Genomic DNA, 62,599 nt, shown 5'->3' with positions numbered 1-62,599 from the left:
TTCCTTTGGTTTGTTTATGGTTCTCGTCAGAGCAAAATCAGATCACATGTTGCCCAGCATAACATTAGTAATCATCAAAATTTTTTGGCCTACTCACAGAAGACTCCATACCAATCGTGCTCCTGTATTTGTTGTGCACAATGTTGAGATGACAAACTTTTACTTCACAGATTAAATAACTTCATCAAAGAATCTTAAATGTCACTCGTAAAAAGTCGTCAACGGTTGCTCACATTTTTTGGCACATTTGTTTTGTTGTTTACTTTCAGATTGAAGTTCCGATTTTAAGGCTCATGTTATCTTTTTCACAATTTTTTTAGAGCTATGCAAGCATCAAATATGATTAATTGATATCCTACATGGATCATTTATGTATTTAGTAAGATTACTACGAAAATATATCCGATTCTTATTTGCAATAAAATAATCATATCTGACATTATTTTAGCCACATATAACGCTCTCAAAAAGGTATGTAGTTGCTGACACTAAAACATCTTTTTCTAAAGCGTTCCTCCTAGAAATAATAAAAAACAATACAAAAAATTACAGATACAATTCTAAGAAAAAATTATTTCAGAAACTCCTAAAAACATTTTTGAATTCCTTAAACTAATAAAGGAATCAAGTATATTTAAGCCGAAGTCACGCATGACCGTACAAAGAAACACGCTATGATTTGTATTACAACCTGTGTTGTCACTGGTTGAGACAAAGAAAGGACGACCTGAGAGGAGCCAAATGTACTCTTGAAAATTTGCACCGAATGCATCGTTAGCCATAAATAACTACTAAATGCCACCAGGTGATTTTTACCTGTACACAAAGAAGAGACGTTTAAATATTTTAGCCATTAAAACATCTAGTACGTCCATAAAGACAAAAATTGGCCACAATGTAATGTCAATCGAAAACCAACTGTGATGAAGCTTGCTGACGGTTACCAAATTTGGCTATCTGTGCTTTGGTTTTTGATAAAAGGGGAAACCGCGCGCTATCGGACAGAATTCAATTATGAACAACAATAGAATATAAACAAATCATAACGAGTATTTAGCCCATTAATGTCTGCTGATCTATAAAAAATGCAGATTACTTTTTAGCTGTTATTTTAGCAGGTTTTTTGTCTAGCACCTGATCGTTTCAAAGCCTGTATAACCATTTCAAGAGGAATTGTGCAAAATACGAAATCAATAAATTATAAATTTGGTCTTTTGATACAAAAAAAAAACAAAATGTTTTGTAATATCATATTATTTGCATTTTCGGGCTTTCTATGTAAATTAGATTTGATGTATTGCGCTCTTAAACGTTTAGAAGTACTAGAGTCTGATTGATTAACATATTCTTATTGCCTGCTACGTATTTACTTTGCAGCAATCATCAGCTCAAAAGAAGATGTTGAGAAAAAAATACATATTTTGCAAGCGAGCGAACGATCATGCCGATGAACAATTGCATGAAATTTCAACGCTGTTGGATCGGTAGTGAAAGCAAATTATCCGAACACTAGGGTAGTAACCTGCAGTGCTGCCATCTTCCTCTACCAAACCATATCATTGCGCATGAGGTGTTATTCAGCAAAATATGCAATTTCGAACATCGGTTTTAGCGCCTAGCTGCATTCCTTGTTTCAACGCGACCAATTATCGTAGGCGTTTATCGTAGTCGTACTGCGCACAAGCGTATTATTTACGACGATTAAGCTCATTATTACCAACATTTGACGGTACACCGTTGGATTGTTGCAATATAACCAATAATTTCGATTAAGAGCGGGCTTGTTTTAAGTGCATGCGCAGCCAGACAAGATGTTGTAGTCTCGCTGGCCTCCAAATGTACCCGTTCAAAAAGTGAAGTCAGGGTAACTGGGATTAGGTAAAGAACTCGCCAGAAACTACTTACCAGCATCTCGCAGATGCCACCTTCATTTAATAATCCAATCATTGCCATTGTTAGCAAAATCGAAGAATTTTACTGTATACTAGTTTTAAATTTTTTTCCATTTTTTTTCTTCAGTAAAGTTTGCGCTGTTTTCTGACCAGAACATCAAAAGTGGCACTCGACGTGAATCAAACCGCTCTTTCTCCATTCACTTAAGAGCTGAGGTGCAAATAGAGAACATGGACAGCACAGAGTGTTAAAAAAGAAAAAGGAGAACACACTCATTTCTCAGCAGTTTTTTGCCCGAACACGGTAGAAAAGGTCAAATTAAAGGACACTGGTGTACGTTAATGGAGACGACTGTCATGCCATTCATTTCAATGGGAAATGAGCCCTCACGGGTTGAGTGTTAGGAGCGCGGAACATTCCGCACAAAAAGCACTAAGCATTTATTGAACGCAAAAATGATCGTAGTTCAAGGATGGCGTAGCGATTCTGAACAATTGACTCGAGATTGTAGATATCGTGATCGCGATGTTTAACGTGGACTTGACAAAGAAACATTTTAACTGTTACTTGGCCTTCGTCCCCAACGATAGGATGGTTTGCATCATTATCAACGTTAACTGAACGCTACATGTGGCTAGCAGATTGGATTAGACCAGTTGTTCCTGCAAAGGAAGAAAACGAAGAATTAGAGCCAGCTATTTATTTTCTCAGATTTCATTTTGCGTAGAATTTTTTTTTGGCTTTAGAAGAATCTTTTTGGTCGAGATACTGCATACGAGCTAAGCCTTGTCCAGTTCGGTTGGATGAAATCTTACCACCATCGGAGTTGCTGTACTAATCATGATGAGATGGTACCAGTCGGAGTGAAAATGCAGTGAAGTGTAACAATTTTTTGATAAGAGCTGAACTTATCAAAAGGAAGTGGTTGAGAGAGAGAGAGAGTTTGTTTTGCAGATTTCGTGACAAATATTGCCAGTTATGTGCTAGTTTTGTTTAATTAGTTTCTCAATATTCAGAGTTTGATATTATTTACTCCATTAATCTACTTGAAAATTGCAAAATAACCACTGCTCATATCATGAGAATCTTTGATTTTTTTCTAGCAACCTGATTGTTAAACTTTACCGGATATATCACAAGTACCAGCGTCGGAGGGCATATCAATAGAACAAACGTGGCTCCATTTGCCAAGAAAAATTCTTTATGATCTCAATTGAGCGGTTCGTATTGATGAATGGTTGCTTGCTTGTGAACTTGAGCCACTACAAGACAGTAGTTCTCTCAACCCACATGAAACAACTTGTCCCAGAGCAGACAGAAGAGCAGCTTGAAGTTCAAGCTTTGTAACTGTCATCACATTCATAGGTGATGCGTGAGCAATAACCTGGACGAAACAAACTCAATTCGGGGCCACTCGAAGTGGTGACTAGAACTCCGAGAAGAGCAAAAGCGCTGTAAATTTGTTTTGAAATATAGCCAAAAAGGCGTAGATCGGGAAACATCCCCAAATAGTAGCTCCACTTATTGTGATAGTTGAACACTTGGGTAAAACAACACTTCATTCGAGGAAATTTACAACAGTGTCGTTTGTCATTTCATCGTTTCAGTGCTGTCCGCTGACTCTGCAGATGTTCTTCAGTAGTGGTTGAGCTGTCCGTCATGTTATGTTTTTCTATGACTGATTGGGTGGCTTCCGGGTACTAATTGCTGATACCACGGGTCATGGGTTGTGACGCGTAATTAGCACATGTAGCCGAGTTTTTAGCCCCGAATCTATGCGCCTGTTTTGATTCACTACAATAATGAAAGTGAAAACTTTATTTTTGACAGAACCCATATATAATTAAAAGGTATTCTTAAGTGTTAATATCTGTTGATCGAAGCATTATGTGGGCTTGAAAAGACAAAAATGTTCAGGCATTCCTTTAACAACTTCTTGGTTGGATCTTTAATCCGATCAAAGCAGGTCACCATTTAATGCAAGACCGTGGAAAACAACAAAATTTTATTAGGTTTGTTTGCTGAATTTGATAGGTTTATGGATAAGGTTTTCTGAAATTTTTTTATTTGCACCTTTTCCAATCTTTCTACCTAAATTATACTCAGCTTTATGCGCATTTAAGCGTTTTGATATACTCGTTTCTGATTGGTTTGTATTTTCTCGCTTGTACGAATTTGCTTTGTGACATTTTGGATAAAATTGATTTTTTTGGGTTCCAATATACTCATTCAGATTGAGACGATTTATCTCAGACAGACATGTTTTTAATGATATACTTGATTTACTTAATGATATACTTGATATACTTGATATACTCGATTGTTTAATGATATACTTGATGAAAATAGAGGTTCTCACTCAAATCTGCAACGCATCCGACAGATACATTCTACTCAGTACCAGACTCTTATCTGGCAGATTTTTTGCAAAATAATACTAAGCTTAGGGAGAATAAACAGCAGAGTTAAATTCGGAATGCCAAATCTTGCATTCACGTTGTTTTCTTTTGTGACAAAGTACTTGTATCATGCATGCACATATAATATCTGTATCATACGAAGTAATACTTAATGGAAAACAGTCAAAATATTATCCTGCATATAGTATATTAAACCTATTTGTCCCCCAAAACATTCTAGATAAACAGTCTCGTCATGATTGTCGGCAGGATATACTACAACATGGTACGATACTTATCTAGTCGTAGTTTGTTCTGCAGCTATAGGTTTTACAAATTCTTGTCAGATATTACCAAAGAATTGTTTATTTTGTTGAAACCGCAATCTAGCATGATCCAGGTTAACTAACTAACAGTAAATCAGATAGTACAAGCCTATCAGTTGAAATGAAGTATTCTTCTTTATCTAAATGTTTTGTTTACTCGAAGAGAGAAAATCAGAGTCAATATTTAAAGATAGATTTGCAAAGATGTGATACGCAAGTTGCCTCTGATTATGAAACGCTTCAAATTATAAAAACCCTACAGAAAGTTTACCCGGTGTATTAATAATGAAGCTTAAATTGCTTTCTTACTCCATTAATGGTAGTTTTAAACTGTAATAAACAGTCCAATATTATATAAAAATTACAAAAACCCTTATCAATTCCAAAAGACATATCAGTTTTAACGCACGGGCCTAGTGGGAGAGATTTTGGTCACGCGGGAAATGAAGGCAGATCTGAAGTCTATTTATTAAAGTTTAGTCTTCAAATTTCTATTGATTATTGTTCAGTTAAACTGACTTCTACATTTGCATATCAGTTTATTTGATTATTGTTCAGTTAAACTGACTTCTACATTTGCATATCAGTTTATTTATCAAAATGAATCTAAGCAAATGTTGTTATGCTTTACCCCTATATTTCACATTGCTGTTGCTACTTCTTTCTTTTGCCGGCAAAGAAAACCATTACGTCATGTCTTTTATTCGTAATCTGCTCTATAACTACCAAGAGCAAAAAATATTTGGTTTTAGAATAACTTTGACATCTAAGGGTTCATTTTAATTTTTTTTGAAGTTGCTCAGAATTGAATAAAAGATAGGGCTAACACTCAGATATTCGAAATAAAACAAAGGATTAAGAAGCTTTTCAAAATGAAAGTTATTATAAAAATTTCTGTTTATTTTCCCTGGTGGGTTTTACAAATGAGCTCGTAAATGAAAACGTGTCTCAAATAACTTTCTTTTAAATTTGGGTGGATTATGTGATAAAATTTTAGAGGTAAAACTGGTTATAGAGGGAAAAACAAATATACAGGGATTTTTTCAGAAAATGAATTAGAAAAACTTTTAACTTAAATAAGCTGCCCCGTTAGTGGCGGGATTCTAAAAGGTTGCAGCGAACTGAAGGAAAAATTGAATTCAGTATTTTGATTTAGGAACGCTCAGACTTGATCATTTCGACGAGAGAGATATGAATACTGCTCTTCGTGTGAACTTTTGTTTAGAACCATGTGTTAAATATGAATCAGCCTCAAATCCCATATATTAAATATGAATGGGCCTTTGTTAATATAATCCGCTCTCAGAGGCTAATTGCCCATAACAGTAGTATCGTATATATACAGGAAGATCGGGGGGGATCCTTTGGAGATCCGTTCAGCAGAGGGGATCCCTGATCCCTTAGGGGAGATCTTTTATGTTAGGAAAGTGGTAATTGCGCTACATGTATTTGTCTGGTGGCTTATTGTTGGTATTGCGCTATTGGAAAGCCATTCCAGTTTCAACTTTTCTTGCTTATTTGTGGCAAAAACTAGCAAAGTAGATTTGAATTAAAGCTGAATTCATACGTTACAACATATAGAAGAGAATTGTTATAGAAACTGTTATAGATAAGAGAATCAAACACGTACAAAAGCGTCAAATTGCATACAAAATAGCGCTTTGTTTTGTTAATTAAGCTTCATAATCTATCGCTTCATAATCAATAAATGGGTTATACACTGGACGTTCTTCTTCTACTTCTATCTCATTTTCATCGGCAATTTCATCAGAATTAATATCAGTCTCTGTGATTGCGGCGGTTCTTACGAAGCCGGGGTCAGGAATTTCAGCGTTGTCTGTATTCGTTTCAACTGTGGTTTCAATTTCCCTCTGGTTTTCAATTTCGTACAACTCTCCAGACGACCAGGAAATCAACCATTCATTATCGAAATTGTCGTCTTCGTCGAAGAAACGATCGTGGACAATATTTATGTGACCAAACGGCAGCGTATCGATCCCATTTTCAAGAATTTATCGTTTATCGTCGAAAGCGTTGAGCGACACTTTATTAATGGTTACTGTATGGAGTTGTTGGCTGCTAGAAGCTATTCTATGGTTTTGCGTGCGGATCAAACGACCAGAGGAGAGAGTTTCTTTGAATCTGTCATGCGTCAGTTGTCGTTGTGCTAATTTTGTGACGCCTTTAGCTGATTTCTTTTCCTCTCCATCTAAATTTAAATATTGAACATTAGGAACAGTCCCAACTAACAAGCTGTATATTGATACGTGTGAGTCTGATGAAAACTAACTTACCAATTGCAATTAATGAATAGAGTTTCTGCTTGAGAGCACAAAATTCTTGAATAGGCACGCTGGAAATCCGTCCTTAATTTTCAGGAAGACATATTCGTTCACTTTGGAGAAGAGCGGGTGCTGTGGTGGATAATTAGAGAAGTCGAAATGTTGCAAAATATGAATTTTTTAGCGTATATCTTCATAAACGTCTATTGTATTGATTTGATATAGCAGTGAATCAGTATCCGGGTAGAGAACTTTGCAATCAAAATTTAGCTTCATCACTGTATAATGGAATTGGAACATGTGTAATTTGGCCAGATCAAGTACACATGCCCCTACAATAGTGCGTTTGTTCCAATAAATCCGTTTTTTGCAGTTTTCATCGCAGCCATGCTCGCTCCAAAAATTTTGAACGATCTAAAATGAATATTTTGCGTTCTTTGTAGCACACTTTGAGCATTTCGAACAATAACGACTTGATCACGGTTCCTTTTCGATTCGCACGTTTTTCCGAACGCTGAATTATTCATGCCCTTATAGAAATTTTTGCCAAAATTAGTACTGGCAGCAATCCGGAGACTGGTATATAGCTCCATGTAGGGTCGCATCCAGTTCGCTTGCTCAAATTTTAATGCCCGATGAATTTATGTGATTTTGAGCCCCATTGAATTGTAGAATTTTGCAAGCCGATATTGTGGCGTGTAGCGGTTTTTAGGCAACAGCGTTTGGACGAGTTTTGGCCCAGATGACTTTTCAGGTAATTGCATCTGTACTTTCAAATTTTTCTGGTAACCGCTCAGCCAAGAATGTTTGATTTTCAAATTGGGTGGTGCCAGAGGGTAATCTTGATGAGCTTCATGAAATTCGGGTGGATAATCAATATCAACTTCAATTATGTATCTATGCTGCGCCGTTGACGAAATTTTGAGTACTTCCTCGAGCGTGAAATGTGCAAATGAGGGCAAATCATCGTTCTGCATTACGCCGCCGTAGAGGTTATTTGCGTCTAGCATCAAGGCATATGTAGACGGCTTAGAAGCATCATAGTTCGGCAGATGTCAGTTGTTTGCTTGAAAGAATCGTTGCTCATGGATTGAAGACACTCCTCCGCGCATGTTCTCTACAAGTTCAAGTTGTTCTCTCTCGGTTAGCAAATGCAAGTCGGGTTTGCACACCTTGAGGAACGCATCTCCCGATAAATTTGATGCTCCATAGTACTGTGCGCAATCTAAACCGTACGTGTCATAGCAGATATCTCTGAAAGCCTCAAAGACGCACGCCAAGAGCAAAGTGTCACAGGTTAGATAAAGGTCGTGGTAGTCGCCGATGTTTTGACAACCAAATTTTGAAAACACTGTTTGAGCATGATTGTAGTTGGTTTCGCTGATAGTGACTTCACCGCCATTCAATGTATTTTTCCATTCCGATAGTGGAGGCAACACTTTTTCTTCAAACACTTGTTCTGATGTGATGTAGGAGTAACAGTAAAAACTTTTTTGGCAGAGAAGTTGAAAATCGATATTGGAGTAAGATTCATACTTAGAGCGTAGAATGTCAAATCATTTGTCAAGCAGATCAGCCACCAAGGACTCGAGTGATTGGGGCATGAAGTTAAACGAGTCAATTAACCTTTTGTATTCGAAAATGGGTACTTGTTGTCCGGCGTCCGACTCAAAATTTTTTATGAACACGCCGACAGAGAGTGACATATAGTTTTCAGCCGTAGAAGGTATAAATTCAAACTTCGTTTCCGGCTCACACTCTGCTAGTGCGAGACATATATGATGAATATCATACTTTTTGATTTATGACCAATCATTGGCGTAAAGTTAGATGTTTTGCGACGAGTGTTACCGAGTTGATGCGCCCACCCTAGAAAATGACAATCATAGTGACAATGGTCAAGAACAAGCTCAGCCGCATCGTTTATTTCGTTTTCACAGATCCAACATCTTGTGTTATTTTCACGCGCTGGAACAGGTCCTCGGTAGGGTCCGCAGAAAGCTCGTTTTCGTTGGTAGATGTTTATAGAGTTGTCACCTCTTTTGAGTTCAAAGTAGACAGGAGTTGTTTTACCGTGTTCTATGTCTGCTATAGCACAACCACAAGGTTCATGTTTTTCAATTGCAACTGTGTAGGAAGTAGAGGGTGAGAGTTGTGCTGCAGCGATTGGAACAAGATAAGATTCTGTGTCAAAGTATAGAACGATAGGAAGAAACCAGCGTGCTTTCCAGTTTTGGAATTGTAGGGAAGTGTTGCTTTCTTTTGGCATAACAATTTCTGCTGCTGCATGTTCACTGCATGTTTTAACATGGTTTTGATAAGTTTCTCTGTTTGTACACAAATGAAAACAATTTCGACAAATACGCTGCGCTGCACGGTGCGCTATATCTTTGAAGTATGCGACAAATCGTTCCAGATTCAAGATGAGAACGTAGTGATGGGCATTCTCATCGTGGAGGAGAAGAAGGTCCATTGTGAAGGATTTCTTTGGCGTTTTAAAAACCTAGATCATCACCAAACGTGTTCCCTCGATTCTGTGAACAAAACAGATTCATGAAGACCAATACAGTTTTAACATTTTGATTCGTTTTGCTGGAATATTTAATTTTTATTGATATTATTAAAGATACACTTACCCGAAAACATTGACGCGAAAGTCGTTGGCGTCCTCAAAATATGGGATCCTGTTTATGGGCATGGGCATCTGATAGTCTCCAACCGGCTGTCGTTCCGCATTCTTGTACGTATCTGGATTCGTCTTTTCAGTTCCCGATCGACCTTCTGTCAGTAAATTGATTCGATTTTTGATGTGATACGCGGCAACGAAACAATACACGAAGCAGTTGTGATCAAAATGGTTTCGTATGTTGAGCAATGAACGGCATCCGTTTAGGAAACCAGGTAGAGCTATATATGGAGATGCATGCACGGGGGCAAAGGCGGCTATCTTGATTTCCACTCTGTTTACTTTGCGTAGAATCCATCAACTGCCTTGTGACGAAAACATGAAGAGAATATGCAACATCTTACTCAACACCTTGAAAAAATCTTCGTTTGAGTGTCCATCCAAGTACACTGTAGTCATTTCAGAGCTAGCAAAGATTTCGATAGCTTGTTCTTCGTTTTCATTTTCGTTTCTTTCTTTGTAGAGTTCCAGAGACACAACAAACTGAACTTTTCTGGCTGCATTCGAAATTTTGCTGTTTATAAGGTCAGTTATGATGTCTCTATTGTTCAGCATGAACTCCATGAGATCTTGGTCGTCTTCCGTTCCATCAATAGTGAAAACTTGAAGTGCTCCTTGAAAGGCGGATTCTGTTGGTCTTCTGCTTGTTTCACTAGTTCTCGAGGGCAGTCCATGTTGATCTCTTATGTGTGTGGCAAAGCGATCAGCAGAATCAAAGCCAATGTAGCAGTAGAGACAACATTGTACTAACGGATTATATCGGTTTCCGAAAGTGTCGTTCGAGAGTTCGTAGATCTCTTGTAGTGAAATCACAGTGTTCCAAGCGGTACACTGGCACTCCAACTTCATCTGGATTGCGGTTGGTGCGAAATGTGAATTTGGCGTTACAAAATTTGCACGAGAAACTCATAGTTGAATCAATTTGAAGATAAAATGGTTTTGAGTTCGAGCTAAACCAAACATTCAACTCTCTAAAAATAAACAACGTCCTGATTGGTTGAACTTGAAAACATGTTCAAAACGAAATTTTTAGGGACAAAGTTTCTTTCCAATCAAATAAATAAAAGAATTACACAACAGTAATATCATTGCCCAAGGTTCACAGCCCAATTAATTAATTTAGGAGATGGATGAAGCTTTAGAAACAACATTTTTTTATCCCGTATGAGGGCGTCTAGCACTTTATGCAAATTTAGTCCCTGCTTTATGCAAATTCCATCATTCACCAGTGAGGGCGTAGATCATGTTGTATGCAAATCCATTTGCATATATGATTGGTATTCTGGCCAAAGAGGGCTACAATCATGTCTTATGCAAAGTTGAATTAAAATGCAAATAGCAATGTTTTGCCGTAATAGTCGGAGACATATGCGTAAATTCTATGCAATATATGCGTAATTACTATGCAATGGCGTGCTTTAGCGAGCCCTATATGGTTAAATAGCTTTATTGGTGTACCAGTGCAACTGAATATCTTTTTTTAGGGATAAAAAAGTTGATTATCACAGTTTTTTTAAACAAAAACATTGAAAAAAAAATTTTTTGAAAATAGATTTGAATTTTAGTATAACAATCCTCATCAATGATTACTGGAGGTTGTAGCAGAATCAGTTGAGGGTTGAAAGATTTTAAAAAACTAAGAAAAAATGTTTTTTAAAATTGGAAAAAAATTGATTTTTTTTCTTTTTTTTCACAATTTTTAATGGAACTCATACTTGGCGAACAACTAGCTTCATCATTTTTATGATCAAAGTTTCACAGCGTGAGATTTTATGAAGACCGGCTTTTACAGAAGTGTGAAAAAACCTCGGGAACACGATTTTTCAAAACATCTGTCAGCTACATGTTTCTAAATCAAAACAGGTGTTTGCGAAAACCGTGTCCCCGGGGTTTTTTGGCCATGATCATCATAACTTTTTATTTCTGTTACAATGTCGTAAGAAAAACTCATTCTGAGTATTTTTCAGTAAAACAACCACATCATCATTTTCTTTCAATTTTTCGGAAAAATTGACCATTTTTCAGAAAAAAAGTGTTTTTTCTCTAAATATTTTTTTGAGGATTTTCTAAAGTAACACCTTCAAATTGTAGTAAAAAACATAAGGATAACATTGAAACGTTAAAAAATTACATGTTTTCAAGTTATCTGAAAGAAAAAATAATTTTTCAAAATTTATAGTTTTCACAAAATTTTTGCTTTTTTACAAATAACTTTTTTTCAGTTACAGATATGAAAAAGTTTATGAGGACCAAAAATTTAGAGCGTGTTGTTGTACATCATATGAGATACTTCTCAGTAGTTTCCTCATCAGTCTTCCACTTGTAGGGTGATAAGTTAAAGACAAAAATATATGACTGAACATCGATTTTGTTCTCTATGACCCATAAAATTGTGCTCCTCCAAAATTTTTGTTAAGAGTTTTATTGTAGAACACTTTGCGCTCAGCAAAATGCCTCCTTACAAAATTATCCAACTTTTTCTTTTTCATTGTTTTTCTTCAAAAATTTTCCAATTTTTGGAGCAATTTGTTGGAAAAATGGGCAAAGACACCACTTCTCAATAAAGTTGTTCAAGTCCTATTTTGTAGACGATATTGTGCTCTATAAAACCATGTTTTACATGTTTCTTCATTTGGCAAATATAGTCACTTTTACAGGTTTTCGAAAAAAAATTTTAGTTTGTCTTTAGTCCTTTGAATTTTTTTTCTATTTTCAAAAACCAAACTAATAAAATTAATTTTTTTTGTACACAAAAAAATATTTAATCTCCTTTACTAAATCAAAACAAAATAATCATAGAAATTGACTCAACATTTTTATAAAACACAATTTTTGTTTACTCCAATCAGCGTTTTTCACACAATCAAACTGAGAGTTTAGGTTTCCTTTCAGAAATTCTAATCGAAGTTTTTCACAGGGTCCAATGAACCTTCTTTTTCTGGGCGCGAGAGTGACTTTTGGCGTCTCAGAGTTGTCGGGTGTTGTTGTTGTTGTTGTTGTTGTTGTTGTTGTTGTTGTTGTGGTTGTTATTGTTGCAACCAAGCTTGAACCGGTCTCCAAAATTGTTGTTGGTGTCGTCGAGCCAGACGGTGTTCTGAAGTCGGTCGCAGACAAATTCTGCATCAATTGACTTGCAGCTGGTAGTGAGCCAAAATTCCATGCAAAATTCTCCTCTGTAACGGGGGAAAACAGAAACGGTGAGCTCTCCGGAGTCACAGTGGCACTAGGATCAGAAGTTGGCGTTGAAACACATACTGGTGTTGGTGGTGGTGACTCGGGAGAATGTGGAAGGCCCCATATATCGGTTAGGTCATTGCAGGCCCGAACTACTGCCAACTGGTCTTCGAAAAAGGGCACGCAGTCGCAATCGTATTTGTATAGAATAGTTCGCGTTTCTTTTGGCAGTGTCACAATGTCATACGAGTAAAGAGGATGTGTTAACGACACAGGTGGAACGAACCCGCCTGAAGTGATAAGGGTTCCACCGCAATCTTCACTCTCCTTTTTGTCCGGCAAGGTTGCAATGAAGTTAATGAAGATTTTGGGTATCATAAAGTGTTCAAGCGTTGTCCAATTCTCCTCTTTCTCGTTTGTCCTTTTTTGTTGGATAAAACCACAAAGTTTTCGTAAAAGGTTTGGTACATAATTGTTCGCTCCCAGACATTGTTTTGGTCGCTCAGGATATGGAAAGACATTTTCTGCGTTTGAAGAATTTTGAAAAGATAATAATGTTTTAATGAATTTTGGAAAGCTTTGAAGAGAAGATAAGCAAATTGAATGTTTTTGATAATTGAACAAAAAAAAATTTGTGAAGGTATTTTAAGCGCAAGGATGTTTGTTCACAAAATTTGACTTCTGCTCAGACAGTAGACTTTCAACAAAGTTAAAGAGTTGCTGTTTCGAAACAAGTTGAGTTAACAAGTTGAGTCCAGTGGCAGTTCTCTTATCTGCCCCCGGCACACCCAAAGGCCTCCTATTTTGGCCAGCAATTTTGATTGAAAACATATGTGCTTTACTGCTTTTTCTATAACAGAATTAGGCACACGCCTTAAAACTGCACGTTGCTTGTAATTGAAACCACACTTTGGTTCCTTGTTACGAGCGAATTATCACACCTAACACGTATTATTCCCCCCTCGATCAGTCAGTTTCTTTGAAACTCATGGTGTTACGGACTATTACCAATGTGTAATTGTTTGTGTGTGTGTGTGCATGTGTGTGGGTTATCAAGGCAATGCCAAGAAATACCTCGTGTTGATCTAAATAAAACCCCGAGATATACAAATTATATGAAAAATACACGGGCCTCTGAAGACATTGATATTTGTAAATCACTTGAAACACCCTTATCAGTACCGTTTTGGAATGAATAGTGAACATTTGAATAATTTAATTTTTCGCTAACAGTTGACTACGTTCTACAACAAAAATTTCCAAGCTAATTTGGTACAAATGCCTTTCACTGCAAGCAAAGACAAAGAGTACGGTGATTGCTATTTCGATATATCTAAAACAGAAAAGAGGTTGATAAGAGCTACTCTCAAAGCCTATGAAAACACCGGGACGTATGTCTTTTTGAAACTTTTTAAGAGAAAAGACAATGAATACGAATTTGAACAGAGAATATCCCTTACAACAGAATTTGACAAACTTATGAAAAAAAGTGGCAGGATACGAAACTCGGCGCCAGAGTCAGAAGGGAAAAAAGATACTTCGGTTGCTAAAAAACCGGTGGCTAAAAAACCTAAACTAGCAGAAAAAGATTCTGGATACGAATCAGCGTCCTCATCCTCGGCTGCTTCCACATATTAATAAAAATGGTTGAAGCAATGTTTGAACGATCGCCGGGTTACTTCAAACAATTTCAGAAGGCGTTCAAATTTTCAGTTTGCGATGAAAAACCGGAGTTGAATGGTGTAAAAAATTATACTGTGTGTGTTCATTTTGAAAACCCCTTTTGCACTTTGAAAACTAACCATTACCATGTTTTGATGGATACATCAGACGTGACAAAGTCTTCAGAAAATCAAAGTTTAAAAAAAGCTATACAGTGCCTTGTCTCTACGCGACATTCAAGATTTTGTTTGCCAATTCATATAACCTAGAGCTGAATGGAGAAATTTTTCAAAAGCTTGTTTTGGCGGTTGAATACAACAAAAATTTGAGCATAGATTCCCACTCAATTCAGAAACTGTTGCCAAACTTCTCCAACTTAGCTGCTAATCAAAAGGTCAACAACAGCAGCAACGTGACGTTGAATGAAGACAATCAACGACGACTACAGCAAGGAAGCAGGGTACAGTTTCAACTCCATCGAAACCCATTGCAAAATTGTATTACAAAGTCCAATAACCAACAAACCCAACAAACTCAAACTGATAGCTTTGTAAGTGAATCTCTAAAGAGATTTCAAAACATCTTTTCTGGGCCACACTTAGGTGCTTTCTGCCAAATAATGGACATTTCTTTCAGCGGATATGGTAATTTGCTGGTTGATACTGATGTTTTGTTTGTACGCATAGTGTATGAAGAGAAAATAAAATTTTGAAAAAAAAAACATTATTCAACTAAGCAGAGTTTTAGTAGAGTTAGTTAGAGCATCATATGAAGCGCAAATCGAATTAAATCAACATCACTCATTTCTACAGTTTCTGTGTTGTTATAAATGTAATGAGCAACATAAATACAAAATAAGCCACACAAAATAGAGTTTTGTGTTTGTATAGGTTGATTTCTGAGCAATTCATACACGTTTTGAATATCAAGGGCAGCGGAGGCCAGTCTGTTGTACAGACATTTGTATGATGTTAATTTCTGTCCAAGCGGATCAGCGAAAATGTAATTGCCATTCTGCACAAAAGTGTCCAATGTGTTCCAATAGAATCAGAGCTAGATACATTCACAATAATGAATCTGTTCTGTGACAATTTCAAGGGAAAATTATCAGCTGCAATGACACCACAAAATTTGTACTTTAGAAGTTTACATGCTTGAATCAGGCTGTTTATTTCGTCCTCATCCATTAGTTTGGCAGAATATGATTTTTAGAAACTTTCCGAGCCGAATCGATGAAAATAGTACTCGCTTTCTCACCAATAATGAAAGTTTCTATATTACTTGGCAAGGCAACTGCAAACTTGAGTTCAATTGAAATTGAACAATTGGTGAGTTCAGGGTGAATAAAATCATGAGACGCCTGCTGAGTGCTTGTGAGATCAAATACCATAATAAAATCGCTCGGGTACTCAGACAATTTAATTCCATGACCATTGTCAGTATAGACTAAGTCTGACATTGTGTTGAAATATAAGCGTTTGTCATCAGTTGTATTTATTGGACTGTCAGCAATAGGAAGTCCATTTCGGTAAATACAAAACTGCTCCAGATTGAATTTACGAAAGTGGAAAGGATTGAGTTGTTTGCTTCCTAAAAACGCTTCATTTGTGTTAAGGCATATAGCTAGACGTCGAATTGGCTCCTTGTTTCCAGCTTTGCAAGCCAGTACAAGCAAGAAACGTTTTAGTTATGGTCTCCAAATACGGATAGGACGCTGGACTTGATAGTAAAGTTTTTTTCAATTGCAGAAACCACGTCATCGTTTCTCACATACAAATTAGCTTCTATAATTTTTAATTTGTAGGATTTTGCAGCATCGTCGGAATTTGTGACAAAATCATCTATTGATCGTCGAAAAGAAATTCGCAGCGTCACACCACTCAAAAGATGTCGATTGCAAGTAAAAAAAATCTACAGCTGTTTTTCCATAAAAAGTACATTCGGCAGATTGTCTAACCAAAGCTTTTTGTCTGTTAACTTCAGCTGCCAGAATTGTCCAGGGTTTCTCTTCGTATGAATATTCTTGACATGCCAACCAAGTTGCTTTAGCATCTTTGTTATGAGAAAACTCAGTTTCAATGAAATTTTTGTGAGCATAATTTCCACTTGCATTCGAAATTTTTAATCCGTTGGCAGATACTGTACAGTCAGAAAAGAGCGAATGTAAAACATTATTGCAGAAGTAAGAGGCGTCTGTTTTGGTGACGTCTGCTGCAGCTCCAGCGTCATATTTCAAATCGGCTTCAGAACCTCGAACTATCTTGCATTTGCTTTCCAGGAAAATTTTTTGTAGGTCAATAAAACTATTTCTGTCTCCAGCCACCTCAAATTCGAGCATGGGTCCGTTAGGGCTGTACACTGGCCCTACTTTTTGACAAAAACTACCATCAAAAATTACAAGAAGCGCTGGTTTTTCAAACAAATCCAGGGAACTATGTGTTGCCTCAGTTGGTAACATATTATTGATCATCTTTAACTCTAGCGAAGAAATCCGACCAACTTCATTTTGGCTGTTTATTTTTTGAAATGACGGTCTTTCTCATATTAGTACTTTTTCTAGCTTTTGAGCCAGATCGTTTAGACCGTCTCCGATTCATTCGGTTTTGTCGTCTCATTCGCAGTGCTAATGAGCCTCATGTTTGATTTTTAACTGTATTCGAAATAGTGTTTTTCAACGCCTGCTTTGCGGATTTATTTGCTGACAACATCCACTAACTCTGGCACACTTTGTAAGAGAAGTTCTTTTCCGACACGTTTTGCTGCGGTTAGAATGAATTTTTGTGCAAGCGGTAAGGCGATTCGACCTAAGCCACTTGCTAAAGCTCCAAAGCCGCTTCCTCTTTGTCTATAGTGTCCAGAAAAATAAGGCAACGAAGATGCTTGATTGGTATAGTACAATTCCATTGTTTTAATCACCAAATTTTTTGAACTGTAACGTCAATATTACTTTACCCGTCCCTGAAAAGGGGACTAATTGACCTGTTTCCGTACGTAACTCTATGGAAATTGATTGAATCGTATTTGAAAGTAGTTTTTTATAGTCCAAATTTGAAAAAACTATTCTATGTGTTGGTTCAAGTTCACACACGCTACCGTTTTTCAGACGTTGTTTTGAATCATTGACACGTAATAAAGGCGCCTTAGCATCACCAACACATTGATACTCGATAATGTTTGTGTAAATGAATATTAAGTGCTTTCCCGCGCACAGATCAGCAGGGAATTCTCCATAATAATCTTTTGTCTCATCGCTCCTCATTAATTATTTTGATGTAGCTGTATTCATTTTGTACCCAATATGTACACCATGTTTATCTGGAATTCCTGTAAAACCCACAATACTGGGTACTTCTTCACTAGGAAAAGTGATTCCCTCATTTTTACCAAAAATTATTTGGTATTTTCCAGTACTCTTGGTTTCACGAAACGAAAAATTAGGTAGTCCAACTGTTCGCTTGATAGTAAATAAAAGTTGAGCAACATTGTCAAAGTTTCCAGTCATGAAAGAGAATTTTTCTCCACTGTAAGATCGAGAAAAGACATTGGCATCAGATGAGATTCCTTGTGAGTCCTCGTAACCCTTAAGACTATATGCTATCAAATCTCCATTCACCACATGCTGAATTTTGGTCGGAAAAATAATTTCGCTTAGAGCTACCCTCCAGTCGCCAGATAGTTGAATTTCATCGTTGAAAATATTTCTGAACGAAGCTAGAGTGTTTTGATCAAAGATCTCCATCGAAGCGCTAGAAATAACATGTACCGTAAACTCGTCTTCGAATCGTTTACTTCCCATTTTTTAAAGGATACTCTCGTACTAGTTGACGTTCGGGTTGATAGAATTCACCCTGGATAACTTCTTTATCCGCATCAATAAGAGAATACGTGGGAGGATGCAATGTCGGGATAGATGCGATTTCAAATATCTTGTCAGTAAGCGATTGTTTGTAGCCCTTCCCGAAAGTCTCCGCACAAAACCACCAATATAGAATTTGGGTTTTTGAGAATTTGTTGTATTTGCAGTCAAGGACACAAGCCTTGTAACGTCTTTCTTTGTGACTTTGTTCGGAGCGAGCTTTATCGTTCGATTTAATCCAGAATTGATTGTTTTAACAAACGCATCCAATTTGTCTAGATATGAATAAGTCCACTTTTCTTCTAAATATCTGTTAATTATATTTTTCAAAGAGCGTATTTTTCTTTCCGCAAAAGCAGACTTTTTCTCACTGAACGTACTGTATAAATGAATTCCCCGTTCAGTGCATAGGGCTTTGAAGGCACCTAGGAACTCTGTACCATCATCAACCCAAACTTTCTCAGATTGTTTATGCTTGATCATCTTTTTGAAGACCTGTGCTGTCTCTGTGGCATATTTTGTTTTCAGTGGCTCAACCCTGAGATATCTTGACAAACAGTCAACAGCCACAAGCAGATATTTTACACCATTGTTGTATTTTGCCAACATAAGTTTATCAACATATTCTAGATCTACGGACCAGATCTCATTTATGTCGTTAACAACAACTTTAAGCCTTGGAAACCTGAGGCGACGTGAACGGTATTTGTTGAAAGATGGTTTCGTTTCCAGATACTTTTTAATTTTCTTCATTGATAAATTAATCAACTTTTGCAATTTCTTTGCGCTTCCAAATGACGCAGGACCGTTTAAAAAGAGATTGTCAAGTTTCCGCACATCGTCAATAGATATCCCAGTCTTTTCTACGCGACTCTTCCGCTGTCATCTCTTTACTTTCATCGACTCTTGGCTTTGCATGTTTTTCCGTTGGTTCAGATCGTCTTCCTTCTTGCTCTTTTTTTTGTTTTTTGCTTCGGTTGTTTGGATGCAGTTTCCTTTTCATCTTCACTGTAAAACTGATGTACAACTTTTTTTGCGTGAGTATTATAAACCAAGTCAGCTGATATATCAAGTTCACTCAAGATTTTGGAATACTTTGACAAGTCAATTTTTTTGTGGGTTGTTGTAAATTGTACAAAAAGCTTGTTACATCTACACCTTGAGGCTCATCGTTAATGTGCAGAATGTTAGTCTCTTCACTAATAGAAACATTATTTGAATTGAAAATTTTATTTAGGATAATTGCAGCTCTTTTGGTTTTGTTTTCATCCACTAGTTTCAGTTCTAGCATTATTGAGTCGAATGCTCAATCCCTCCTTTTTTTCACTATTGGCTCTATTTCACTGTCGTCACTAAAAAACGATTCGGTTCTTACATCGTCTGCATCACTTGTTTCATCACCGCTACTCTTTGTTCTCTTGATCAACCTATCAGAGTTAGTGTCCGCATCTTTTACTTTTTTCTCATTATTTCGTTCAAAATGGGGATTAGTCCTCTGTAGGAGTGGTAACTGAGTTGCTTTTTGCTGATACATTGGATTATCAAATATTTCTTCCTTAGTTGGGTTTTTTGAAATGAACATTCTTTTAGGGATCAAAACAAACTCTTCTGCATGCATTATTCTGCCCTCAAGTATATATAGCACGACAATCCCAACGCTCGAATGAGTTCTGCTTTTTTGGCTAAAACGTCTCGCTTTCTCTCCAAACTTGTTTTCTTTGATAATAATTGTTGAAATGATTTCTCCTAATTTTTTAACTAACTGCTCGTTCACTGGAACGTTGCCATTGATCACATTGAGCAAACACTCACAGAGAAAGTTTATAAAGCTATTTGGTGCTTGTTTGAGGAACTTTCCGAAATTGCTCTCCGGCAGCTCGAGCATTTGCTTTAGCATACATAACTCTTTCTCTCTCATCTGTCAAAGTAGTGATAACCGCTTTGGAGGACGGTAGATAAAAAAATTGTTGGACCTGTTTGTACAATATTTGAACAATAACGCAAGGAGTCTGATGTTTTTGGATCTAAGTCAATGAGTAAGTGTCCAAAAGGTTGTTTTGTTGCAAATTCATAGCTTTCCTTCAAAAAATTTGTATTGTTCAACTGTTTTCCGACATAGGTGATCTGCTGTATGTCTCTAGGTGATTTGAACAAAATGATATGGGTTGTGTTCATATCAATCTTTCGCGACCATTTACTCTGTTGAAATAAGTTATGCTTAACATAAATCACACTAATATTTCTATGGCGTCCCGCAGTTGCAAGTTTTGAAAAATCTTTGTCATTGAAAATTTCTTCACGCGAATTGTCAAACACAAGCAGACAATTTTCCAGCTGAGAAATGAATTCGAATCCAGAAAACTTAGTGAAAAAATGTTCTTTACGCTCTATTGTGCTGAACTTTGGCTGTACGTGTTGATAGAAGTAGTAACTAGAACTAAAGGTTGGATAAAAAGTGTTTCTCAATAACTTTTGGAATATAAATTCTGTTTTTGCACAACACGACGGATCACAAACAGCCATGAAAAGCCTATCGCTAGTGGATATTATTTTTTTCATAGCTTTGGATTTGGAAGAGCGTAGCCAACTGTGCACGAAAGCAATGAAAACCAAAATGTCTATTCCTCACAATCAAGTTGGGAAAACACAAGCTTGGTTAAAAACACTACGATAAGAAAAAGTATCATCAAAATTTGAGTAAAATAGACGAATTCGGAACGTGGTAGCCGAGAATTAAAAAACTTCCACGAACGCATCTCATGATTTTTCTCATCAAAAACTAAAGCTTTCAAACCCCCTACATTAGCGGAGTCTATCTGGTCTTCGTTAACACTCATTTGAAAATAAGTTATTTGCTAAAAGGAATTTACACTCAGTTTTTAAGTTTAAATTGCATTTTTGTTAGTCTCTCTTTCAATCCAAAAGAATTCATAAGTAGTATATCTAGAGTCTTCGTCGTCTTTTTTGTAAGTCACTTTATAGTTTGCCTTGCCTGCATTTTGTAACCACTTCCATAGTAGACAATAGACTCTACGTTGCCTTCACTGACCAACATCTTAATTTCATCAGGGGATTGTCATCGTCCAGAGGTACTTGAACTGGTGCTGGCCACTTGGGCGTAGGTAAAGGGGTTAGTTTCAGTTTTCTCATTTCCTGTTGCAACGACATGATACATTTGAAAATATTCAAGTAATGAAAGATATTTCCTCAGCGTCTCATTTTTTTAGTGCCGCTGAGAATCTGTTATTTTCGCAGAATAATCTGTCCCCGTGATTCTATTTTCTCTTCTTTTAAAAAAAGTCAATGTCAACTGATTATCATTCGTTACGTAACTGCATACTGTCAATCTTGGAAATAAATTCACTTGAAGAACTGACGGAGCTGCCTTCTCCGCTCGACGGCTCATTGGATGGCAGAGAGATCCAATAGAAATACAGCTGCGCTTTCCTTTTAGCACAATGTTTCCTCTTTTGCTTTTCCGATAGGTAGAAAAAGTGCAGAGCACAAGTAATATTATCAATTGGCGAATTAATATCCTCAACTTTTGTCCATAGAAGAGTTTCCAAATCTATTACCTTTCTGTAAGAGAGTTTGGAGTGATTCTGTTTTTTCTTTCCCTTTGGCATAAAATTTCTCTAACGGAAACTCAAGTCTAATGGCGACAAAAATATGTGATAGAAACCAATAAGGATAAGTTCCGCTGTTCCAAGACAAACCATGTAAAAATTTAGTAACCCGCTTATGAGATCTCCTGTCACTAGCGGAGTGTGAGTTGTAGGAAACTGGCGGAAGAAAAAGAATTGTGTCCGAATTATAATTTGAACAAAGCGATAACTCTTTTATTATAAAACCAGTTTTCTTGTAACAAAAACCTTCAAAATCCAATATCACTATTTCTTGTTTCAGCATTCCAACAAAATGAACAATTGTTTTTGAACGTCTTCACAAACAAACAAAAAGCCGATCCCGTGATGTGACCCAAATACTTGTTCGTAATTGGACAAGGTAACACATAGGAGTATCCAGGGCCTTTACGACTGTACTCTGCTATAAAACCCAATGCATCGTGGAGTATTGCATGAAGTCGAAGTATTTTGAGCGATTTGAAGTAGTTGTCCAGCGACGAATTATCAATTCCAATTAGACCTCCATACGGTCGCAGCTTCAATGTTGCCTCCAAATCAATATCAGGATCAAGGTATTGGCAAGCAGCTAGAAAATACAGAAACCTTTTACCGTATTTTGGATAATTGTTCTTTATCTCCAGTAAATTTCATGAATGTTTTTTAGATCAATGGTTGCTATCGTTTTGGCCATCCATTTCTACGAATATTGTTCTGGCAAAATGAATTCTAATCGTATCTCCTAGGATTGACCACTCCCAACCAAAGTATATTCACACAAATACATGTAGCGAAAATACCGCTAACATGAAGGATCTTCCCTCACACTCGCGAAATATATTTACCAACAATGAGCCACCAGACAGATACATGTAGCGCAATTACCACTTTCTTAACATAAAAGATCTCCCCTAAGGTGTCAGTGATCCCCCTCTGCCGAAAGGATCTCGAAGGATCTCCCCTAAGGGATCAGTGATCCCCCTCTGCCGAACGGATCTCCAAAGGCTCTCCCCTCCCCCCCCGATCTTCCTGTATATATACGATACTACTCATAACCCTAGATGAACTGCGACGCTTATCTTGCAAGATGGTGCGTAATCTTGCAAGACTTTTGCAAGATTCTTACAAGATCTTGCAAGATAGCCGTCGGTAATAGACCAGGGAATAGAGCAAAAACATGCCAAAACACGCTTTTATCTATCGGAATTAAGCGACTGAAGATACGAATTGGGGTGTAAAAGCGGTTTTTGTAAATAGTCATAGCGTAAGATTCTATTAATCCACAAAATGCCAAATAATCCTTTTGTGGAGTTGAGTGACCTATTCTCTACAAAATTGTACGACATTCTACATTTTCTATATAGTAGTAATCCACATTAGAGAATGCAATGATGGGAACTCCGAGAGTGAACAACAACTGTCACGCAGAACTTTGCACATAATTTTCAGTTGAATTTATTCTTGATCAAAAAGATTTTGCAATTTTTCACAAACTTTAGCTAATCATATTCCTAGGGTTACTCAAGCTGTCCAAATTAGCCCAGAGTGAGTCCAAAATGCATACTTAAAGGACCTGAAAATTATCTAAATTTTTTGTGTGGATTTAGTGTTAGGGATTTTAATAGTTCTATTATAATGAGCTAGTGTAGGGAACGAAGCTTGTTGCTTCAGCAATTTCTTGCGTTTTTCCTCAAGTCCAGCTATCAATTGTCACTTTAGTTGTGACACTATGCATTATAGCTGGACATTGTAATTAGGAATTCTATTTGTTTAAAACCTTAAAGGAAAGACAGCAATCGAGAAGAACTCAAATTTTGAGGAACTCTTGATGATTTTTCCTGCTTTTTAACATACAAGTAAGCGACAAAAATATATGTTCAAACAATATTTTGTTACTGCATCCTCATCGTCGTGCGAATTTTACCTGCGCGACCATTTTTCTTTCGAGGGTTTATGTATTTAGGTTTTCAAAATGAAGCTTTCCGAAATTACTGGTCCAAATTGTGACAGAAGTCTCGGATCGCAAATTGAGAGAATTGTGATGAAACCATTAAAAAATGAACTATTCATCAGAAATTTCTTTCATTTTCATAACAGTTTTTAACAACAAGGTAATTGTTTCTTGAAACAATATGACTTCAAAAACCAACAAATATGAACAAATATATTAAAACACGAAATTTTTTTGAGAAAACCAGTAATATCAAAGCCATTAATTTCAATAGCTTTCAAGAGAAATCAATAAATAAGGATTTATAAAAAAATGTGCTTCGACGAGAAAGCATTAATTTGTGTCATTCCTAAATCATCAATAGGTCATCACAATAAGTCGTATGACTATGAAAACGACATCAAAAAGAGGCAAAAACCAAAATGTCAGTGGAAGAGTGGGAGAAGACAGTGTCGAAGCCATTAAAACCATACGTTTTGCTCTGCAAATTTTATCTATGATCTATTGAAAGTCTTCTCTATACCACTGGGATTGGTAATCATAGGATAATGCGATAAGATTTCCAAAGGGTCTAAAATTTTGATAAAAAACCAAACGTTAAAAAACGAAAACTCGTAGCATCCAAGTCATAAAGATAAGAAGATAAGACCGCTAACCAGAGTAGTTTTGTAATTTTGGTTGCAGTAGAAAGGAAGGGGTTTCTCTCAAAGTTTAAGATTGGTTAATGTTCAAATAAAAAATTGTTTTTGAAAAATTCTTTTGAAAGTCTTAACAGCCATTAACTGTCCACTCAAATTAATACATAGATTCCATTACTGATCTTTAGGAAGCCTATTGCAATTTTAGTCAACAATTCTTTGTCTTGGGCTACAAAATTTTAATAAAATCTCAAAAAGAAAATCGAAATTTCAATAAAAATTACGAAAACTCAAAGTCGGAGCCATAAAAAATGAGCGAGTCTTTAAAAATGAATTATTTGTTCATTGGGTATCATTTGACTGTAAATGAGGCTGTTCACGAAGAGAACCTGGGTTTGAAAAGTATTTAGTCTCTGAGAGAATGAAAAAAAAATGAAACTTCCCTATGAGACGAAAAGTACAATTTTTCTGGCCTTTGGCCAGTTAGAGACACAAAATTGCTTAATTTGTAGCTTAAAATTTAATTTTGAATTGATATTTTATAGAAAAATCATAATTTTATCAGAAAGTGAACAACATCGTGCCAAGAAACACGTGTTCACACAAAACTTTAAACCTCGATAAGTCCGCGAAAAACATGAAATTCAAAAAAATCTTTTTTATTCCGATCTCTACGCTGGACGCTTTATAGTGATACCACTCACATTTCTCTACAATTAATATATCGATCGGCAAAAATTATCTGATCACAAAAACCCATTTGAGTATCTATTTAGTTCCTCCCCCCACCCGCCCCCACCCACCCCCGAACAATTACTTTTTTTATAGTAAGTGTATCATTATAGCGTTTGTCCCTTTTATGTCCAAAGAATGCCTACATAGTGCGAAAACAATAACTGATGGTGGACGCCTTGGTGGTGTCATGGTGGCTGTGGCGACAAAAACTGTAATATAAAGTCTTCTCCGCTACAACTTACGGCTGAATTTTTACAATAATCAACGCTTTTCAGCAAACTCGTTCACCACCATGAAATATAAGTGCTGTTATAGTCTAATTTATTAGGAATTCAGTTCTATAAAATCTTGATGTAAGGTGGCACAGTGGTAAAAGAAACGCAGGAAGGTCGGAGGGTAGTGGTTCACGTCTGACAGACAGAGGTCTAAGCTTTGAAAAATGTAAGATCAAGGCAAAATGTAAAACTTGACGGAAGTAGCTGACCAAACACTAGCGGATAATTCAAGCCAAACAAAACCTTCTGAATCTGGTTATGAACAAAGTGTTTCGAAAACATGATATCTAATCAAAACATCCTGACATCATAATGATAACAAACATCAGTAATCCTACAAGGATCAAATATGATGACATAAAAATTTTAGCTTTCCTTTCATAACTACTATCCAAACCCAATTATCATCCTTTCATGACTACTTGGGAAATATGTGTGATGGCGGGCAACCAGGGAATTGACGCTCTCTTCCAGAACACAGCTTTTATTAGCCTAGTTTTTATAACAATCAGCGACAAAAATGTTATAAATAACACGTGTAGTTAAAAAATGAACCCTTTCTCTCGTAAGTGTTGTCTATTCAACTTAGGAAAAACTCTTCCATTTTGTCAGTCTTCTACCAAATATATTACATTCAGTGACGTTAGTAGCTGTGGTTATGGACTGCTGCACAAGTTCGATGATTTTATCTGTTCAGCACAGCTGGCCATTTTACTGAACCGAACATTAATCGACTACAGTCCTCGTTGGTCTGGAAATCATGCCGGCACTGAATTTCGCAAATCCAAATTCTACCACGGATGGCAGTTTCTACAATTATTTGAGCCATCCAAATTTACGTTTAGCCTCAGGTCTCCAATGGTTAGTGAAAGAATTTAGTAAAGTGAAATTTGATACATCCTGCAAACTTACAATGTATTGACTTTCTTGACAAACTTGAGATGCCTTAGCCAGAGATCTTGTTAAGATAAAATTTTAATAATTGATTTGTTTCTTGCGTTTTCTTGCCATTGATCCCAACGAAAGAGATTTCAAGAGATTTGCTGACTGCTCTAATTTTAATTCAATTTTAGCCGAAATTTGGCTGTATTATGACTCATGTTGAAGAGTTCGACAGCTCTTCCCAGGTAATCGATCATACAACTTTCTTTGATTTCATACTAAGTCAAATATGATTCTTAGTAATCTTACTAGGTTATATATGATTTGTATGATTTCTTAGTAGCCATAAAAGAATCATACAAAAAACAGGAAAGCCGAAAAACTGTATAGTTTTCATTTTTGGTAGAGACCATATTTGGTTCATTTTTTTTGGATTTGAAAGAGGTCATGTATGGTAGATGAAACATTTAATGATTTCAAAAACTCCCCTTATAATGTAGTCAGAGAGCCTTACGATAAAAAAGAAAAAATTCAATGAAAAAGAAGACGTAGGATTTTTGGTAATCGTACTAGTATAATATAAAATTTCTTTGTAATCAATCATACGACGATCATAAATGATTTCCTGGTGTTCATGCAAGGGTTGTATATAATTTCTTTGGCTTCAAACTAGAATCATACTAAGAAATCAGGTCTGATCATCATGAAATCAGATATAACCTTTGTATGAAACCAAAGAAATTTCAACCCGGGTGACGATGAGCTGCAAACGGGGGATAAGATCATCAAAACTGATCTCTCATCCTTTGTAATACCCACTTGGCTCGTGTAGTGGGGCTGCCAGACCTACTTAATTTTTTTGCACGGGATGTAACCGTGAAAAAAAGTTAGCATAAAAAAATTGGTATAAAATTTCAGCATAAAATTTCAGTATAAAAAAGTTAGCTTAAAAAAATTGTTATAAATTTTCAGGAAAACTTTAATTACTCCCCTATAAAATTTTTGAGCTTCTCGGTGAAAACATTATTTTGCAAACAAAGATGTTCCAGTCAACAACACAAAACAATACAAAGTTTTCACATCTTAAAAGCAAAAACTGAACAACGTTTTGTAAAAAGCAGTCTCTACTTTTTTATAGTCTCGGCTTTTCTCTCACCGTGGTTCTCTTGAACCTAATCATACTCAGAAAACTGTGGAAAGAGTATTTAACAGGACGCAAAGTGTATGGAGAAATCTCTGTTCTCATAATCCAGACTCTATATTGCGCTAATCAGACCCAGTAGAGCCTAGATGGGCCTTGATGAGAGTTACCGACCATTAGTAGTGCCCAGATATGACCATGCGCGGAGTGTGGTCTCCCTGTAGGGTGACAAATTTAGTCTGATCAGTCTTTATGATCATGCACAACCCTTCCTTCAAAATTCTACACTTGATCCGAAAGACAGAATTTTGACAAGCAAGCCTTTAGTGATCACATTTTTCGTCTCACAATTGCAAACTCTTGCTTATAGTTAAGCACTGTTGCACCTCATCACCACACAACAACGTCAGCAGATTGTTTGTGAAATAAATTCACAACGTCAAAAGGCAGTAAAATGTCGGACATTCACTATATAAAAAACAGAAGAATTGATAAAGTAATTCTAAATATTTTATATTTTATGATTCTAAATAATTGTTTGAACTCCAAGTAAATGCTCTGAGTTTAGAAATGGTTGTAAACGGTTGAAATAGATAAAAAACAAAACTAAAATATGAGATAAAAAAACTTTAAGGTTCGTTTTAGAACAGTTTCAAAAAATAAAATGCACATTTTGAAAGAAACACATTTTAATTTATATCCACATATTCCGCACCCATTATATAGTGCAATTAGAAATGAGAGACATGAAAACAATGCTGCAATAGAAGAAAATGGAGATAATCCAATTTCTCCCGTCTAAAAGCAATAATGACTTTAAAAGATATATACGACTATAAATAAAAACACAAATAATTAGTTTGTTATATATATATATATATAAATATATATAGAAAATAACTATCTTATCCATAATACACACTCATGTTGTTTCTATTTTTAGAATTTAGGATACGAAGGTGACGACGACATGCCGGATATAGACGACTTCATTCTCCCCGATACCTTCGAGGAACTAATGGGCCAGCAACAAGAACCACCAGAGCAACAATCAGTACAAACTATACCAGGGAAGAGTATGCAAAATATCAATACCGGGAGAGGAGAAAAAAAATTGGATTTAACAGAAGTAACGATTGCTCCGACAGCTACACACTTGAAGCCCACAGCTACAATTTGCCCTATACAACCACGGATCCTTAGCATGAGTCAAAGATTAGAAAGGCAGAAATTCAACGAAGAAAGAACAAGAAATAGGCAATTCAGAGGACACCCAAATTTTGACTGGGGCCTGCAATACAGAGTATTACCAGAGGGAAACATTTATAAGATTCAATCTTATAACTCGAAATTAAAGACATATCGCCTAAAGAACATAGCACTCGACAGACAGAACTTAACAGTCCCTTACCAGTTTATAACAGCAGACCTCAACAACGAGCGAGACACATACACTCTAGGACTGGAACAAAACTTCTTACGAGAGAAGAAGAAGAACGCAAACCTGATGAATCGAATTAAATTTTTGCAAAACAAAATAAATCAACTCGAAGGAAACCAAAACTAAAAAACTCTTATTCTAAATTTTGTTTTTAAACATGTTTGTAAATTTTTATATATAAATTTCTATCTAACCTTGTATATCCAGCCAGTTACAACAAAAACTGCTAAATCGCCGGTTGGATGTACTGAAAATGGAAAATGGGAACTTTTGTCCCAAAACTAAAAAGGGATGTTTTATCCCACTTTTTAAATGGGAAATTAATTCCCACATTGCTGACTATATATAGGAAGCAAATTTTTATATCAGTCAGTACAGCACAGTTCAGTTTGAGTTCAGTTCAGTTAGTAGTAGATATTCCGTTCTTCAATCACCCAGTTTTATAGCTATCACCAAGCATTTGTTCAACAGTTGTTAACCAATTGTTCTCATTGAATTTACCAGCAGTTGTTTGGTTTGTTAACTAGTTTTGACATATGATATCAATCTTGCTTAAATCCTTATTTATATTGTACCACCCCAACTGTTTTAATAATAAAAATTTAAATTCTATTCCTTTTATCTTTAGAACATCAAAGTTAAACTCTCTTTGTATACTCCCATTTAAGCGGCGAGTATAAATTGGTGCGACCAGTGAGGCTCACTCAAGGTTAGTAAATTCTATGTTCTAAAGACTCTAACTTTAATCTTTAACTTAAATAAAATCTGCTGCGAGGCAAAAAACTTAGGAAAAGTTTCCAAGTTGTCTCATTTCTATGTTCTGACTTAAATAAGTCGAACTTAACACTTTGTTTTAAATCATATGTTAAAATTGTATCAGCTATTACTAAAATTTTCTATCTTTCGTCAGTTATCTGACTTTAATAAAAGACTTAGAAAAATTTCTAAGTTCTCAAATAAAAATAAATTGTACCCAGAGGACGTAATTCTTAGACTATCTAAAGTTGTCTCTGGTACTTACAGAAACACTTAATTTATCTTAGATAAAATAAAGACTTGGCAAACGTCCAAGTATTTTAAATAAAAATGGCTGATGCTCCTATTTCTTTGAGTAATGTGTCTTTAACTACTTTTTCAGGTAACGATCCCAGTCAGAGTGCTCTTGACTTTTGGAATTCTGTTGATCAAAAAGTAAAATTTTCGTTAGGAGTTGTTCCTACTGATCCTGATAAGAAAAAGAGTTATGAAAATAGACAGAGATCTCTATTTGGGTCCCTTTTAACCGATACAGCCTTAGAATGGTTTAATACTATCGATGAGGCTAAAGTCTTAAATGATATTAAAAACGACTTTCTTGATAGATTTACTGACGGTCGTGATAAATTTAAGCATAGATTAGAGGTAGAAAATGCTTCTAGACAAGAAGGTGAATTAATAAAAAATTATTTTCATAGAGTCAAGCACGCAGTTGATAAAGGTTGGCCAGAAGACTTAACAAATGTAGCTAACGCTGATCGAGCGCAAGAAGCAGTAATACAATCCAGACAAAGAGAACAGAAATATATTGATTTTGCTATAAGGGGACTGCAACCCCCCTCACTAAAGCGAAAAGCACATGAACGACGTATCAAGAAACCTAACGAAAGTTGGGATGACTTAAAAGAACATCTAATAACGCAAGATTTAACTTGTATAGTTATTAAAGAGAATTCGGCTAAACAACCTTCAGACAAAATATCGTCCTTAGAGACTCAAATTAAGGAACTTACTAGCTTAATAAAAAGTAACGAAGTAAGTGCTATACAAATTACGAACAACTTCAATAGAGACCCGAATATAAAAGGACGAGCCAATAATACTAGGTTCTGTGAGTATTGCAGAAATCACGGACACTCTATTTCTACTTGTAACAAAAAGAAGTTAGAAGATGAAGTACAAAAGATTAGAAAGGAATTATTAGAGCAAAAAGAGACTAAGCCTACATTTAGTAATAACTACAGACGAGGTGCTTGGAATAACAACCAATACAATAGTAGAAATAATAGTTATAATAACAGAGCCCAAAACCCAAATTCCTTTTATAATAACCAGAGCGGCTACAAGTACGGCAATAGATTTAACCAAAATAAGCAATATGACCAAAGGTTCCCCCGAGAAAATTCATTTCGGCAAAATGAATATGCTGCTAAACAATTTTATGAGCGTGAAAACAGCCAATTCAATAGAAATCAAGCCCATAGTAATACAAGGCCTACTTTACAACAAGAGACAAAGTCATATAATACGCAAAATGAAAACAACGTTCGTTGGATTCAACAAGAAGAAAACAACGTTGACTATTGTGACGCTATCTCAGATTTATTTCCTGTAAACTAATACGGTCTCCGAAAAATAAGAATAACACATCACATCCAAAAGCTCGAATTTTCTTGAACTTATATCACTTTGCTACCGGAGACAATAAAAAACATAGTGGCTTAGAAATAGAATTCATGATTGACCCAGGATCAACTTGCACTATAATAAATTACCCAACATTTCTTGAGCTTAACCAATTGGAGCAACAAATAAACATCCAGACTTCAGGCAATAAAACAAGAACCTATAAGGGTTCTGAAATACGCATGATAGGCTACACTATACTAACTTCATACTTTGATACAGACGGGAAATATAAAGCAAATCATAGGGTATGGGTTACTGAAGAGAAAACTTCTAATTTACTAGGAGTGGATTTTTGTCATACCTTTCTTAAAGCATTATACTTTGACATCCCAGCAGTAGAATTGAAGACTAACGATAAAGGAGTTCTTAGTTATGGCTCGCTAAATAATGAAAAGGAATATCCCCAAGTCTCTAAATTGAATGCAGTGATAATACATCAGCCCTTATATATCCCACCTAAGTCTACATTTCTCTACAAGCACAAGTGTAGTGAGCAAGATATATTTCCGAAAGGCACTTCTTTTGTACCTAATAGGACTACAGTAAAAACCGAGTTGTGCTTTATAAATACTATTTGTACTAAGAAGGAAAAGCAAATTCCCCTACTCATTGAAAACCACAAAAATCATCAAGTTACACTAAATAAAGGGATAATTGGATTTACTATATGTGATATTACAAACAACACACAAAAATACAGTATTCGTGACTGTAACGAATTTACTTATTCTGTTATCAATAAATGCGAAGAGCTTGATAGTTGCTTTATGTTAAATACAACTACAAATACTATATCCGAATCCACTGACCTAACTGCTGAGTGCATTAGGTATATTAACTTTGACGAGCGTTCAATATTTGACGCCAATATGCCTATTATTCATACTATATCTAGATACTTAGTATTAGACAAAGGGTTTACTGCCTCCCTCATTAAAAGATACCCCAACTTAAAAGGAAATATTCTACAATACTTTAAAAGTGTTGGATCGGAGAATGAGGCAGACCACGAGCTAATACATTTTCAAGATGAATATAGTCGGCAAATGATTTATAGCCTTGTAATGAAAGAATATTATAACTCTCCCCCATACGAAGCAAGTAAAACTTGTTCAGTATTTTGTGAACTACAAAAACACTTATGCTTGACGGCATAAGATGTATTGCCATGCCTAAGATAGCATGTGGCGGAGACCCCAGACTGTGGAAAAGAATAGCTAAAGAACTAGAGGAACATTTTAAACACACCGGAATAACTATTTATGTATACATTAGTGGCAAAGAATTACAATTAATAAATAATATAGAAAATCGCCCTCTCACTGACGAGCATATTGCCGAAATAATGGAGCTATCCGCAGGAGAACTAGTAGAGACATGAAGCGAGGATGAAATTGCAACTGACTTTTCTAAAGAGGCAAAAAGGATATGCCAGCCCAAATCAAAAGAACAATTTCCAACATTCCGCTCAGCACATCAAGTAAAAGAGTTAATAGATAAATTTACTACGAGTATACATGCTGGACAAAATACTCATTTCAATAAGACAGAATTCTTACAAAAATTCAATTTTACACAAACCGACTTAACTGAGAACGAACTCTTCCGACTTGCAGATATACTACTTACAGACAACGATGTATATTCACATCATAAATATGACATTGGCTGTACTAAACAACAATTTAATATACCCCTAATAAAAAATGCAGAATTCAAAAAGCAAAGACCTAGTAAAGTACCCTTCCATTTAAGGGATAAACTCGAATTACTGATGGACGAGTTAATACAAGCAGGCATTATAAGAGAACTAGATGAACATGACGATATGAATAGCTGGTTCGTTAACCCGATCATAATCCTTCCTAAGAAGGATTACGTCAAACTAGTAATAGATGCTCGCTATCTAAACTCTATTACTGACACAAGTAATTCAAGTTGGCCGTTAGAACCACTACAAGTCCTAATAACCCGAGTAAATGGATCATATTTTACAAGCAGCGACCTTTCTTGTGCTTATCATCAAGTGCCGCTAACGCCCGAAACACAAAAGTTAACAGGATTTATAATAGGAGGAAGACAGTATACTTATCAAGTCGGCTTCTATGGATTGAAGCCACTACCCAATTTCTTTAGTAAATTAATGCGCTATGCATTTGGACCTCTTATAAAAGAAAAGAAGGCTATCACATATATTGACGACACACTACTACAATCTAATACTAAAGAGGAAATGTTCAATATAATAAAAGAATATCATGCTCTATTAAGAAAGGCTAACTTAAAAGCCGCACCGGATAAAACAATGTTCTTTTTACGAAACGTAAAATTTCTCGGACACGTTATATCAGAAAATACACTTTCTCCAGTTATATCGCGTATTGACGACATTAGAAATTTAAAAACTCCGGAATCAAAAACTGACGTTCTTAGTGTATTAGGAGCAATGGGGTTCTACTCAAACTATGTGATAAATTTTCATATAGATGCTAAGCCCTTGTACGATTTAACAAGAGGCGATGTAAATTTCAAATGGGAAAAAGAACACGAGAAAGTATTCAATATACTAAAAGAAAAGTTCGCACATGATATATCCCTAGCAATTCCAAATGCGAACTACCCCTTTCATATACATGCTGACTCATCTAACTTAGGCACTGGTTGTATACTTATACAACAATTCCCTGATAGAAAGAGAATTGTATCAGCGAACTCTAGAGTATTCGACAAAGCTGAACAGAAAATGTCCCCACAGCATAGAGAATTATGCGGAATAATATCTGCGCTACAAACTTACGAATTTTATTTAATAGGCTTCCCATTTCCCATATATCTCTTTTGCGATCACAGGCCAATACTATTTTTATGGTCTAGGCGCGGACAACTTTCGCACAGATTTTTCAAATATCAAGTCGTCCTAACTAAATTCCAGAACTTAAAAATTATATACACCGAAGGCAAGAACTTAGCATTTCCTGATTTACTGAGTCGACAAGTCCCAATAGAGGAAGCGAAGAAATTTCAGATTGAACAAAAAACAATACCTAAGGATATAAATTTTTACACTTCGGATTTAAAGCCAGTCTCTTACTCTGTATTGCACAAAGAGGATAAAACAAACTCGTCTAACGATTCTTATCCTATACTAGCACAAGTACAAGGTGGAACAAGAAAAGTAATGAATATATCGGATAATGATTTTAGTATTTCTGACGCACCCGAAGGATTTACAGACTCTTGTAATGCTATACATAATGTAGCCGACTATTTCAAATTTGGCAAAAATATAAATCAAATAGTTAAGCTCACAGATAGTAAACAATCGGATAATACATATAGTGAAATACAAGAAGAAGTAAACTATGTAGAATTGGACGACTCAGGATATAATGACGACGAATTTAGTGACGTTATAGATAATTTAGTCGATCCAACATTAATACATGCACTAGAGAAGGCAAAAGAAATCTACAAAGAGCGTACAAAGCATTATACTCTTATAGAGTCAACAGCACTACATAATGAGAATGTCAAATCAGATTGCTCTGATTTGCTAACGAAGTTAACTGAATTTGCTAAAAAGGCACAACTAGATATTGACACTATACTACAAGAACAAAATAAAGACCCTGTATTACATATAGTACGGAAATGGATAGAATCAGGCAAAGAACCTGAACACTACTATATGACTCGACAATGTAAAGCATTAAAAGCTTACAAGAGTATATATAAGTTATTATTACTAGATGAGAGTTATAAACTACTATGTTACAATAAACCTAATGAGAATGGTTCCTTCGAACTAAAGATATGTATCCCTATCTCTCTATTTCTAAAGTGCTTCGAGCTAGCGCATAGTAACCCAATGAGTGGCCACCGTGGCGATGCTAGTATCCTAAACAATATATCCAGATTCTTTTACTGGCCTGGAATGTATAAATGGGTTACAATGTTAATCCACGATTGTTTAGATTGTCAAAAGAATAAAAGTAAAAGACACGATTTAAACGAAGCACCCTTACAACAATGGGGCGAATTGGAGACAACTCCCATCCACACTATACATATAGACCATAAAGGACCATTTCGGCCTTCTAGTAATGGCAAGTACTACTGTCTTGTAGTTGTAGATTCATTCTCTAGATATGTACAAGTATATGCTGTTAAGTCCGCTACTTCTGACGATACTATAAAACAAATGGAGAAATTTATAACTAGCTTCGGAATACCTCAACACATAGTGCATGATAACGGTACTGCTTTCATGAGTAGTGATTTTGTAAACTGGAGTTTTGAGCTTGGAATTACACTGAGGCCACGAACAGCATATTCCCCTTGGACTAACGGGAAAGTAGAAATTCAAAATAAGCACCTTACAAACTATCTTAGACACTTTCTAAATACCACTGGAAACAATTGGGCAAAATTTGTTGACAAATTTGCTTTTGCGCATAATACAGCAGTGAATTATAGTACTGGTTATACGCCGTACGAGATTATATTCGGAATAAAGCCACAAATACCTATTTCGCTTAGACTAGGATTGCTGCGGGATAATAAGAAGAATTGTATATCTCAATATTGTCAGGACTTGCCGTCACATACACATTGTAAAAATTCGTGTAGAAACGAAAAGGTAGATAATCTACTACAAAATAGATTATCCAATACTGTACTACAACGTGAAACAGATTTTAAGAACATATATTGTAATACTTATACTCGTTGTCGTCAAGTTACAAATAAAGCCCATGAATATAGAAATAGATTTAAGCTCGGACGACCAATCAGCATTGGAAGCAAAGTCCTACTAGAGAATCATTCTAAAAGCTTACTTATATCTAAGAAGCTACAATCACTTCGGTCCGGTCCATACACTGTTACAAAACATATAGCTAATACAACATATGAAATAGAAGGAGACGAGACACAACAAAAAAGAGTAGTGCATAGAAATCACATAGTAGAGTATTTTCCAAAAGAAAGAGAAATACAACCCTTAATCGCCGATTATACTACTGTATATGCTGAACCCGAACAATTCTATGATAACTATAACAGGCATTACATAGACAAATTTAACACTACCCAACCTAGCAATATTATGCACTATATGCCTTGGCCAGTATTCAACAATGTTGAAACGCCGCCGCAACTCCCAAATAGTAGACCCACTACTACTGCTTCTACTAATACTACTACTAGATGTAGTAGCAGTAACCCTCCGATTGATTCCGGCATTGACACATTAGGACTCCGAACATTATTTAATACACAACAGCAAGTTACTTCGCCTAGTAAGTCATTTAGGCCACAGCATATATCTACCCCATATCCAAGAGGACCTCTTAGTTATCCACAAACACCTCATTCCCCCCAACCGTTAGCACATGATATAAGTCCCTTTAACTTTCAGAGTAGTTCACAAGTCATTACTACACAACCTACAACCCCACTAGCTAATAAATCAGTAAATGAAAAATTATATACTACTGAACCCAGAAGGTCAGGTAGACAAGCAGTTGCTACAAAGTTATTTAATGATCCTATTCCATGGGACGCTTTCAAGGATAAAAAGAAATAGACATTTTAATGCACACAAAAATCCTTAAGGAACAAAATGATTTTATTATTAGCCAATCAAATTCTAGCATTTATAAATAAAAGGAGAATAGAAACTCCAAATTCTAAAAACCAATAAACAATGAAAAACTTGAATAGAAAAATGGGATAAATATTCCCAAACTATGAAAACCAATGAAATTGCACAAACTGGTTTAAAAAATGGGAATATCTTCCCAGCCAATAAAAAGAAAGAAACCGTCACTAAAAATGGGAATATTTGAGACATATTTCTAAAAGTGAGATGAAAATGCCCATTTTCTACACTATAAATAGGAAAGCAAAAACGCCAACAATCATTCTTCCTTCTACATCTCTCTCTGTCAACGATTAAATGCTTATTAGGATCAACGGCAAACTAGCCAAATTGAAATCCACTTTCTTTCCTGCTAACGACTTAAGCGTTATTTACGCTACTTTCCTCTTTTCCGATTTAACCACAGAGACTTTTCTAGTGAAAGACACATCAAGTCTATTCGCTGCCTTAAAATTCAACTTCGAATTTAAAATCCCTTCAAGCATTCATACCTTCACTAACATAATTGAATATTAAGATGAATTCAGAACAAGAAACAGTTGAGCTAACCAGCTTTCAGTTCCCCGAGCCCGATCCAGAAGTGTTGGACGAAATAATTGAAGTAAGTAAATTTATAATTCTTCTTTGTTCAAACTTCTACCCTTTCAATATGAGAGTACCTGTAATTGTACCTCTAATATTTTCCACACTACTTTCAATAAATGGAGCCAACGCAGACTCCGAATTTAAAAATACTCTAAAGAAAGTAAAAGTAGGACACTTTGATTGTTCTAAAATAGATTCTAATAAAATGTACTCATTAAACAAAATAGCTCCATGCGATATCGATACTGAGAAAATAAAAGTAAGCGAGGCAACTGCTACTATTATGCAGCGCAATTATAAGACTAAATTAGAAGCAACTATGTGTAAAGCTACACATCAACGCCTAAAGTGGTATTGTGATACTTTTGACGATAGTGGTTTATCCGCTACACAAGCAACTATTAGCTCAGATATTAAATTAACAGCCGAGCAATGTCTCGAAGCTAAGAAAACAGGCTCCGCGACTATTAACACTAACAAAGTTCCATTTAAAAAAAAAATGTAAAGAAACAAACAGTTATAAATAAGGGCGACGTTAGTGATAAATACAATAATGAGTGCACAGAAACAGGATGGATCTACCACGATACTTACGAGACATATATGCAAGATATTAAATTACTAGTAAATTTAGAAGATGGAACGGTAAATAACCATTATAATATTCCTCTGCCTTGTAGCCTAAACAAAAATGGCTGTGACAGTGGATCAACTGATCCTTATGCATATACATGGGAAAATAGAGAAAATTGTATAATAGAAGAATTACACACAGCTCCAGTAAAAATGATACAAATAGATAGAAAATATTATATAGTAAGAGAATATGAAACTGAACCTGAATCAACAGAAGCTGTTATTAGACGTGCGCAACCATTTAAAGGGCCACGAAATACCTTCATTTTTCAGATTTATAATAATCCACAGTCAATTTGCGACTCAAACAAAATAGTTTATCCTACTCCTTATAGCTCATTATATATACATTATGAAGGAGGATTCGATATGGATACAGGAAAGGCAAAAAAACCAATTTCAAATGTTGTAAAAAATACTTATGTAAATAGCACAAGAGGCAAATTGCTCGTAAAACGAACTTCATATACAAATGGAGAGCCAAATATTGATCTGCACTCAGGAATGAATTATGAAGCCCATATGGGAACGAAATTTGACTATTACGAATATACTAATATAAGAAGACTACAGCTTTTAGATTTACAAATGATAAAAACCGATTGTGAGTTAGAACGTGCTATAAAGAGAAGAAATTTAGTCTATTCGCATAGTAATCCACGTATGGCTGGATTCTTACTAACAAATAATCGCTCAATGTTCTTAGAGACAAATGATAATGTTGCATGGCTATATCATTGCCCACAGTATTTCTCACCCTTACAAATTATGGAGAAATGTTATAATAGAATTCCAATAATGTATCAAAATAAAATACATTTCGTTGATCCAATTACTAGAAAGACATACACTAGCGCTGAAGAACGATCATGTGTAGATAAACACGATAATTTATTCCAATTAGATATTGAAGATGATAACTCCTGGGTTGAATTAAGACCGGGTATAACTAGAGTCAAAGGACCCTCTGTTTTTGAGCCTAATATTGCTCCACAAAGATTAACTAAATACAAATTCCAGGATAGTGATGAAATATATTTATTTACTGATCAAGAATTAAAGAAATTTTGGCGCGGAATTAAATTCAATAACGAAATGAAAGATGCTATACAAACTTTCTCTAAAGAACTTGTTGTTTCTCAAGATAATTTTAAAAATGAGGATAGAACTTATCTTAACTATCCAATGAGAACAGTCTACTTAGACTCTTTTATTTCTCCTAATTTCTTTGATAACCGCTATATAGAAATGTTCGGTTATACACAATTTATCTTAGAGCAATGTGGAATTTATTTTGCCGCTTTTATTTTCTTGAAATTTATTATTCAAATTGTTGTAACAATTGTAAAAGCCCTACAAATACATAAAATAACTGGAGCTTCTGTTAATTTTGGGAAAATCATCTTATTTGCCACTTATAATATTCTGTTCACTTCTATTATGACTTCTATCTTTAAAAATGAGCCAACCAATGAAAAACAGCCAGATGATGCTGAGCATTTAGTAACTGAAATGAAAGAAACACATTTTAATTTATATCCACATATTCCGCACCCATTATATAGTGCAATTAGAAATGAGAGACATGAAAACAATGCTGCAATAGAAGAAAATGGAGATAATCCAATTTCTCCCGTCTAAAAGCAATAATGACTTTAAAAGATATATACGACTATAAATAAAAACACAAATAATTAGTTTGTTATATATATATATATATAGAAAATAACTATCTTATCCATAATACACACTCATGTTGTTTCTATTTTTAGAATTTAGGATACGAAGGTGACGACGACATGCCGGATATAGACGACTTCATTCTCCCCGATACCTTCGAGGAACTAATGGGCCAGCAACAAGAACCACCAGAGCAACAATCAGTACAAACTATACCAGGGAAGAGTATGCAAAATATCAATACCGGGAGAGGAGAAAAAAAATTGGATTTAACAGAAGTAACGATTGCTCCGACAGCTACACACTTGAAGCCCACAGCTACAATTTGCCCTATACAACCACGGATCCTTAGCATGAGTCAAAGATTAGAAAGGCAGAAATTCAACGAAGAAAGAACAAGAAATAGGCAATTCAGAGGAAACCCAAATTTTGACTGGGGCCTGCAATACAGATTTACCAGAGGGAAACATTTATAAGATTCAATCTTATAACTCGAAATTAAAGACATATCGCCTAAAGAACATAGCACTCGACAGACAGAACTTAACAGTCCCTTACCAGTTTATAACAGCAGACCTCAACAACGAGCGAGACACATACACTCTAGGACTGGAGCAAAACTTCTTACGAGAGAAGAAGAAGAACGCAAACCTGATGAATCGAATTAAATTTTTGCAAAACAAAATAAATCAACTCGAAGGAAACCAAAACTAAAAAACTCTTATTCTAAATTTTGTTTTTAAACATGTTTGTAAATTTTTATATATAAATTTCTATCTAACCTTGTATATCCAGCCAGTTACAACAAAAACTGCTAAATCGCCGGTTGGATGTACTGAAAATGGAAAATGGGAACTTTTGTCCCAAAACTAAAAAGGGATGTTTTATCCCACTTTTTAAATGGGAAATTAATTCCCACATTGCTGACTATATATAGGAAGCAAATTTTTATATCAGTCAGTACAGCACAGTTCAGTTTGAGTTCAGTTCAGTTAGTAGTAGATATTCCGTTCTTCAATCACCCAGTTTTATAGCTATCACCAAGCATTTGTTCAACAGTTGTTAACCAATTGTTCTCATTGAATTTACCAGCAGTTGTTTGGTTTGTTAACTAGTTTTGACATATGATATCAATCTTGCTTAAATCCTTATTTATATTGTACCACCCCAACTGTTTTAATAATAAAAATTTAAATTCTATTCCTTTTATCTTTAGAACATCAAAGTTAAACTCTCTTTGTATACTCCCATTTAAGCGGCGAGTATACAAGTAGTAAAGATTGGTCGTGCATTGAGAGATGTATAACAGAAGAAAAGGAACTGGGATACAATTGGAAATTGTTGTATTCTCATTATTGGTCATTAAAAAGTGGACCGATAACAACTGCTCCACAATTCGTTTATTGAAATAAAATTTTAGATATCAGAATGGACTAACATGAGATTAATGTGGGCCCTGAAATAATTTTTGAGATGACTCAAGATAAGTACACATCATCCATTCGACAATACCTTTTAAGATATCGTTTTTTCACAACAAGATCTGTTTTGTAGTCTCTTGAGAGGAATAATCAAAAAATAATTATGTAAGTTTGTCAGAAACGATACCGATTCGTTGAAACAGTTCATTCGTTCGTTCCTTCTAACGCCCCGATCGCTTAAACCCGCAGGGGAGTTAACTTGAGGTGTTAGGGGGTCTATTCAGGTGCAACTACTGTGAAAATGGACCAGTACTGGATTCGAACCAGCATCTCTTACTTGCAAGCCTAGTGTGCTACCCAATTACACCAACTGGTCTTAAGCTCTCGAACTTGGGCATCTCTTATAACCCGTTCTTACGTTCTTTCTTGTTCCTCAAGGCTTCATTTCTCTAGCCAAGTATACGTTGAACAAGTAGAGCTTCTTGTCAAGCTATGTCAAGCTTATCTTATGCACAATGTACATTAGGTTGTTCTCTTTCAACCTTCTAACACTCCCCCTTAAATTGCGCATCCTCTCTTTCACAGTTTCTAACTATCTTGTCTCTCTTTTGCGGTTAAGCTCAGAGACTAGGGTCTGGGCCCATAACCTGTTAGGGGGTCTATTCAGGTGCAACTACTGTGAAAATGGACCAGTACTGGATTCGAACCAGCATCTCTTACTTGCAAGCCTAGTGTGCTACCCATTTACACCAACTGGTCTTAGGCTCTCGAACTTGGGCATCTCTTATAACCCGTTCTTACGTTCTTTCTTGTTCCTCAAGGCTTCATTTTTCTAGCCAAGTATACGTTGAACAAGTAGAGCTTCTTGTCAAGCTATGTCAAGCTTATCTTATGCACAATTTACATTAGGTTGTTCTCTTTCAACCTTCTAACATGAGGTCTCAGATTTTTTTCAGAAGAACATCTGACTACCAGGAAACCAATCAAAAGCTATTGAAATGCACTTTTACCTTGCAATTGCCCTTACGTTCACAAATAATTGATTATTGTTTTATTTAGATTTTTTTTCACTTACAACCAGGTTAATTATTTTTTTCTATAATTCACAGGCTGAAAATTTGTTTTTTTAAAAAAAAGATATTGAGCGATGATATCTCTCATGACGGAGCAGTTTAAGTCTTATGATGTCTACGATTTCATCAAAATTTATTGATATTTATCTTATAAATATTCTAAAACCTAACGGAGAATCCAACGGAAAAAATACAATTTGTTACCTAAAAATAATGTTTTTTTCAGAACTAGGGCAACAAAAATCTTCGTAAGCAATTGAAGAAACAGACAAATTTAGTTTGCAATTGGTTTTTCAGCACTTATACAAAAAGTTTGCCGTTAAGTTGTAACCATTATTATGCAACCAATTTTTCGGTCTGTTGGGCCTGGCCAACCCCCCTGATTTCGGTATGCTTGGTCTGGCGATGCCCCCAGTTTATTCTGTCTGGTCTGACCAATACTAACATTTTGGTCTGTCCAATTTTACAGATAGTTTGTTTTTTTTATGATGATCTATGAAAGATTAGCAAAATCGTTGAAGAATCTGCTAATCTTTCATAGACCATAATAAACAACAAAATGACCGTGAGCAGGCTATCTGTGAATTTGACTTCTTACTTGCATTTTCATTATAGGGCGAAGAAAAACAGTGCCGATTGAGAGTTGTAAACAAGTACGACGCCGGACTTGCACTTCCTAGTATTGTATCGGTTGAATACGACCGAAAAGGCAAATGCTCAGAATGTCACTACAGGACATGCGATGTTAGGCCTCACAACTCAAAGGTGACCCTTCTAGATGATTTCAACCAAAACGAAATCAACCCAACCAATGAAAAGAAAGAGTTCTCAATGTTTATCAAAATTACAGCTGCTATGATCAGAACTGAATTACTCAAGATCGCCATGACAGTAGAACTTACACGGCTATCTTGCTGCTTTTGTAAGAATCTCTCAAGACTCTTTCACCACGTTTAAACATTTTGAAAAGTTTTGTATGACAACTGCAAGATCTGAAATAATCCGTATGTTGTCGTGCAGGATCCTCACAAGGGTTTCTATTCTAAATGGGTGCTAAAATCTATAAGTCAGGGGTTGAGGTTCAAGATTTATGTCCAGGAAGACTAATTAATTTCGAAATGCAATTTGTTTCAAAATGAGCATCTTATCATTATTCATGCAATATCTGAGAGAACTTGTCCAGGTTGTCTGTAGTTGGCTTCGTTTTCTGGGTTGTTGGGAGAAAATATATGAATATTTGGGTTGTCTGGGTATTCTGCGTACTTTTGTTTTCTACGCTATCTGAGTCTTCTTTATGATTTCTCGTTGTCTGCTTATTCTAGTCTATTTGAGACTATTTCGTTGATTCTTCGTGCTTGAGCAAAATTTGGCGAAATCAGCGACAATGCGAAAATCACCAACCAAACTGCCGGTTCTTCGTCGCTAATTTCGTCAAGTCCCTTTATGAACAATCTAGCGACAATGGCAATGCGAAAAATTGCGAATAATCGCCGGATGATCAAAGGACTGAAAGGATTAAAGTCAATACACAAGTAAAATGCAAAATCTACCGAGCTATATACCAAAGTTTGAGCAAGCCGGACTGATTTTAATCGCTTACCTACCTGATCTTAATGCACGTGTGCGGAATACAGCGATTTTGCTGCTGGAAAATGTGCTTTTGGCATTGAAATGTTTTTTTCTGGGCTATCGGGTTTATCTAAACGGTCCAAGTTTTTTGGCAGATCCTAATATGGTGGGGCGTCTGCTACGTCTGATCTCTGTCTTGTTTAGCGAAAAATAACGAAATGGACAACTGGGTTGACCAGTTGATTGTGTTGCCAATAAATCAGGAACCTCAAACCGCGATTTCTCCGGGATTCTTCCTGATTAGGACTGTCCTCTTGTATAACCCAAAAGTTTATGCATTTTTACAAGGTTTTGCAAGGTTTCACTCAAAATTCCCGTTTAGATGATAGTTTTTGGGGGAAAAAAAGATGCGTCTTGAGCCTCATAACTGTACCATTTTATAATGATAGTCGTGTAAGATTGAATAGAGCAGGATCAGTGAAACAGAATCGGCAAACCAGGGTCTCAAAAGTCCACAATTTGTTGTCCTGCATTTACGAGCATCTGACAGACCTTGTGTTTTGAAGCAGTTGACCCCGAATAGATTAATACAATTGCTGACAAATTTCGGCGTCAATAACAACACAGTTTTATACGTAATGACAAACGCACCTGAAAATAGCACACACATGGCTGCGATTAAAAAAGAATTGCAAGCTTTGTCCGTGTTTACTGCGTCAGATGTTGCAATATTTCAGGACCCAGTGTTTCTGAGAATGGGTCGGTTTTTAATATACGCTATGGAACTGCAGTTGCAATCGATAGCTGATGGTCTAATACTGACTTACCCTGGACATCGGTTGCCTAACAAACATAACGAGTGGGGTGTGCTGGCCACGGAACAGTGTATAAAGGCGCTTTCAAACAAAACATTGGTGAATTTGTTTTGAGATGTACTGATTATACGAAATATTTGCTGATCAAACAGAAGCCGAAGAGCAAAAGGTGGAACATAGAAAGAGATTTCAGTTCAATGAAACGAATTCTACGCGTGGCTGACACCCGTTGAAGAACTGAAACCACCTAACTGATCATAATAGATAAACATTTTTTTTAGATTATGTAAACTAATAATTTAATAGAAGATGTTTAACTGTGAAATGTCTCCTTTAGTTTCTGTGATATAATAAAATAGTTTCAAAACAACGTAAAACATCCTGTAACCAAAACTGATACCTTAAAAAGCAGTCTTTTCACCAGCATCTTTTTTATTCCAGATAAGACAACAATGATGATAAATCTTCTGTATGTTCTGTTTCATTATTGGTATCATTTTCTTAAAACACAAAACATAAGATAATACGATATTTGATTTTAGGGCGTTTATTTATATTTTTTCGTCTATTCTGTTGAAAAGTTTTTTGTATATAAAGATGTCAAACGTTGTGACAGCGTTTTACACATAGAGAACTGAATTACAATCCTGAAAACTGACCATACCGACTATTTCCTTTAGTAGGAAAGTAAATTTAAGGACAAAACAAGGAATAAAAGGAAATTTAATGTGATACTACTGAACCAGAAAACAGAAAACATCAGTAATTAATCTTCTAACAAACAAGTTTTTTAGCACCCGTCTAACAAAAAATGGTAAACTGTGATCAAAAACAGGGGCCACCAGAACCTTATCAGTGTCGTTATCGACTGCGGTCTATCAAGTTTACTTTCTCATTGTTCCGACCCACTTTAGTGCGGCAGGAACTATATACTCAAATGGGATTTTTCTGTTCAGACAAATTTGGCAGATCGATATAATCATCGTAGACAGTTGTGAGTTGTATCATTAAAAAGCCCGTCCAGCGTAGAATATTGAATTAAATTGGTTTTCTCAATTTTTGTTTTTTATAGGGAATTATCGAGGGTTAAAGTTTTAAGCATATTAGACGTAATTCAGCTGTTTTTATTCACATTTTCGGAAATTTTGAACCAATTTTTGTCAATTTTGCTGCAATTTGTTCAAATAGTTAGCTGAAGTGTTAATGATTTTATCTCTTAAAACGAAGGAGGGTTGCTAAATTGTTCGATGCGGGTTTTCTGGCTAGAATTGATGGTAAATTTTTCCAAATTCAGACTTCTTTCGGGACCAAATTTGTGACGACCAAATTTGTTACCAGTTTTGCTTTTCTTTGCCCCTTGCTTTCAATTTGCTTGACAAAGATAAATTAAACTCGGTAAATATACAAAAAGCATTTTTGGATTTGACAAACTGAAAAAAACTTGTTAATTTATCTATTTCACAACCATTTGAACAAATAAGTATTTTGTCAGACGTGAAGCAATATCTAGGTTGGTCTTGATCTTTTGTGGATTTCGTGAGTTTTGTTTTCATTTGTTATCGTTTTTGTAGCCCAACAACCTATTGCCTCTAATCAAAAATCCAGTTATCTATTAGAAGGTGTAAGTGATCCTAAACAAGTCTTTCAGTTGTTATTCAATGTCTGTTATGACTTTGAATATATTTGTTTTAAGAAAATATCGGTTAAATTTTGAAATTTGCCACTATTTAATTCTATTTCTCTCATGTTTTGACGCAGTCTCAGTAATAATAGACAGAAACAGATTAACGTTGGCTTATGAAAATGTTGCCCGCAACTGTTTTATGTTCAACTAATGGTCTCTTTTATTTGATACAATGTGATTTCATCTTTTTTCTTTTTGAGCATAATTTCGAATTTTATAATTTCTTTTTGTTTTCTTGTCAAAGTAGCACATTACACTGCCTTGGACAAAGGCGTATTTGAATATCTATTATTTTTGTTATATTTTTTAGGCTTTTTGGGCTGAGATACATTTATGGATATTATGGATTTTTCGTTTTTGCCTCATTTTGTCTTTCTTTTGTTGTTTTGTGCCATATACCTGATAATCATAGTTTTCATTTGATTTTCCAGGACGTTTTACTCAACGTAGTTAAAGATTTCAATTAATAGCTGCTTGTTTTAATGACTTTGAAATTGAAATTTGAAAAAAAAAATTTCAACTGTATTCTTACCGCTTGCATGTTTGTAACCTCAAGAATTGCAGCTCTTTCGTGTGCTCTCAATTAAATACTAGTGTAGTGAAGATCAATTTATCATGTTCATCAGTTTAAAGTAAATATATGTTTGGGTTTTAGACTATTGTTTTAAAACTTGACTTTTATAAAGTTATATTGAGATTAGCTTCACTTCTTCTAGACGGTTGCCGCAAAAAGGCACGATTTATCTTTCATTGCCCATGTTCAACTTCAATCGATTTCAACAGCTCCATCAATTTGATCAATTTCTCTTAGATAATGATTTTCACAAAACTGTTTTTCGTTAAGAAAACCCCTTGTTTTAAATAAATTTTACATTCTATACATTTTCATGAAAAACACAGAAAATTTTGTTTCATGTTTCAAGCAATTGAGTAGTGATTGATGAAACATTGCGCAATATGTTTTTGATGAAAAGGCATATCTGGATACAATAATTGTTTTTGTTATATAGTTTAAGCTTTTTGGACTTAGAAACAGTTATCTCGCAAAAATTTAAGGATTTTCTGTTTCTGCCTAGGTACGTCTTTCTTTTTGTTGTTTTAAGCCATATATCTGATAACGATAGGTCTCTATTGCTTCCCCGAGACGTATAAATCAACCGTTAAGGATTTCAATTTAATCAATCAGTTCAGGATTTCAATTTAAAGCTGTTTGTTTCACTGATTTTAAAATTAAATTAAAAAAGTATTTTTTTAAGGTGTCCTTTTTGCTGTCATTTTCGTAACCATGTTATTCAATATCACTAAATTGAAGTCTCAATTCTTTTTGTTGATTCGCTTTTTTTGTTCGCGCTTGGTTGTACGTTCTGACTTATTGCTTCGATCAATAATATCATAAAAAAGTTTCGAGACCTCTATACTGTTCAATTTTGGTTAACATTTTGTTGTAATGTCTACGTAGACCTTTTATAATGAAGACCTTTTGATGTCAAGATTAGAAAAAAATTACACTTTCCAGTTGTTTCAGGTAACTTATTATAATTATAGTGCCTTGAACAGTGTGATCTCGTAATATTGTTTAAAGTTTTGGCTTCTTTTTACGTTTGTTGTTATTTTGAGAGGTCGTGACTTAGTTTCATTATAAACAGGCCCAATTGGCTTCTTGAGGTATTACAACTTGATCCATCGCTGTTTTTTGAAATCTTTTTAAAGTCTGAAAATATTTGTGTTCAAAAACATATTTGGGTTTTTGAGCTTCGTCATTTTTTAAATAGTCTTCGGTCGATTTGTAGCTCAGTCTCTGCAAACAAAGTTGAGAACTTGTTCTCAATGAGCTATTATTTAATCTTCATAACAGTTTTAGCTTCAAACAGTTGTTTCTCGGCTTTGTTACTACTGTTAATACAAGATTTCATAAAATATTTTCATAAGATATTTTTTTATTTGTGCTTTTTATAGAACTTTCGTTGTCTTTTTATAACAGTAATCGTAGGTCCCATTGGCTTGGAAATTTTTCGCAATTGAACATTAGATATTGACTTGTCCCAATTGCTTCTTATGGAGATATAAACATTTAAGGATTTTAGTTGATATCTAATGACAATAACGGTAAAGTTAATTGCTTTCAAAAGGAGGAACGTATTTTTGAACTTCGCACCTCTTTGCTCTTTTTGACGACCTGTTAACAAGTTGCAATGAGGACAGGTCCCATATCTTTTCTAATGAAGTATAGGCTAAATTGTTTGATTTTATTTTTATTATTTTATTATAGACATCTCCTTGTTATGACTTGAAATTTAAATAGCTGAAAATCAACCTAGTGCGGGTTGAAGTTTGTGCGGAAACAATTTGCAATGAGAGAAGCAGTACATATAGTAAAAACCAATGGAATATGAATCAAAAATAATGAAACTGCTGCAATAATACGAATCTAGGAGTGGCAATAACACGAATTTTTTTCAACATAAAACAACAAATTTTTCTTCTGCTGGAAATCAATTCAAATATAACGAAGCGTTGCGCGTCAAAAAAACTAAAAAATTGAAAGACTCTTTGAAAATTTCCAAAAAGTGAGAAATTATTTAGCAGACATCTCCATAATTGTTTTTTCATTCGTGGTTTTTCGCGGGCAGAAACATTTTATAGAAACAAGGAGTGGGACCACTAACTGACCACTAATTGGTCTCGCAGGATTCTACAGCCCACAAAATTTACTTCTTTATAATTCAATCACAAACATTTTCTTATCAATGGTTTATTTAGATTGAAAAAAGGTGAAAACTGCCTGGTTTTGCGCTATTTTGTGTAAATTATATTATTCGAAAGATTTATATGAAAGATTGTTTGTTTTTGCATTACATTAATTCTCAGATAATTCAAAACTAGTACTTGGCCACTTAAGAGATGTCCACAATTTTCTACAAAATATTATCATTGTTCCAAATACTGGTGTCTTTATCATTTTGAAAAGGTTAAAAGTATAAAGGGAACTCCGTATTTCTGAGAGAATGATTTAGAATCAAAGTTCTCATATTCAACACAAGCTCACGATTAATTGATTTGATAAAATGATTGTTTTCTCATAGTTTACCATAATTTGAAAATGTAATTTTTTCTGAGCTAATTCCTTTTGAAATAGTTAAGGATAAGGGTTTTTTTACCATATCGTTCGAAAATTTTCACATTTGTTTTGTTCTTCATTTTTTACCAATATTTGATTTTCCTCGCCTCATTTTGCCCAAAACTATAACTGAGTTTCAATATTAACCTATATTAACCAAAATCAACATCACTCTTTTCAAGTATTGGCGTTCTAGTTTTTAAGTTTAATAAAGATATCCAAACCAGAATAGCAAATTCTTTTGATTTGAGTTTTGAACTATTGGAAGTCAGCATTGCGTGCGTTGAATAATTTACCAAACGTTTTAGAACGAGAAGCAGTGCAAAAAGTAAAGCCATTAAGAATAAGAACAACAGATGAGGAAAAAGCTGCAGCAATAATACCAGTCTATAAGTTCAAACTTTTCTCAACATTTCTTAACCATTTTTAAAAAATTTTAGTTAGTTTTTTGCTCAAAAGCCAGTAGAGTATAAGGAAGCGGCGCTTGACAAAAAACTAAAACATTACAAAATGTTTTATATTTTTCAAAAACTGAAACTTTATTTGGCATACATCTCGATAATCGGATGTTTTTTCGTTCGGTTGTTTTTCATGGCAGAAATATTTTATCGATAACGTTACGATATGGATTAACTGACCACTAATTGGCTTCGCAAGATTTTTCAGCCCGCAAAATTCACTTCTTCATGATTTTACTACAAATCTGTTGATTACTTAGATCGAAGTTTGGCAAAAATTGCCTGGTTTAGCGTAATTTTATGTAAATTTTTTCATTTGTGGAAGATTTGTGTGAAAAATTTAATTTTTCTATTACAATAATTTTCAGATATTTTGAAACGACTACTTGGCCATTGAGGAGATCTCCACTTTTTTCTGTTGATTTTCCTCACTTTTTCAAATATTGTTGTTAATATCATCTTCAAAGGGTAAAAGTATAACGGGAACTCCATATCTCTGACAGGACGGGATAGAATCAAAGTTGTCATTTTCAACATAATCTCAAAATTACTTGATCGGATAAAATGATTGTTTTCTATTAGTTTACCATATTTTTAAAATGTAATTTGTTCAGAACTAATTCATTTTGAAATAGTTTAAAGGATTACTGTTTTTTAAAATCATATTGTTTAATAATTTTGTTGTTTCGATGTTTGCAGCATCATTTTTCACCAAAGTTTGTGCTCTCTTTTTAAATTACTAATTATCAAAAAAAAAACAGAATTGCAAATTCATAGCTCAGAGAGTGTTGCCCCTTTTTTAAAAAAATAAACATAATATAGCGTAACGAATACCTTTCCGTGGTTGCAACCCCCCCCCCCCGTCAGGTGGGGGGGGGGGGGGGGGGGTGAGCGGCCACTCAGAGGCCGAGTGGAGGACAACCCGATCACCCAACATCGATAATCACTGATTATTTCGCAATTTCCTTTGTTGTACTTGATTTTAAACCTATCAGATTATTTGGCCAATCATTTTTAAATTAAGAAGCATATATGACCTAGTATGAAATCAAAGAAGGTTTTATGATCATCTTTTACTTGGGATATTTGACATATCAGTGTGTATGATTTTCAAAAACAATTGCTTCAGGAAGTGTTAAAGAAACACAAATTTTGTGATTCATGAATTCCATTTCAAATGAGGCGACAATTAGTGAATTTCGAGATTAAAAACTAATTTTTTTTTACTTTTTTGCGTTTATAAAATTTTGATGCAGATTTTTTTGCGACAAAATTTACTTTCAATTGTTTATAATGCGAGTGAATGGTGTAATTTTCATGCCGAAGTCTTTTCTGAGCAATTTCCAATATGTAAAAGATTTAAACTTTTTGAAATACTTGACGAAGGTTCAATATATATGCAGTCTTTTGGTGAGACTACCATGAAGTCATGAATTCATACAAACTTTTTATGACCTTGAGCGATAAACATGAATTTTATACGAAAGTCAGTTATCCGGTGTTGTTGATTTTTTGTTGAATAACATTTGAATTAGTGGTAGGAACATTATATTTGCCAATCGCTCATTACTAACGCTCTTACGCTCATTGCTATAGTTATGTGACAGTGAATAAAGCTGCAGCTATTCCTGGTTGCATAACTATGCTTTATTAACCCATGCATGACTGTTAGAGCACACACATTGATAGTTGAGCTTCAGCTGTGCTTACAATCGCAAAGTGTCCTCAACAAAACGCTACTTAGATTCTAACTTGGCGTTCTCCATTTTTTTCTGCAAGTTTTGTGCTTTAGAATGTCAGACGCCATAGGAATTGTTTTAAGACGTATAAATAAAAGGCTGAAATACAAAACGATTGAGAAAAATCAATTCATTGTATTTTGGTTATTTGCATTTGCGTATTTGCGTAATAATAAATAGGGATACTTTAAACATTAGCTAACTTTTTGCACTAGTCAAAATAACCGCACAGTTACCAATCTGTGTTTTTTAATCGGTTTTGAGACCAAAGAATTCTATTTTATACAATTAAACTATATATCTTATTACATTATAACCAAACGAGTTTACAATTTGAAGGCCTTAAGTTGTCTTTTACTTCAGTTCTGACTTGCTTTTGATAACATTGCTTTTGATAATTAAGACCACATTAAGATTTTGAACAATTTTTCAAACATAGTCAAGTTAGTTAAAGTACATTGTGTGATTGTAGTCATTATATAAGTTTGAAAGTTTAGTTGTTTCTCAGCGTTTGGTTATTATTCTGCATTAAACTATAAGTGCGATATATTCTTAAAATTCTAGCTGTTTGGGTCGATATATTCAACATTATATTCCCTGCCTGATATCAAACAGTTTTTTGTTTTAATTTCTTTTTTTCTTTTTTTCTACATCTTGCATCGACACACACACTAAACAAAAACCGGTAAGACGGTCGATTTGTGGTCACATGCCAAGGCTGCTGAAACCAAGTTCGAATGTACACGGGCGCATGATCCGGACTGTTCGAATGTACACGGGCGCAAGTTGCGGAGATTTTTTGTTCTGATCAGATCTTTTTCTGGCATCTGAAGCTCATTTGAGGGCATAAAAGTTGTTTTAAACACACTTTATGTCTGATCCGAGGTACCTTGAAATGCAAGCATCTGCTTCTGCGTATGATAGTTTGATTCGAAGTTTTGCAATTTTCAAACGAACGAATTCGGGTAGAACACTATGAGCTTATAATACTTTGTTTTGATTTTTTTCTTGTGATTCAAATTTGAACTCACTTAAACATAATCCAAAATTTTTAGCTAAAGGTTTAGTATTGCAGAAGCTCAATGCCTTGTTCACACGCAAAAAATCTTTTGCTCTGATCAGATATGATTTGAACAACAATAAAAGCAAAGGTTAAGTATGGAAAAGACCAAAAGGTCTTCCCTCAGTTTGAGCTGGACAAGGTCAAACCAGAGTAAACATTATATAGTCTATATTTTTTTAATTTTCTTCTTTTTCGGCACTGTTTTTGTATATAATTTGAATGGGGAAACGTTTGATATAGCAAGCAACGCTATTTGGTGTCTATAATGGCAGTAAAATATCAGAATCTGCATTCAATTATTTTTAGCTGCATCAAAAAATCATTCAATTCACAACTTATCTAAATGCTTTGCAAAGGACGAAATTTTTTTGTCTGAAATTCTAGGTTTAAATTAGTTCATGTACTTCATCCATTGATTAGAGCAAAGTGTCTTGATTTCAGTACTTAACAGAGATTATACAAGTCAGCGTTCATCTTCGCCAATAACATCAATTCCAGAAAACCGGTTATTGCATGGATTTTTGCACGGCAAAACGGCCAGCAAAAAGAATTATAGCAACTAACAATCCGAACAGTTTGAGCGTAGATAAAGTTTTGAAAGTTTTGATGACTGTAACATAACATCGCGTTTAATTTAGATATCGATGGCCAATGGCATAATGGTTACGCTTTGCTTCACACAATTAAAGTTAAATTTGTAAGTACTCTGAAGCAATGCCATGCTTTTTAATTACCAACATTACAAAAAACAACTTCTAACGAGACGCAAACTTTGTCGGATCTCAGCGGAAATATGGTTGTGCTATCAACTTTTCTCTAGAGTTTTTCGTAACGTTCGAGCTGGAATCGTGTTAAAGGAAATTTGTTAAAGAACGGCGTTTTCGTCAGCCACCAAATAATCATATCATGTCCTCGAGACTCGCATATAATTTAGTGTTGCACTAATTCTGCGTTTCTCAATAGCCTGTTAGGCTTTGACGGTCAATCAGTCCAAAAAAACCACACAATTCTAAAAATTACTAGATCTCTTCTAAGTGCTCAGAAGATTACCTTGCTAGATGACATTTTTACAAATTTTTTAAAGATTTTTTATCCGCATTTCCTCGACCCCATAATTTCGGTAAACAATTTTGTTGAAGTTATCAATCCAGGAAAGCAGATATCACTATACTTTAAGAAAAAAGTGCGTGAATCATACTAGGTTGATAATGGATCCCTCGAAGACATTGTTTGTGATTATTGCGATGTGTCTGCTGATTGTGAGTTTCGTGTTTGCCTGTTTCGCCCATTCCAAACATGGCTGGGAAGATGGATCTCTCCATGGAGGTCTATGGGAATACTGCCATTCCGACATTTGCGCCGACTACCGTGAGTACTTTCCGACATTCCAGTCAAAATCCGGGGCTCACCGTTCGACCTTAGTCGAGATCTAGACTTTATGAATAGACCAAAAAGTAAAGGGGAGGGGGTGAATGGTATTAACCCAATTTAAACGGTCGATGATATACCTTAAATCAATGCAAACTATTTCCACGGGTCCAAACACGATCTTTTCATGGATGAAAACGGTCGAGCTCACTCTTTTCATGGGTCGAGTCAATGTATCCAACATAATAATTCTTTCAATGGTCAATAAATGGTCTTTTCAAAATTATGCACAAAAAGTTAAATGTGATGAAATGAATGAGGTCATGAATATGGGCAATGAATGAGGTCACTATCACGCAAATTTGCCTAATTTATCCTCTTGCATATTTTCTCCACTTCACTGTGAATTATAGGCAGTTGCAATTGTTATATATTTCATGAAATCTCCCCCAGCGCAGGCACTGTAGGAACGAAAAATAACTGTAATTTAATGGTGGCACAAAGTTATTTTGAGCAAATTAGCTTTTCCTGCACTAATCTCCAGCTTACTGGATGCTTATTCTTTTCAATTCTCGATCATACGCGCGCCATTTTTACGAACAATGGAGGTGGGAGAGGTGGTCATAATGTCCGAAGTAAGATCACAGAGGGTTGTATGTAATCAATAGTACGAATTCATTAGTTGACTGACTGTTTTTTGTTGCTGAGTGGCCTGGTCATTTTAGTTTTTATTTGATAAGCTGATAAGCATTCTATTAGTTTTTTTTTCTAATGGAAGAAATATAGATTGTGTTTTTTTATTATTTTGAAATGAAATGCACCTGTTATGACCGAAGCTCAGATGCAGCCCTTAATCTGGATTCAGTAGTCGTGAAAGCCGCCATTGTCCACCTAATGAAAAAAAAATGTGGCCGAAACGAGGGCTGTGATATATGCGCGCGTTAACTTGGTCTAAATTGTACGAGGTATTTTTGATGACATGATTTGCATGCAGGCAAATACATATAATCTTCTGAGGCTGTTAATGCGCCTTGCCTTCCGGTGAAGATTCAAAATCACTATTTTAGTGCCCAATTTTCATTAAATTTCACTGCGTCCAAACAAACTTTTGTAGATGTATCAGTCCTATTTTTTTTAAAAAAAAAGTTGCATTTGCTTGAGTATTGATACTCAACAATATCGCTTTTTTCCGAACACATGTAATAAAATCAAACGAGTGCGAATAAGTCCGACGCGCTCAAATTTTGGTATATAGGTTGGTAGATTTCGCATTTTACAGTGTGCGCAATCTAGCGGCAAGTGTAAGTGACTCTAATCCTTTGATCAAGGGTAATAATCCTTTGATCATCCTTTGATTCGGTGGATTACTCGCCAATAGACACACTGCTATTGCCGCTAGAATTTGCATCAAGAAACGTAACGCAAATGACGAAAAAGTAACGGCAGTTTGCTAGATGGCATTTTCTTTGTCGCTGACCTCGGCAAAATTTGCAAAAATGCGAAAACAACGAAGTGTATTTATGATCTCCTGCTAAACAAGTTTTTTGATTAGTGCAAGTAAGACATCTATCTGTTTTTGCCAGTGTATTTTCGTTAGTCTTCGGCAAACCCAATCAAGTTTTGAGGTTGTTTTTTGGTTCACTGAAACCAGTGGCATCAATACACAAAATATGTATTTCCCAATGGACTATTCAAATCAAGTGTTTATTTTCCACTTAATTTAGTAAAATGTAAAGCAGAAAAGTAAATCAGAATATATTTTAGTTTGTTTGAATGGCATTTTTTGGGTAACTTTACGCGTCAGAGCTGGGGACAACTCAAATTGATTATTTTTAGGATTCATAGTTGTGATTGTATTGCTTCACAAAAAAATCTGTCTTCAAAATTCTTTATGAAAATCTTTCAGAAAATCAGTAGCGAAGTCATTTTTTGTTCAACATCAACCCTGCACAAATTACAAATTTATATTGCGAAAATTTATATTTTTCATTAGTTATTAGTTGTTTGTTTTACTGTATTTCAAGCACGAATATTGCAGACTTTCAGCCCATATATCATATTTATCAAATTTTCATAACTTATTGTCTACAGTTACAGAGCTTGTTTTGAACAGTTATCACTCAATTTTCGAAAAAAAATTTCATAAAAAAATGTCACAAAATTTTTTTGAAATAGAGATGATTTCTGGTTTTTCTCCACTTATTCAGCAAATTTCTATCGAAATTTTAGCTTACCCCCTACTCCTAACCTCTACCATCAGCACATTATTTCGCCAGCTGATTGCTGATTGTTAACAGTTAATTTGTTCTTTTTTTGCAAAGATCGGAAAATCGGTAGTTAGATCAAACTTATAAGGCCGTATGAAGATTCGGAAGACTTCTAAACTATTGTTTTTTGGATATATCTTTCTCTAAGTACCTCAAACTAGAACAATATCAACTCAGTCAAAATTAAAGATATGATATATCACATGAGCGTTTTCCAGAAACACAAAAATACCACCAAAAATCGGAAACACTTGAAGAGGCAAAACATAATTAGAACAATTTTGTATAGACGAGTGTGTTTTCTTGTTGATCTGTTGAAACTGTGATCTATTACACTTTGTGGGCAGCACAATCGAAATGAAACATATGAGTTTTTTCGACGTTGGAAACGAATCATAGTTTATCTTCTTATCCTTATAAGATATTTTTTTAGTTTAAACTTCTATGTATATATTTTTCACTCGTCATGATTAAATTCCTAAATTTTGAATAACCGTTTAAACTTATTGCCAGGACAAACCTATTGGAGTTTAATCCCTTGTGACAAGTAAAAATTTTAAGTTTATGGCCATCCAATCAAATTCGTTTTTGTTCAAATCGTTGAAGTATTTTATCTAATTATTGAAAGGCGTTTTAATGTGGCCCAGTAAAGCTCAGCTCAATTTGTTATTTCCAACAGCTAATAGTTGCAAAATTTATCAGTAATTAATTTTTAGTTGCTGTAAACCTCGACAATATTTCTTCTTAAACTAAAAAATACGACAAAAAATTTTTTGTTGTTTCATTTTGGTTTAACCTCGCACTGACGCATTAAAAATTAGTTAAGAAAATTTCTCGGCAATGTCTTAGCTCTATTGTTTTTCTTTCTTAGCTGCTTTTTTTTGTTTGGAAGGAGCACCAAGAACCGTTCTTACTCTCTGATCAGGTAAAATTCAACTATAGATATTTCAATAACTCGGCCACGGACTTTCCCCAGCCCCGAACGGAAAAGCAGGGGTTGAAAACCGCACAGAGTGTACTGAAAAACTAAAAAAACAGTTTTGAAGTTGACTTGAGAAAATGTTCCCGCAAACTTGTAGCCATATTGTTTTATTTTGTCTTGTCTGTGTGCTTTTGTTCGGAGAGAGCATTAAGGTCCTGTCTCATTGTCTGCTCGGGCTTAATTATCCTATACCTGGTCCAGTAAATCCGCCATTGTCCCAAGCCGGGAATAAAGAAAGATTAGAGAAAAACAAAATATTTGTACTGGGAGAATCTCAAAAAGTCAGCTAATTCAACGACTAGAAAATTTTCAAAGTTTGTATTTTCGAAGAATTTAAACGACAGTTTTCAGATTTAATCATTATTTATTGCACCCTATTATTTTTGTAAGGCCTCTTTAAGGCACCTTATTAATCTTAGTAAGGCCTTAGACCGGGAAATTTCAGTCAGAATCTTGATGAGGTCTGAAAATGATTCCTTAAAAATCTTAATATGACCGTGTACAGTGCCGTTGTAATCTTGACATGAACTTAACACGGTTTCCTTCTACGACTTTTACGGTGCCGTTCTCCGGCCTTGTCAACTTCTCCGGGGTTGGTCAACCTGGGATGCTGAAATTATTAATAGCCAACTAAATATTGATTTCCTTAACGTGAGAGAAGCAACACTGGTGGTTGTTTAACAATGATTGATAAAGACATCAAAAGACAGGAAAGAATCATCACTGCTCAATAAGAATCGTATGGCCACTTTTTTTTACTCCTCGCCTCATTGCGTATCGAAAAATAAGCGGAAAATTAACAAATTCAGATTTTACGCAAGAAAATGTCATTATGCAAAATAAAACAAACAAAACTTATGGCAATGAAATTAACAATAATAAATTAACTACTATGCTTTTTGTTTTTGCACGCTAAGCGTGTTACCGTTTTATTGCTGTACAAGTCTATTCTACTCTGGTATGAGCTCTGATCAGAGAATGATCAGACTGAAAATCAGTTCTGGCCAGCCTTTTTGCTAAAGATTTAATTTCAATGCTGTTTTCACTCTGTACTGTCTTCGACTTTTTTGTCTGAACTTACACTTTTCATGGTAAAAAGTGACAAGATCAGAATATGTTTATAGTAAAAATACAGACTGAAAAAAATAATTCAGCGCTGAGTTACTATGCTACTATGATCCGGGAAGCCACGGCGCACGAGAAGCATGGACATGCACATGCACTTAAACTGATATCCGGCTATCTAAAGTGTTGGCTAAGTAAAAATGTAAATTATAGCACAAAGGGGGCAATTCTATACTAGGTACCACAGTGAGGGTTCTCTAGTATGAACCAAGTGGTGGGTCAATCCTCTACCAGGTACCAAGGGGTGGGGGCGATTCTCTACTTTGGGCAATATTAGAATATTTTTATTCTCTTCCAGGTTAACTTTGTGGAATGCTAGTGTTGTCCTGTGCTTCATTTTTAACTTTGGATAATTTTTTAGGCAGGATACTGTAAAAAGCGGACTTCTTCTTTCGTTACGAAACAAAAGCAAACCAACAATAAAACTGTGCGCAATGCTTGACCCAAGACTTGTCAAGTATTGGCGGAGACTTGCAAAAGATTCAAGTCAAGTGGATCTGTTTCTGGATAGGTTTCTATGGGTTCAACAGAACAAATGTTTCAATCAAATTCGAATCTAATTGTTTTTTTATGATCTGTTATTTTTCATTGGCTGGTTATAAATGTAACATATAAATATTCGAAAAATAAATGCAGAAGTTTGCTGCCATGAGCGAACTGTGGAAAATGGTCTGATCAAACAAATTCAATTTTTTGTGTTGGACATGAGCTTTTTAAGCAGTGAATTTGTTTATCACAGTTGAATATAATTTTTCTACTTTGTAGTCCTGCAAACTGAAATGAAGGTATGCCATTTAAGACATTTTTTTGCTTTTTTTACGTTTAAGCAAATGATTTTCTTATCAAGAGAAACCTGATAAAAAATAAATAAGTTAAAACTATTTTGAAACATATATTCGGATTCTTAGCTTTAAATATTCGCTATATGAGAACTATGAGCTATAAATTTATAGAAACTTGTAGAAAGTTAAATTATAATCTTTTTTCTTTTTTGGTCCCTATTGCAGTTGATTGATCTTAATAGTTGATTGATCTGAAACATAGATTTGAATTCTCAGGTTCAAAAATTCGTTATATGAGAAATATGAGCTATAAATTTATAGAAACTTGTAGAAAGATAAATGAGAATATTTTTTCTTTTTTGGTCTCTATTGCAGTTGATTGATCTCAATTTTTTTCAAAAAAATCAAAGTAATTCTTATCTACTTTAATTGCTGCTTTTTTGGCTGTCTATACTCTCACTTTTACGGGTTTATATATTCAAGCCTTGAAAAGTATACTTTTAATTCTTTATATGGTAATAAAATCAAAGTGCCGCAGAATACAATATATTTTTCGCCAGTTAAATCATCCAAACAACCGCGAAACATCTTTGATGATAATCAGTAGTAAAGAATAATAATATCAATGAATGTAATAAACAAAAATATTGAGATTTGATTTTATAGTCTGAAGATTGAACTACTGAGTAGCTTTTCGTTACGAAGTAAAATTAAGGCGTATCTTTAGTAAAAAATTATCATCAACATGTGAACAAACTGCTCAGCTCAAGGACTATCAGGCAATTTCACCGTAGACACATACAAAAATGGCAGTGAAGGGGTTGAAAATTATGAAATCTTTTTAAATATACGCTTAGCGAATTTCTCATAATATTGCTGTTTAGTTTACATGTGATCTTTTATCAGCCCAGGAGCTGAAGAAACTATTTCTCATTCCAGTACAAAGGTCATTTTGCCACTTCGTATATTACGACGCTATGTTCTTAAGTAAAACCTTGTCCTAATGGTATCTTGATATTTCAAGTTTCGTTGAAAAGGGAATTTTTAATTATCCTCCAATTTTTCAGACAGTAGCAAACTGCGAGCAGCCAGGGCTTTCTTCATAATGGATATTCTGGTTGCCTTGGTACTGGCTGCAGTGCTCGGAGGGACCTTCATTGTGGAAGAGAAATTGCTCACACCTGCTGCTGCATTTATTGGGGTTATTCATTGTAAGTTGTATTCTTGTAAGATGTCTTTATTCTTAAAATTGAAATGAAATTATAGGATCTTAAGACCATTTACCTCCTCCCCTCCACCCCAAGCACATACTGAACAAAAAATTTTTTTGCCACTCATTGCACATTCCATTTCCGTACATAGAGTAATGTGATATGCAACAACTCATGATTAATAACGGGGGTGGGGCCATAGGGGGGTGGGGTGGGGGGGCATCAGAATGTAAACTACACCCTGTGTTCAGTTCTATTCCTGCTGATTGCGTGCTCCTCAATGACAGCCCAGTATGATGATTTGACTGGCTCTGCCAGCTGGGGAACAGTAGTACCCTGGCTAGGATGGATCGCGTCTCTCGTTCTCATGGCTGAACTGGTCTTCCTCTCGGTTGTTGAAATGAGATCAGGTGGCGACAACGCAACACCTGCCAGCTAAACTGTATAAATAGTGAATCGTGAATGAGAAATACTATTTCCTTCATTCCCTCCCCTCCTTCCACGTAAAGCCACGCTTAAGATTCTAGTTTCATTCTGAGCGCAAAATTATATAAAACCTCAAGTTTGAAAAGTGCCTTTTATCGTTGATCAAAAACGGTAGCATAAAGAATTCATACTTAATTACTTATTTGCTTAACAATTTGATCAAGTTAATGATTTTGTTTTTTCTCCTTTAAACATGAGAGTTTATGACATTGATTAAAAAAACCAATGAGACCCTAGAAAAAGAAGTCAACCATGTATGTCCAATCTGTTGCTCACGTTTGTGCACACGCAGGATATTTTGCATGGGGAATGGAGGTAAAATAGATAAAATTGTTTTGGGAAAGTTTAGATAAGTCCAAAAAGGAAAAGGAAACAGTTCCAAACAGATAGTTGTATGCTATTGCTTTGTTAAAATAGTACATATATTTTACACATTGTTATTGGTTTTCCAAATTATTGGTATACAGATAATTTTGATTTGGTATTCATAGTCTAATTTTCATACTTCTTGTTTACCAAAGCTGTTTTAAATTTACCACTCGTATTATCAAAATACTTTTTATATATGACTTTTTACTCTGACAAAAAACTCGGGAAAATGCATTTACTCATTTGTCGGGTGAAAAATCTCCAATAACAATAAATAAAAATTCCCGTTTTACAAGAAATTTGGGCTCTTTTAGTAAGATGCAGTAGTAGATTCAGCAATACTAACTTTTATTTACATCTTCTGAGTCATTTTATCCTTCTTAGACGATCGCTGTCAATATTTTGGTTTTTGAATTTCTCATCAGTTCAAGTAACGGACCGCCGTGAGTTTTTAATCGTGTGCAGAATCAATAATTCCAATCTGTACTCCAAAACATTTCGTGAAAACGAGTAGACGCGTGCTTCTTCCCCCAAAAAATATTGAGATAAAACCGATAAAAACAAAATTATCGAGGAAAATTTGAAAAAAAAATTTGAAAAGAAAATCATTTAATGGAAGTGCTTCATTGAATAATAGGACTCAAAAACAATAATTTTTTTCCAAAGTGCCATTTGAACCGCGAACAACGTTTCTGGGTTCTTAGTGCACTTAATAGGGTTCAAAACATTGGACGTATTCAGTTACAATTGGCCGAAAAACATAAAAAAAAACAGAATCTATTCTTGTCATTGTGATGTAAACAATGTATAACGATAACGAAAAGAGGCAATAAAATCTGAAATGAAAAACTTAGTTTTGTGAAACGTTTTTGCTAAGAAAAATGTAACTGTAAATTTTGATAACGCCCCTCACGAAGAAAAACTGGTGCAGACATCTAGACAGATATGAATTGATCAGCAACACACTGAACAGAATTTATATCGTGTATTGTCCAATAAAAAAACCAGCTTTTAAATTTCTGCTGAGACTAAAAAGCGCCACGTATTCGATTGATTCTAAAAAAAATACAACAAAGGAATATTTAAAAATGACATTT

General features: G+C 35.0%; 2 protein-coding genes across 15 annotated transcripts; both read left to right on the top strand.

Moving 5' to 3' along the window:
• The first annotated feature begins 4,595 nt into the window (after positions 1–4,595).
• On the top strand, positions 4,596–45,187 carry LOC142344125 (uncharacterized). 2 transcript variants are annotated; one of them, XM_075395641.1, is made up of 4 exons: positions 4,596–5,390; positions 26,090–26,361; positions 43,082–43,357; positions 44,503–45,187. In XM_075395641.1, exons 1-4 carry the CDS (start codon positions 5,219–5,221, stop codon positions 44,962–44,964), a joined length of 1,182 nt encoding a protein of 393 aa, XP_075251756.1. In that variant the 5' UTR covers positions 4,596–5,218; the 3' UTR covers positions 44,965–45,187. The 2 variants fall into 2 exon arrangements, with proteins under 2 accessions (XP_075251756.1, XP_075251757.1); XM_075395642.1 differs by having other exon boundaries at positions 26,071–26,361.
• A 6,830-nt stretch (positions 45,188–52,017) lies between these two features.
• Positions 52,018–61,155, top strand: LOC142344123 (uncharacterized). 13 transcript variants are annotated; one of them, XM_075395632.1, is made up of 4 exons: positions 52,018–52,211; positions 54,064–54,280; positions 60,504–60,647; positions 60,899–61,155. In XM_075395632.1, the coding sequence occupies exons 2-4, from the start codon at positions 54,121–54,123 to the stop codon at positions 61,084–61,086; spliced, it is 492 nt and encodes a 163-aa protein (XP_075251747.1). In that variant the 5' UTR covers positions 52,018–52,211; positions 54,064–54,120; the 3' UTR covers positions 61,087–61,155. The 13 variants fall into 13 exon arrangements, with proteins under 13 accessions (XP_075251747.1, XP_075251748.1, XP_075251752.1 ...); XM_075395633.1 differs by having other exon boundaries at positions 54,052–54,280; XM_075395637.1 differs by having other exon boundaries at positions 52,018–52,292; positions 54,114–54,280.
• The last annotated feature ends 1,444 nt before the right edge of the window (positions 61,156–62,599 follow it).

This window comes from Convolutriloba macropyga, chromosome 8, assembly GCF_964194025.1.
Source record: "Convolutriloba macropyga chromosome 8, txConMacr16.3, whole genome shotgun sequence".
Taxonomy (NCBI): domain Eukaryota; kingdom Metazoa; phylum Xenacoelomorpha; order Acoela; family Convolutidae; genus Convolutriloba; species Convolutriloba macropyga.
This window is presented reverse-complemented; position numbering and strand designations above follow the sequence as displayed.

Excerpts from the sequence above, each read along its gene's own strand:
- LOC142344123 (XM_075395627.1), top strand. The coding sequence starts at position 53,557 with ATGGCCAATGGCATAATGGTTACGCTTTGCTTCACACAATTAAAGTTA. Across the intron at positions 53,610-54,113 it reads ACACAATTAAAGTTAAATTT|GTTGATAATGGATCCCTCGA; the intron begins GTAAGTACTCTG and ends GAATCATACTAG. Across the intron at positions 60,648-60,898 it reads ATTTATTGGGGTTATTCATT|TTCTATTCCTGCTGATTGCG; the intron begins GTAAGTTGTATT and ends CCCTGTGTTCAG.
- LOC142344125 (XM_075395641.1), top strand. The coding sequence starts at position 5,219 with ATGAATCTAAGCAAATGTTGTTATGCTTTACCCCTATATTTCACATTG. Across the intron at positions 5,391-26,089 it reads AATAACTTTGACATCTAAGG|GAAAAACTCTTCCATTTTGT; the intron begins GTTCATTTTAAT and ends TATTCAACTTAG. Across the intron at positions 43,358-44,502 it reads TACTCAAGATCGCCATGACA|AGCAGGATCAGTGAAACAGA; the intron begins GTAGAACTTACA and ends AAGATTGAATAG.